This window comes from Thamnophis sirtalis, unplaced genomic scaffold, assembly GCF_051295495.1.
Source record: "Thamnophis sirtalis isolate CommonGarterSnake01/CBP01778 unplaced genomic scaffold, rThaSir2_p1.2 scaffold_4, whole genome shotgun sequence".
NCBI lineage: Eukaryota > Metazoa > Chordata > Lepidosauria > Squamata > Natricidae > Thamnophis > Thamnophis sirtalis.
Genome location: NW_028261384.1, coordinates 130,196,592 through 130,268,680, shown reverse-complemented (window position 1 = coordinate 130,268,680; position 72,089 = coordinate 130,196,592). Strand labels below are relative to the sequence as shown.

At 38.8% G+C, this 72,089-nt stretch overlaps 4 protein-coding genes and 1 pseudogene across 4 annotated transcripts in view; 4 read left to right on the top strand and 1 right to left on the bottom strand.

The window, feature by feature from the left end:
- Positions 1-9,153, bottom strand: part of LOC148046582 (vomeronasal type-2 receptor 26-like) — a 12,345-nt gene extending 3,192 nt beyond the window's left edge. The window contains exons 1-3 of the mRNA XM_087714858.1: positions 9,103-9,153; positions 6,103-6,963; positions 4,923-5,150 (exon numbers count right to left, since the gene is read on the bottom strand). Coding sequence (XP_087570984.1) covers positions 4,923-5,150; positions 6,103-6,963; positions 9,103-9,138 — 1,125 coding nt within the window. The 5' untranslated portion in view covers positions 9,139-9,153. The remainder of the gene's footprint in view (positions 1-4,922; positions 5,151-6,102; positions 6,964-9,102) is intronic.
- A 7,698-nt stretch (positions 9,154-16,851) lies between these two features.
- Positions 16,852-33,294, top strand: LOC148046581 (vomeronasal type-2 receptor 26-like). Its single transcript, XM_087714857.1, has 7 exons — positions 16,852-16,901; positions 23,666-23,957; positions 24,262-24,527; positions 27,545-28,136; positions 29,191-29,418; positions 31,583-31,709; positions 32,066-33,294. The coding sequence occupies exons 1-7, from the start codon at positions 16,852-16,854 to the stop codon at positions 32,959-32,961; spliced, it is 2,451 nt and encodes an 816-aa protein (XP_087570983.1). The 3' UTR covers positions 32,962-33,294.
- A 5,766-nt stretch (positions 33,295-39,060) lies between these two features.
- Positions 39,061-44,584, top strand: LOC148046580 (vomeronasal type-2 receptor 26-like). The gene is made up of 4 exons (XM_087712061.1): positions 39,061-39,396; positions 40,468-40,695; positions 42,873-42,999; positions 43,356-44,584. The coding sequence occupies exons 1-4, from the start codon at positions 39,085-39,087 to the stop codon at positions 44,249-44,251; spliced, it is 1,563 nt and encodes a 520-aa protein (XP_087568187.1). The 5' UTR covers positions 39,061-39,084; the 3' UTR covers positions 44,252-44,584.
- A 3,691-nt stretch (positions 44,585-48,275) lies between these two features.
- On the top strand, positions 48,276-54,927 carry LOC148046579 (vomeronasal type-2 receptor 26-like; annotated as a pseudogene).
- Positions 54,928-55,110: 183 nt separating this feature from the next.
- On the top strand, positions 55,111-68,411 carry LOC148046578 (vomeronasal type-2 receptor 26-like). The gene is made up of 6 exons (XM_087714856.1): positions 55,111-55,154; positions 59,686-59,977; positions 60,280-61,137; positions 62,591-62,818; positions 67,036-67,162; positions 67,519-68,411. Exons 1-6 carry the CDS (start codon positions 55,111-55,113, stop codon positions 68,409-68,411), a joined length of 2,442 nt encoding a protein of 813 aa, XP_087570982.1.
- Positions 68,412-72,089: the final 3,678 nt, after the last annotated feature.

The window sequence follows — 72,089 nt, the reverse complement described above, 5'->3', positions numbered from 1 at the left end:
TTAAGCTTGGAATATAAAGAAGAAAATAAGAAGGATTATAAAAATGGTTGTAACAACAGGAGGAAAAGCAGTTATACTGCCACTTAGAGGCTGGAGGCTGGATACATTGTTTTTTCTTCTTTCTCTTTGATCACTTGAGATTCAAGGTTCTTTCAGTTTGTTTACTGAGAGTGATAGTAGGAAGAGCACAAGTTGTTTATACAGTTCTTTTTGGGAGTTCTATCAATAGCTATTGGAGGGAAGACAGCATTTTGACTTGAAAGATAATAAATGAACCTTTTTGAAGTTTATTAAAATAGCCTTGAATCCTATAGTGGCAGTGCCTGCCAAAATTTGAACAATGGCGCAGGAAAAAGAAACTGTAACATTGAAAATGATTATATTTTAAATTCAAAATCTATTAGTTGTGACAGAGAGAATTGAAAAGAGATTGGAGAATATGGAATACAAAACAGAAAAATCTTGTTAACAAATATTAATGATAACAATAATAATAATGACATGATAAGAGATGTAGTTAATGATATATATGTACTGGTTTAATATAATTTAGTAACTTTTAGATTGTTATGTTAAATAAATAATCGATAATGACAATAAGGTACACATATGTGTTGGCTTGATGAGAAGAAAATGGATATAAACAGTAAAGGATTTTCGTAAATGATTTTGTTAACAAATATTAATGATAACAATAATAATGAAATGATAAGAGATGTAGTTAATGATATGTATGTATGTATGTATGTATGTATGTATGTATGTATGTATGTATGTATGTACTGGTTTACCATAAGGAATTTGGATATAAATTGTAAACAGTAACTTGAGAGAAAAGGCTTAGAAATTTTGTTAATTAATCCTTATTTTGAATATGTTATAAAGGTGTAATGTTATTGTATATATGAAAGTTGATAACAAAAAATTAACTAAGTTTTAGTAAGTAGTAATTTAATAACTTTTAGATTGTTATGTTAAATAAATAATCGATAATGGCAATAAGGTACACATATGTGTTTGTTTGATGAGAAGAAAATGAATATAAACAGTGAAGGATTTTCTGTTAACCAATAGTAATTATAATAACTAATAATGGAATGATAATGATAAGCGATACAGTTAATGAAAAAAGTCTTAGAAACTTTGTCAACTAATCTTTATTTAGAATATGTTATAACGGCTTAAGGTTATTGGATGATTTTTGTAATAACTAATGAAATGCCATCAGGTGGTGTGTTTTTAACTATGGATTATTTTAGGCAAAAGGACACTAAAACAACTTCAGTCAAATGAGAATTATGCTATGTTGAAAGTAAGATTCATTAAGAATCTTTGTCATCTGATATGAATATAAGTAATGACTGTGGAAGAGATGCACGAAAGCTAATTGTAACCAATTGTCACACTTTCTACAAGATGTAATGTAAGATGATGATTTTTTTTTGTGTTGTTTGTTTAATAAAAATAAAAATTTCTTGTAAAAAAACAGAAAAAATTGATGGAAAAACTGAGGATGTTTATCAAATGAAGAATGTGGAGGACAGAATTCAAAAAATGGAAGAAAAAATGAGCAAAGAGCTAAGAAATCTGTGGATACTGACAACAAAGTGAGTGTGGTTGGTAATGGCAAGAGCGGAATATGGAAAGGGGAGATAGATGGATTGGAACTCTACCCCAGACTTCAAAGCACAGAAGAAGAAAAGAGAGAAAAATTGATGGAGGTAAGGAGAGAAATCTTGACAGAAGCACTAGTGATAAACAAGGATAAGCTGATGGAAAGAGCAGATGTTGGGTTTCGAGCTTTTATGAGATACGAAAGGAACAACATGTTGCGAAGAGAGGTTCACACAAGATTTATTAAGAAGGTAACTAGAATATGAATCCTACAAATGGCAAGATATAAGACTCCACTATTAATGGAAAGATACAGGTTGATGCAATGAAAATGTATACTAAAAATCAAGCTAAATTTAGTTTACTAGTAGTATGTATAAAATGAAGCGACAATAGCTATAGTTAAATAATGATAAAAATACATATAGATATATTAGTTTGATAATATGAAATTTTATATAAACAATACATGGAGAATATGAGAGGAGATTTAAAAGCTTTATCTAGAATATGTTATAAAAATGTATTGTGATTGGATAATTTTAGGATGATTTAATAGAATTTTATCATATAATCCTATTCTAGATTTTGAATATTATATATAAAAGGATGTAAAAACAATTATATTCAAATTAAGGTTGAGATATAATCATCGTGATATACATGAATATATGTGAATTTAAAATATGCGATTTGATATGAAAAGCAGGTGACTATGGAAGAGATGCATGGAAATACTGTAACCAACTGACACACTTTCTACAATTTGTAATGGAAGATGGCTTTTTTAATTTTTTTTTTTAAAAGAAGGTTGGCAGTTCAGTGGTTCAAATCCCTAGCACCGCGTAATGGAGTGAGCTCCTGTTACTTGTCCCAGCTTCTGCCAACCCAGCAGCTTGAAAGCATGTAAAAATGCAAGTAGAAAAATAGGGACCACCTTTGGTCCGTGTGCCTTTGGTGTTTGTTTGTTTGTGCCTTTGGTGTTTGGTGTTTGAGCGCTGGCTCTTCAGTTTTGAAATGGAGATGAGCGCCACCCCCTAGAGTCAGGAACGACTACCACATATGTGTGAGGGGAACCTTTACCTAAATTATGTAATTGGGGGGGGGGATTTTCAAACTTTATGGTATGGGTTTCCAAAGAGTGGGGTAACAACAATGAAGGGCTGACATGTCCTCTTTGCCCTCAAACTCTTAGGGGATTTTCAGAAATTCTTCCTGAGATGATGTCACTAATTGGGGTGATTTAGATCTGGCAAGGCAGTACCTGATATTATGCCATAAAACTTTGGTGGACCACTTGTATTTACATGAATAATTTTTTACATTTGTATCAGTGGTGGGATTCATTTTTTTTTTACTACCGATTCTGTGGGCATGGCGTGGCTTGGTGGGCATGGCTTATTGGGAGTGACTTCGTGGGCATGGCAGGGCAAGGATACTGTAAAAATGCCCATTTCCACCCCACTCCAGGGCAAGGATACTGTAAAATCCCCTTCCCTCCCCATCCCACTAACCTGCTTTCCAGCTCTGTTCTCCTGTGCAGGGCAACAGAAGAAGACTCAACTGATCAGCTGGGACTTAGGTGGCAGTGCATAGATGGGATGGAGCCATCCAGAGGTGGTATTTGCCAGTTCTCTGAACTAATTCAAAATTTCCACTCGCCAGAACTGGTCAGAACTGGCTGAATGCCACCTCTGATTTGTATCTTAGCTACTTAGTTCTAGAAAATATATTTTATTTCTTAGTTGTTAATATTTTTTCTAACAGAAGCAGAACCCTCTCAGCTTTCTTGTTTCTAGTTTGTATTTCCCTTTATCACATGTTGTTTATTTTTTTTAGTTGCCTGCCATTCTTATAATCGATGCCTCCCCATCAGTGTAGAGTTCCAAATATCTCCATCCTAACCAGTGGTGAAATTCATTATTTTTTTTACTACCAATTCTGTGTGTGTGGCTTGTTGGGCATGGCAGGGTAAGAATACTGCAAAATCCCCATTCCCTCCCCACTCCTGGGGGAAGGATATTGCAAAATCTCCATTCCCACGCCAATCCTGGGGGAAGGAATTTGCAAAATCTCCACTTCCACCCCACTCCAGGGGAAGGATATTGCAAAAACCCCATTCTCTCCCCAATCCTGGGGGAAGGATATTGCAAAATCCCCATTCCCTCCCCAATCCTGGGGGGAGGATATTGCAAAAACCCCATTCTCTCCCCAATCCTGGGGGAAGGAATTTGCAAAATCTCCATTCCCACCCCACTCTGGAGACAGCCAGAGGTGGTAATTGTTGGTTCTCTAAACTACTCAAAATTTCCGCTACCCTTTCTCCAGACCCTGCTGAATTTCATCCCTGAACTTACTTTTCCACAGAGGATAATTTTATATGAAACCATGTTTGGATCATGCCTTTCTAATTGATTAAAAACATACACAAGTTATAAAACAGGAGTATCAAATTCGATTTCATTGTGGACCACACCAAGGTAGTGTTTGACCTTGGGGGACTGGGGTGGGTGTGGCCAGGATGGGCATGGTCAGATCAATGTTATTTGTGTTGGGAGTGCCTGGGGCACCATGAGCACTCTGGAGCTCGGGATGGTGTGGCCGCATGCGGCCCTCCAGGGCACCATTTTCACTGGCAGAGGCACCGTCGGCCAGTCCTTTGCTGTTTCCAGGACAACGCCATGGGCCAGATTTAAGCACCCCAGGGGCCAGATCTGGCCCCCGAGCCTTGAGTTTGACACCCTTCTTATAAAAGGACAGGATAATTTTCCATTTCATTTTAAAGTTTTAGGCATTATATTAATGCCTCCCCTCCCCCATCCTTCTCCTCCTCCTTCCAGTCAGTTTTATTCCTTCCACTCAGTCTTGATTCCTAGTGACAAATGGTTGCTTTCATTTTGTTGGCAAGATTTTTCAGAAGTGGATGGATCTTAAATTCATGTTAGGATTTAGAGGCCCTAGGTTCTAGAGATTGAAGGCCATGCATTTGCTCTCGTGCCTAGGGCAGAATGAGAACTACAATCCCCCAGTTTCTAGGCTGATGCTTTAACCATCACACCACCTGGCTCTGTCTTCAAGAGACATATTTAGCTTCTAGCCCATTCAAAACATTTGTACCGTACACAAATTTGTACACTCTCTTTCTTTCTTTCTCTCTCTCTCTCTCTCTCTCTCTCTCTCTCTCTCTCTCTCCCTCCCCCCCCTCTCTCTCTCTCCCCCATTTAATTTGTGCATTTCCAGAAATATTAAAACTAATTTTTAACCATTGTGGCCAAGTTTATACAGTTTCACATAGATCTCAACCCTACCTGATTAAATATCCCAGGCCATACAATGGCATCTTCTTTGATGGTAAGAATTTCACCTGAGAATTCCTGTGTGTCGATTTTACCAATGTTAACTCTGAGAAAAGATTGATTGGGGAACATGATCCAATTTAAAATATTGAAACCACCAACTAATTCTCCATTCTGATCAAAAGAAATAACTTCCTCAGCACTATTATTGAATGAGGTGCTTCTCAGATAGTGGTGGAGCTAAATTGGGAGAAAAGAGAAACATGTGGAAAACAAAATCATTCTCGATAGTGAACATTGTAATTCCAGGAGACAATAAAATAGAAAATAAGGATCTAAAAAAACACTCTTAACTTACAAACAAAAAGGAAATATAGTACTATAGTTTTTCAGAAGTGGATGCATGATTAGGGGACTGGAGGCTAAAACATGAAGAACGGTTGCAGGAACTGGTATGTCTAATTTAATGAAAAGAAGGACTAGGGGAGACCTGATAGCAGTGTTGCAATATCTCAGGGATTGTCACAAAGAAGAGGGAGTCAAGCTATTTTCCAAGGCACCTGAGGGTAGAACAAGAAGCAATGGGTGGAAACTAATCAAGGAGAGAAGCAAATTAGAACTGAGGAGAAATTTCCTGACAGCTAGAACAATTAATCAGTGGAACAACTTGCCTCCAGAGATTGTGAATCCTCCAACACTGGAAGTTTTTAAGAAGAGATTGGATAATCATTTGTCTGAAGTGGTGTAGGATTTCCTGCCTAAGCAGGGGGTTGGACTAGAAGACCTCCAAGGTCCTTTCCAACTCTGTTATTCTATTCTATTCTATTCTATTCAAAAATGGATCTGAATGAATCCTAGAGCAAAATAGCAGAGATTTGTCTTTCAAATAGTAGTTTATCTACAAGGAATATATACATACACCTGCTAGGCAAAATCAGGCAATCAATCATCAACTATAGCACAGAAGCACACATGGAGAGAGAAAGGTACCCTCACAGGGCCTCTCTTGTATATACAGCCTCTTAAAGTGATAATCCTGCTGACTCATTCTCATTGCATCATCATTTAAGTATTACAGCCTTACAGGTGCTGGTCAACTGTTAAATAATTACCCTGACACATCACATTTAGCCCAATGTATTTGCCTGTACCATAGAGTGTGCTCTTTCCCGTAATAAGTTCAGAACATTACCTTCCAAGGATGCTGATTGAAAAGATCCCAGCTCTTTGCCTTTACCAATGCATTTTGTTTACTCCTGGACGAATGCATGGCATGAAAAGCATGTGCTACAGCATAGATTGCATTGTAGATGCTGTAGCTGTGGCCAGTCATGCTCATTCCAAACAGAGTCATAGGAAGAGCCTCCAGCTTCTCTTCCCCGGTGCATGGTTTCTCAACTCTCTCATCTGTTTCACCATCAGAAAACGAGCACGTAAAAGCATGCTGCCAAACTTCTGCCAAGAAACCATCTTTTTTTTCCAAGAGGGGGCTTCTCCTTTGAAGGAATTCATGGAATCCATGCAAGTCTTTTGAGCGAAGGGCAAAGGACAGGGCACCGTGGAGGAAACTGATATCCCAATTTCTTTGAAATGGTAGCGATATGAATTCTATCTGGGCGGTCACGATCCAAACTTTAGCTTTCGTATTCATTGAGATATTGTCCCAGTCGACGTAGGCTTTCATGATTCTGAAAAACATCAGAGCGTGAACTTCACCATGAATAACCACTACCTTGGCACTGCTTTCCATAACAACCTTCATTTTTCTGGTGCCCTCTTCAATGCTCTCAGGTATATAATCAGAAAAGGTTTGTTTCGGAAGCCGCTCAATGAAATCGAAACAGATCCCTTTTTGGGAAAAACTAGGGAGTACCTTCTCTACAAACTCCTCTGTAATATCCTCGTTTTGATAAACCACCCCGATCCATATCCAGTTGAAATGCAACAGCAGCTGGAGAATCCCATTATATTGATGGGCCCGGTTTGGAAACATCTGATGGGAAAATACAGCTTGAGTTTGTTCATTCATCACTGGAGCAGAGCCATATACGATCTGAAGACATTTGAAAGACAAGAGAGGAAGACGTAAGTCTAAAATATAATATGTTGTCAGTGTTCCAAGTATCATGTAGAATTAAATCAGAGTCCAAGGCAAAACGATCCTTAAAGTTCCAATTTAATAAAGCAGACATTTTAGCACATCTGTGTTAATCCCAATTCTGGAAATGACATCAGAATTCCACCCAGTTAAAAGTTCATGATCTTGTCCCCACACCCACAATCCATCACATGGTCCAATCTTCTTCTTCCACGCTGGTGTCTCCACCCAACTGCTTCCGGTCAGGTGTAAAAGTGCGGAGACAAAAGATGACCTTGGCTTCTAGAAAAGAATGAAAACAATACATTCCACAATCCTACTCCTGTCTATTCCCCCCTCCCATCTAATGAAACAGCATAATGAGAAAAGAGAAAGTGTGGCAGGCCAAAATTCTAAAAGGAATATAATTGCAGGCCTGACCTAGGCTTCTCCAAGAAGCATGAGGCAGAGTCCTGGTCCCGACAAAACCCCATTTAAAAAAAAATGAATGTGAATTCCTCTGATTCACATTCTGCAAGGCCTGGCAAACCATCTTTCAAAGGAATATTTATGACAACAGACCTTCTCTATCTTGAAAAGCTGTCATGTAAATATTTTCCAAATGAGGTGCTGTGCAAGGAAAGACTGGGCACAGAGTCTCTGAGATTCACAGACAGATCTTCACATTCCTGAAACAAATCTAATGAATGAACAAGCAAATTGTTTCCTGCAAAAGCCCACTCCCCTTTCACTCCTTTTTTATTTCCTATGGGAGCGGCAATCCCCTTCCACCTGTGACTTTACTCCCAAGTCCACCCTGGTTTCTGAGTTGTTCTTTTCTTCTGGCAGCTGTGCATGTGCACATTGGGAACAGGTTCTAGCTGTTCCTCTCCCTACTGTCTAGCTCCGTAGGCCCCTGTTCACTGGCAGACGGTCTGGGCCCCATCTCTGCCTCTGATGCAGAGCCCTCATCCGAGCCTTCTCCAGACTCCAGGACTGGCCCATGGTCATGTGTCAAAATTCAGACAATTGGCAACTGGCTGATATTTATGATGGTTGCATCATCCTGGGGGTCAAGCGATCCCCTTTTGTGACTTTCTCACAAGCAAAGTCAATGGGGAAGGCAGATTCATTTAACAACCATGTCACAATTGCAGTGATTCACTTAAGAAATGTAAGAAAGATCATACCACGGGACAAAACTCACTTAGCAAATGTCTCACTTAGCAACAGAAATCCTGTATTCAGGTGTGGCTGTAAGTTGAGGACTACCTGTATAGCTGCATTTTTTTAAATAAAATGGTTAGCAAATAGAGAGTTGTCTGTAATATTTCTACATAGAAGAAAACTGTCCCTGAATTGAGACAGGTTGTGGAAGAAACAATTTTAGGAGGAAGAAGCAGTTTTCAATATCAACCATATTCAGGATGTATCAACTCCCTCCAACACTGGAAGTTTTTAAGATGATGTTGGATAACCATTTGTCAGAAGTGGTGTAAGGTTTCCTGTCTGAGCAGGGGGCTGGCCTAGAAGACTTCCAAGGTCCCTTCCAATTCTGTTATTCTATTCTATTCTGTTCTGTCCTGTCCTGTCCTGTCCTGTCCTGTCCTGTCCTGTCCTGTCCTGTCCTGTCCTATCCTATCCTATCCTATCCTATCCTATCCTATCCTATCCTACCCTACCCTACCCTACCCTAGCCTACCCTACCCTACCCTACCCTATCCTATCCTACCCTACCCTACCCTATCCTATCCTATTACCTTCCCTTCCCTTCCTTTTTCTCCTCCAGGGGCAAAAATCACAAACTGAATTTATAACTTGACATGGTTGATAAAGATTTTAGTCCTTGTTCCTCTGATTTATTCCCTTTCCCCTGAAAGCTCAAAGGACCAGCTATCATACTGATGCTTTAATCTTTATCCCCATTCCAACAATATACCTGTTAACCAAGAAGAGCTGAGACACAGTAACTACTCAATAGATACTCAGTTAGCTTCCATAGCTGAACATGAAACCTGTGTCTCCTCCATCCTGATCAAGGAAGCTAAACTTAATCTCCTATTAGGCACCCAAGATTTTCCAGCTCATTTTTTTTTAAAAAAAATGTGATCTTACTTGTGGCATCTTAAAGACAGAGAGGATGGTTGCCATGTGAAGACAGACATGTGAATGGGCACCTCCAATGACTGCTAGCAAAATATTCCTGGCATCACACTTGTAGTTAGGGATGAATTGGACCTTCCTAAAAAGAAGTTCCAGTGAAGCAAGATAGGTCCAGCGAGCTTTGAAATGGCTATTATAAATATGGAAGCCCAAGGTGATATTGGGTAAAAGCTGGAGGCTTTGGTTGATCTCCTTTACAGCAAATGCCAAAGCCAGGATGTGTTGGTAAGTCTGAATCAGTACCCTGCAATGAGAATGGCATAGTGCAATATAATCATGCCTTCACAATAGGACATGGACCACACTTCCTTTCTAAAGGTGTTTAAGAAAGTGTATCGAAGTGGCCTATGCCTTGTAAGTCTACTTAAATCTATTCACCTCCAGATCAAACCTTCTCAAGCTAAGCATGCTGTATGGAATATAGGATTGGAAAAAAAATATCCGATATTATAATTGTAACCCTATAAAGATAAAAGTTCCCCTCATACATATGTGCTAGTCATTCCTGACTCTAGGGGGCGATGCTCATCTCCATTACAAAGGCGAAGAGCTGGCGCTTTCCGGAGACATCTGCGTGGCCGGCATGACTAAACACCAAAGGCACATGGAGCATTGTTACCTTCCCACCAAAGTGGTCCCTATTTTTCTACTTGCATTTGTACATGCTTGCTTTCAAACTGCTAGGTTGGCAGAAGCTGGGACAAGTAATGGCAGCTCACTCCGTTATGCGGCACTAGGGATTCGAACAGCCAAACTGCTGACCTCTCTGATCGACAAGCTCAGCATCTCAGCCACTGAGCTATATCCACATATCTCTAACCACATATCTTGAATGGCATAGTGCAATGTAATTGTGCCTTCACAATTAGGTGTGGACTAAACTTCCTTTCTAAAGATATTTAAGAAAGGGTATCAAACTTGTCTTGTAAGTCTACTTAAATCTATTCACCTCCAGACCAAACCTTCTTAAGCCAAGCATGCTGTATGGAATATAGGATTGGAAATAAAAACCTTTAACAATTCTGATAGCATAATTGTAACTCAATAACTAAGCCTTAAATGCAAACATTTTCAATCTTCCCCAAAGTGTGACATAATCCCCTTTAGGAAGATGAAGGGGACATAATCCCCTTTGCCTAATGAGAGAGCTATTTTTTAAATTCTCTAGGACACCAGGAGACCCAAGTAGCCAAAGGGGAGAGCATTAAAGCTAGAATAGTAAGTACGTTGGTTGAAGACTTTATAGCAATAGCAATAGCAGTAGACTTATATACCGCTTCATAGGCCTTTCAGGCCTCTCTAAGCGGTTTACAGAGAGTCAGCATATTGCCCCCAACAATCTGGGTCCTCATTTTACCCACCTCGGAAGGATGGAAGGCTGAGTCAACCCTGAGCCGGTGAGATTTGAACCGCTGACCTGCTGATCTAGCAGTAGCCTGCAGTGCTGCATTTAACCACTGCGCCACCTTGGCTCTATCAACTTGCTGTGTGCCAATGTTTAGAACTATGGCTTATTATTTATCTCCAAGCCTAATTCATAGGTCTTGCCTTTGTTTGTTTGTCGTTCTTAGTTGCGAAGTCATGTCCAACCCATCACAACCCCATGGACAATGTTCCAGGTTTTCCTGTCCTCTGGAGTCCATTTAAGCTCACCCCAACTGCTTCAGTGACTCCATCCAGCCACCTCATTCTCTGCCGTCCCCTTCTTCTTTTGCCCTCAATCTTTCCCAGCATGAGGCTCTTCTCCAGTGAGTCCTTCCTCCTCATTTGGTGGCCAAAGTATTTGAGTTTCCTCTTCAGGATCTGGCCTTCTAAAGAGCAGTCAGGGTTGATCTCCTCTAGGACTGACAGGTTGGATCACCTTGCAGTCCAAGGGACTCGCAGGAGTCTTCTCCACCATATTTCAAAGGCCTCAGTTCTTTGATGTTCAGCCTTTCTTATGGTCCAACTTTCACAGCCATACATTGCAGTTGGAAAAACCACAGCCTTGACTATACTCACTTTTGTTGGCAGGAAGATATATCTGCTTTTTAGTATACTGCCTAGATTTGCCAATGGCTTTCTTCCACAGGAGCAAACGTCTTTTAATTTCTTGGCTGCATCCCCATTTTGATCTTGGAGCCCAGGAAAATAAAATCTGTCACTACCTCCATTTCTTCCCCATCTATTTGCCAGGAATTGAGAGGGCTGAATGCCATGATCTTAGTTTTCTTAATGTTGAGTTTCAAGCCAACTTTTGCACTCTCCTTCTTCACCCGCATCAAGAAGCTCTTTAGTTCCTCTTCACTTTCTCCCATTTCTTGACCTAAGCTTAGTACACAAAATTGTCTGCTACAATGTCCTGCCTGTCAATGAACACATCAACTTCAATCTCAATAATACATGGGCAAACAATAGATACAAACTCCAAACTTGATTGCAGAAAATATGACTTCAGCAACAGAGTGATCAACGCCTGAAATGCACTACCTGATTCTGTTGTTGCATCCTCAAACCCCCAAAACTTTAACCTTAAATTGTCTACCGTAGACCTCACCCCATTCCTAAGAGGTCTGGAAGGGGTGTGCATAAGCACATCAGCATGCCTACTGTCCCTGTCCTATTGTCCCCATTTATTCACACCCATTTCTTATCAATATGTCACAGAAGTGAGTCCACTCCCTCACATTTTGTAAATATTTAAGGGTATCTTTTCATGTGACAACACTGAAGAAATGACACTTGGCTACAATGTAAAGTAGTGAGTATCCAGCTTGTATAACAGTGTAAATGTGCTGTCCCCTCAAAACACAGCCAAGTGTCATTTCTTCAGTGTTGTCACAGGAAAAGATATCCTTAAATATTTACAAAACATGAGGGAGTGTACTCATCTCTGTGATATGCCTTATACTGTTACATGTTATATTCATGCTTACACTTGTTTTCTCATACATGCTTGACAAACCAAATAAAATAAACAAAAAGAAGACCTTGTGAGAGAAATGCTAACTATCAAGCATTCATGGAAACATTAGGAGCAAAATGAAGACAATAGTGTATCCACTTTTGTTTTGAAGTCTGGCTACTTACATAAGACCACTTGGAGAGCTGTGAAAAGGATGCCTGTCAAAGTTCATGGCCTCTGAAAATACATAAATCTGGGACATGATGCCTCCAATTATAAGCTCCCCTGGTTCGTAATACTTGTGAAGTATAGGTATAGGGTCTCGGATGAAACACTGCCCAGCAATGTTCCTACCAGCTACCTGGGGGAGCAACATGAATCCATAAAGTAGTAATATTTCCATATTTCATATTTTCAATAGAGAGAAGACATACTTTTCTGACATTCTCAGCCAATTAAAGAGAGGGGGGGGAGGAGAAGTGGAGATGAAGGTATCAGTCTGGTGCTCCTAAAGCACATGCTGAGAAAAAAATAAGAAATATTTATAATTTTTTTTTCTCCAGGCTCACTGTGTAGTTTTACATACAGTCACTCGAATTCCCCAAAGATGAAAAATAGATGGCGTAATAATTACGGCTAATTTAATAGTAACAAAGGGAGCAATGGTTCTAATAATTCTCTGCAGCACTGAAAAACAAAGATGTTTGGTGAATCTTTGGGTGCACTTTTGTTTATAGAAAAGCAATGACATTTTAGTGGGGAAAAATCTGCTATAATTCTGAAGTTTCAGGAAGAGGAGGATGAGATATGTGTAGACATTTATTGAGCAAATGAATATAGCTTATTCATGAGGTTGTTTTTTTTTTTTTTTTTTTTTTGGTGTGTGTATGTGAGTATGGGTGTGCATCAGTGGTGGGATTCAAATAATTTAACAACCGGTTCTCTGCCCTAATGACCATCTGGGTAGGTGGGGCTCGATGGTCATGTGATAATCTGAGATCTGGCTCCGCCGACGCTCTTCATGGAATGTCAGCACAGAGAGTTGACAACTGGTCTTTAAGGTTTTTCTTTGAAGATGCTTCGCCTCTCATCCAAGAAGCTTCTTCAGTTCGGATTGGATAGTGGGGAATGGAAGGATTTATACTCCTTGCAGACAGCTGGGCATTTACATTCTTTTAACGGGTCATTAAGGTCACCTGGAGGTTTACCTGTCTCATCAGGGTCACCTGAGTGGTGCAAATTGGTGTGCAGCCTTCTTGGAACTGTTGAAAGGACTGTGTTGCCCACATCAATTTGCACCACTCAGGTGACCCTGATGACACAGATAAATCTCCAGGTGACCTTAAAAGAATGCAAATGTTCGGCTGTCTGCAAGGAGTATAAATCCTTCCATTCCCCACCATCCAGTCAGAGCTGAAGAAGCTTCTTGGATGAGAGGTGAAGCATCTTCAAAGAAAAACCAGAAAGGCCAGTTGCCTCTTGGAAAAAAAAAACACCTTTGGGGACAACCATGACCTGGATGACTGAGAATCTCTATAAGTTTAGGTTTAAGTTTATTGGATTTATATGCCGCCCTTCTCCCAAGGACTCAGGGCGGCGTACAACATAAAAGAAAACACATATTACAAAAATTAAAAGGGACATTAAATAAAGTATCCCCAAAAACCCCAATTGATATTTACAATAAAAAATAAAAAAATAAAATTAAAATTAACAACCAAATTAATCCTATATTTTATTCTATTCAGGCCAGGCCGGCTTGCTGGAAAAGCCAACTTTTTAGGGTGCATCGGAAGGACCAGAGGTCAGGGAAGGCGCTCCCACAGAGAAGGCTCTCCTCCTGGGGGTCGCTAGCCGACACTGTCTGGCCGACGGCACCCTATAGACTTACAGCTATGCAATTTGGGATGAACACCGATGAAATGATGTGGGAGTAGAAATAGATTTTCAGAGGGGGAAAAAATTGGAAACTACAGGAACTCAGTAGACCCTGAGGATACAGATAAACCTTCAAGTGGCCTCAATGACCCTCTAAAAAGGATGCAAATGACCTGCTGTCTGCAAGGAATATAAATCTTTCCATTCCCCACCATCCAATCCGAACTGAAGAAGCTTCTTGGATGAGAAGCAAAACATCTTCAAAGAAAAACCAAAAAGGCCAGTTGCCTCTTGGGGGGGAAAAAAAAGCACCATTGCGACAACCATGACCTGGATGATTGAGAACTTCCATAGACATTTGTATGTGTTGATCATTCACATTAAAAGAACTATTGCAAATTAACTGAAGCTAGGAAAATGGATTGTATCATAGATATTTTCTGAACTGAAAACATTTTATTTATAAAATATTCCAATGTAAATTTACCCACAGGCTCATACTGTATGGGAGCCACCCAGTGGTGGGATACGACCAGTACGCCCCAGAAAAGATGTACTGGTGCTACTGGGAGCACAAGGTACCATTCCGGTACTGTGCTCCGGAGGGCCTGCCCACTCTCCTTACCGCTATTTGAGCTGATCAGGGCTTTTGTGCATGGAGCGAACGGCGCCTGGAAAGGAGGGTATGGAGAAATAGAAAGGATGTTTCTGAATTGAAGAAAGTAGAAAGGGAAGAATCAACTTCCCCCTTTGGGTTATAGACCAATCCTTGAAGATCAATATTTGATTAATTTTCCAACAGTAGGAAGGGAAGGGAAATATCATCCGTATCCAATTTCCTTCGTGAATGTGCTTTGGATGGGACTGTTCACTATGTTTCCTGGAGTTTTGAAGTTATGACACTGGTAGAGCTGGATGAAGGGTGGCTCAATGGCTCAGTGGCTAGGACACTGAGCTTGTTGATCAGAAGGTCAGCAGTTTGGTGGTTCGAATCCCTAGCATCGCAAAATGGAGTGAGCTCCCGTTACTTGTCCCAGCAGTTCAAAAGCATTTAAAAATGCAAGTAGAAAAATAGGAACCACCCTTGGTGGGAAGGTAACAGTATTCTGTGCGTGTCTTCGGCATTTAGTCATGCCGTCCACATGACCACAGAGACATCTTTGGACAGCGCTGGCTCTTCGGCTTTGAAACTGATATGAGCACCCCACCCCCACCCCCGAGTCGGGAACGACTAGCACATATGTGCAAGCAGAACCTTTACCTTTTCTTTTAGAGCTGGAAACTCAAATTACTCCAAAATCTAAGCATTACTATCCTGCTTCCTTTATTATTTGATTTTGGGTCCAGGTGCCCAGATGAAGTTGGTTAGTTCTCCCACCCAAAACAACATGGCTGTTTCATGGGTCCAGGAAGTCTGTTCTTCCAAAGTTTAAGAAAACAAAATATTGGAGAAATTGGATCCAGTGTCTTAACCCAGCAATGTTCTTGAGGGTGTAATGTAAGCAGGGGTGAAATGCTACCAGTTCGAGCTGGTTCGCCCGAACCAGTAGTAAAAAATGCTACTGGTTTGCAGACCCGGTAGTAAAACATATTTTTAAAAGGGTGTGTGTGTGGGGGGGGGGCATTCCCATGTCACATTGCACAGCTGATCTTCGGAACTTTATTTTTTTTTATTTTTAAGCATTTTTTTTAACTACAGGTTCTCCAGAAACATGGGGGTGGGGTCCGTTTTTGCTCACAGCAGCCTGCTAGGGAGGGTGTTGAGATAGATTGATAGATAGATAGATAAATAGATAGATGGGTAGGTAGGTAGGTAGGTAGGTAGGTAGGGACATAGATAGATAGATAGATAGATAGATAGATAGATAGATAGATAGATAGATAGATAGATAGATAGATAGATAGATAGATAGATAGATAGATAGATAGATAGATACTGTAGATAGAAAGAAAGAAAAAAGGAAAGAAAGAAAAATGGAGGGAGGGAGGGAAAAAGGAGAGGAAGGTAGGACTACAAACCTGGCACTAGAAACAGCTTCAGAGGATAATCCAGGGCTAGAAGGGACCTGGAGGTCATCTAGTCCAACCCTTTTCCAGCAGGACTTTGTGAGTTTTTGGCTTTTGATCCCCCAGTTATATGACTATACAGCCACACCCATCCAGTCACATCCCCTCACCAAGCCAGAACCGGTAATAAAAAAAATTAGATTTCATCACCAAATTGAAGTCCAAAACAGTAGAGGACCCTGAGATAATTCCTCCTATTTGGGAGTTGTACTAGTTGGAATCAAGACAAGTCTCAAAGCTTTAGAGTAAAGTAGGACGTAAAGTGAGATTTGGACATTAAGTGTGAAACTTACTGAGTCAGGCTGGACAGCCTCTCGGGGCCCCTTTACTTCTATATTAAAAAGCCACATAAGCAGAGTTGCAGCTTGCAAAAGAACAGGAAGCAAGTGCCTAACCACAAGATGTTCCAGCCAACGTCCCTATGTCAAAAGTCCAAACCACAAGGTTCAGATAAAGTTCATTAATGACACGTAATCCATACCTGTAACAAAAGAAGTAAGACCCCATCTCCTTATAAGGCTTTCTCCTCAAGGTAACCACTAAGAAATGAGTTAAGTATTTCCGTGTTGCAATGCTTTTGAGAATGTATAAGAATGCGTGCTTTGATAATGAAGGTTGTTCAGAACTTGCAATGCTAGCCATGGGCTAGCTTTCTGAACCTGGATGCCAAATAAACTTTTCCTGTATCCTGAGAAGTCTAAAGCCTGTCATTTTCTGCAACAAGAGGGCTCATTGGAACAGGCAGCGACCTAGGCCAGCCATGCCCCTGAACCAGTTTCCCAATCATTCACTCTGGCCACCTGCCCGATCCAGTCACTCCTCACCTTCCGGATGGCTTCCCTGCGTAAGCCGCTTTGCCTGCCTAAGCTGCCATGTGGTGCCTGCTGTTCGCCCCAACTGAGCTACCTCCTCCTGCCTACAGGTAAATCTTGCTATCCCCATTTTGTAGATCAGCGGAAGGATGAGGCTGGATCCAGAACAAGGAACGCTTTATTCAGGTAACAACTATGTACAGGCGATTCAGCACCTTCCCTGCTTGACAGCTATTTATACGGAGCTGTCAAGCAGGGAAAGCCAATGAGTGTGCGCCTAGCGGCTCGCGCTTAGCCAAGCTGCGCCTTAGCCAATCAGGGCGTGCTTGGCTAGTTACTAGCCGCTAGGAACTATGCCTCAGTTCTACAGGAGTCGTTGGAGGGCTGAGTTGTGCTCGTGGTAGCTCTTCCCCAAGGGGAGTGGAGCTCCGAGCGGCGCCATCTTGGATTGGCCCAGAAGGTGGGCGCACCGCAGCAGGTAGGCCGGGCTGAGGGGACGCGACTTCAGGGGTGGAGTCTTGGTGCCGGTAGGCGGCGGCTGATGGGTAGAGATGCTGGAACCCAGGGGGCAGAACCGGAACGTATTGAGACTGAGACAGGGACGCCGGCCAGCAGGTGGCGGCAGGGCAGGAGAGGCCTGACTGGGGGAAGGCCTTAACAGTTGAATCAAACAATGCGAACTCGGCTTGAGGAACAAGATGGGCAGGAAGAACACCTGCAACACTAGGAGAGGAGAGGCCTCCCTGGGGAAAGGCCTCATTGCGGAAATCGTTGACCGGCTGGGATGCAGCGGCATCCTGGGCCCCTGGATCTGAAGGAGTGCCAGTCTCGAGTGGAAGACACCTCCTTAGCTGATCCACATGGTGTCTCCACTCGGATCCATCGGCCAGTCCGACCCTGTAAGAACAGGGACTAGTTATGGACAAGATAGATGCAGCCACCCACTTAGTGTCCCCAAAGTCGCATTGAATCGCCGCTACACGCAATGACTGCAGGAATTGACTGACTGCCCCTGCCGGTTTCTGCACACATTGGCGGAAAGCGTAGCAGCGGGTGATTCGTGAGGGGGTGGGAGCGTAATGGTTTTTTAGTTTGGCCATCAATGTCTCCCAGCTAAGCTGGTAAACCGGCCGAGGAGAAGCCAGAGCCCTTGCTGAGGCAAACATGGCTGGGCCGCAGCAGCTGAGGAAAAAGCTGCACTTCTCCTCAGGAGGCAGGTTGTGGTTTTTTGAGGCTATTAGGTAGCACTCAAAGCGCTCGAGGAACCCGGCCCATGACTCGTCGGAGGTTCCGAACGGGGCGAATGGTGGCAGAGCTGCCATCTCTAGGTCGAGAGGTGTGAGGCGAAGTAAAAATGAGGAATGAAGAGCCGATGGAAGTTCCGCGGATTGTGCGGATTCATGGCTGACGTTTGTCCTAGGCACCGATCACTGGAATCACCGTGATCCCATTCTCGTCGCCAGTTTTGTAGATCGGCAGAAGGACGAGGCTGGAGCCAGAACTGCAGAATGAGGAACACTTTATTCAGGTAATAACTGTGTACAGGTGATTCAGCACCTTCCCTGCTTGACAGCTATTTATACGGAGCTGTCAAGCAGGGAAAACCAATGAGCGTGCCTTTAGCGGCCAGCGCTTAGCCAAGCCGCGCCTTAGCCAATCAGGGCGCGGCTTGGCTAGTTGCTAGCCGCTAGGTCGTAAGTCGAGGACTTTCTGAGTCCTCAACACCCCCCTCCCCAGAGCTTGCTGCACCCACCCGACTGGGCTTGCAACCTTACCTTCCCCTGCCCCTTCCAGGATCCCCATGAGCCCTATTTTGGCTCACAGGGGGTTTCAGGGAGGCCCACTAAGCCCAAAATAGGGTGGGGGTCCCCAGGCCCATTTTGGCTCCCAGGAGGCTTGAGTTAGGCCTGCTAGGCCCAAAATATGGCATGGAAGGGGACCCTGCACCCATTTTGGCTCCCAGGAGGCTTGAGGCAGGCCTGTTAGGGCCAAAATATAGCATGGAGGGGGCCCTGCACCCATTTTGGCTCCCAGGAGGCTTGAGGCAGGCCTGCTAGGCCCAAAATATGGCATGGAAGGGGGCCCTGCACCCATTTTGGCTCCCAGGAGGCTTGAGGCAGGCCGGCTAGGCCCAAAATATGGCATGGAGGGGGGCCCTGCACCCATTTTGGCTCCCAGGAGGCTTGAGGCAGGCCTGCTAGGCCCAAAATATGGCATGGAGGGGGGCCCTGCACCCATTTTGGCTCCCAGGAGGCTTGAGGCAGGCCTGCTAGGCCCAAAATATGGCATGGAGGGGGGCCCTGCACCCATTTTGGCTACCAGGAGGCTTGAGGCAGGCCTGCTAGGCCCAAAATATGGCATGGAGGGGGGCCCTGCACCCATTTTGGCTCCACGAGGTTTTAAGCAGGCCTGCTAGTGCCTCCCCCCTGGATCCATTTTGGCTCCCATGAAGCTTGAGGCAGGCCTGCTAGGCCCAAAATAGTGCATGTGGGGGTGTGCCTAGCATGCCTCCCTGCAACCCCCTGTGAGAAAAAATGGGAGAAAGAAAGAAATCCTCACCATTTTTGGTTCCCAAGTGCATGGAACAGAAGTCTGCAAATTTGGCAACTTTAAGACTTGTGGACTTCAACTCCCAGAATTCAGCTCTGCTGGCTGGACAATTCTGGGAGTTGAAGTCCACAAATCTCAAATTTGCCAAATTTGAAGCTCTCTGGCATGGACCTTGAGTTGAGAGCTTATTGAAAGTGTGGCTAGCTATCCTTGCTCAGGCTAAGCTAATCAATAGTGGAGCTCTAAGAATGCCAAATGATCAGTGGGAATGTTCTCAGTTTCAAAATGTCTGGCTTTTCTTTCTCCTACCAAAGACCTTCTGGGGTTCTTCATAGGAAGGGATGAAGGGAGGAAGGGAGGGAAGGAAGGGAGAAAGAGGGAAGGGAAAGTGAATGAGATATGGATGGATGGATGGATGGATGGATGGAGAAAGGGAGGGAGGGAGAGAGAGAAAAGGGAGAGGAAGGAAGGACCATAAACCTGGCAATAGACACACCTTAGAGGATGCTTTGAAACAGCACAGCAAGCCAGGACTGAAAGAGGCCTCAGAGGTCATCTAGTCCAACCCCCTGCTCCAGCAGGAGACCTCATATCATCTTCGTTATTTTGCTGCCTCTAACACAGAGAAATACCCAGAAATCCCCATGCATTGCCAACCTCCCCCCCCCACACAGTAAAAAAAAATCTAGAGCAAAAACTTCATGCATGAAGAGCTGAGGTGGCGCAGTGGTTAGGGTGCAGTACTGTAGGCCACTTCAGCTGACTGTTATCTGCAGTTCAGCAGTTCAAATCTCACCGGCTCAAGGTTGACTCAGCCTTCCATCCTTCCGAGGTGGGTGAAATGAGGACCCAGACTGTGGGGGCGATATGCTGACTCTGTAAACTGCTTAGAGAGGGCTGAAAGTCCTATGAAGCGGTATATAAGTCTAACTGCTATTGCTATTGCTATGCATTAGTAAAAAGAATAGAAAAGGGGGCTGCTGTGTATTGTTTAATGGACTGCTAAATTGGCAAAATGGATAGCTAAATTGGCCATGCCCACCCATTCACATGACAGCCCAGCCACCCCCATCTGGTCACATGACTGCCAAGCCATACCCACAAAAAAAAATTGGTAGTAAAAAAAATTGAAACCCACGACTGGAACTGATGCCTCTGTTCTGGATGAAGCAGTAATTAAGGAAGAAAATAATGTCCTTAGAATTATTTAGTCACCAACATCACAAGGCTTCACAGACCTACTGTAGCTCTCCCATAAGGTCTCCTTTGAAAAAAAAAATTGCTTGTATTTCTCTCTCTCTCACTGATTAATCTAGTTTACTATTCTGCTCAATCTTTCTTTTGCTAACTTCTCTCCACACAGCAAATTTGGCTCCATTCTATTAGATTTTCCAGTCTTATGGGTACTGCCCAATCCCTTTAAGGGAAGAAGGAAGGGAAAGGAGACGAGGAAAGAAGAAAGTAGAGAAGGGAGGGAAGGAGAGAAAGGAAGAGTGGAGAGGAGATGAGAGGAAGAGAACGGAAGGAAGATAGAGAGGAGGAGAGGAAGATGGAAGGGAGAAAGAGAGAAGGAGAGAGGGTAGGAAGGGGAAGAGGAAGAGAGGAGGAGGGGAGAGGTAAGGGAAGGTGGAAGGGAAAGGAGGAAATAAGTAAGTAGAGAAGGGAGGGAGGGAGAAAAGAAAGGAGAAGAATATGGTGTCAAAACAGGTGAGGGATGGTAAACAAAGCAACCCAAATGGAATATTATAATTCTATAAATGGAATGACAAATGTATAAGAACCATGAACGTAAAAAAAGAATAATAACTATGTGAATGTATACGTATAATTGTATATAGAGAACATTAAAAAAAAAAATTAAATAAAAATATTGGTTCCATTCTATTCACATTTTCCAGACTTATGGGTACTGCCCAATCCCTTTACAAAAATTGTTTTTCAAAATTGGGTTGACATTCTCTTGATTGCTGCAGAATCTTGAAAAGCAGAGGTAGCAGAAAATGCCCATCTGTTAGTTGGGGAAGCATGAATCCACGATAACAGGCTCAGGCCCCATTCCAAAGCTCCATTTCCAATTGACTCTATCTTCCACATTCCAGGGTAATGTAGTTCTACCATTCCCCCCCGAAAATAAGACAGGGTTTTATTTTCTTTTGACCACTGAAAGAAGCATTTGGCCTTATTTTCAGGGAGGTCTTATTAGTTTTGAGGTGCAGGAGGCGGCAAGCATGGTCACCTCATGGCTTCTGCTTGTTATTTCTCACTGGACCTGCCACTCATCTTGTGGCGGTCATTAGCATGACAGAAGGGGCACGGTGGCTAGGGTTGCAGGAGCAGCCTTTAGGTAAGGGCCTGTGGCAATGGTGGGATTCAGCCACTTCGCACCTATTCGGGAGAACCGGTTCTTAACTTTCTAAGCAGTTCGGAGAGCTAACCCTGTAAAGAAGGCAGGAAGGAAACATTCTGATGTTGTTTCTAGCCTAATCTTTATTACCCTGCTTACAGAAACTGCCTCTCCAGTTAACCCTTATTACATTGTAACAGCTAAGGCAAAGCACCCATTGACCTAAGTGACATTGAGTTGGCCATTCCCACCCAGTCACATGACCACTGATCCCCGCCTACCCAGCTGGTCATCATGGCAGAGAACTGGTTGTTAAATTATTTGAATCCCTCCACTGGCCTGTGGGGTGCATGGGCCATGTTCCCCCCTCCATTTCCCCCCTCCAGATCATCTCCTCACCTTGTATTGTTTGCATGGCAGTAACCAGAGGAAATGGCAGGGACTGTCTGCTGTCTGCGCAAACATTTAAATATTTTTGGGAGGGCTTATTATCTGGGGAGGTTTTATTTTCGGAGAAAGAGGGTAAAAGTGGAATATTATAATATTCAAGGAAGACTCTCTCTCTCTCTCTCTCTCTCTCTGTGTGTGTGTGTGTGTGTGTGTTCGTGTGTGTTTATATTTCACTCATTTTGACTTCCCATCTCCCTCAGAGAGGTGATTTGAGAGGTATACAATTTAATGAATTGAATTAAGCATTAAAAAATAGAATAACTTAAGTTTTGTTTTTTAAAGAAAAGTATTAGGTATTTTAAAAAGAATTATGTATGAAGCAAAATTGGTGGGCAAAATAACCTCAACTGGTGTGTTTCTATCCTCCCCCCCTCCCAACCAGTGGTGTTTTCATTTGTTTCCTTCTGTGCATATGAAGTCTTACTCTCCTATTTTTTCCCCAAAGGTTCCTAACCATGCAGCGATGACTGTTGCAATACGATAAAAATGTTTCCTTCTGATATTTTTCAAAGTACTGCTGCAAAGAATAATACTGATTACTGATTAAGGGTAGTTATTGCCCCTTCTTCTCCAAATCTTAAGGGAATTCCAGGCAGGCACTGTAAAAATGATCACTCCGGATTAAGACATTGCATTCTATCAATATCTGCTTAGAAATACAGAAGCACATGAAGGTAGGATTAATATTTCATCTTTTTAAACTTTAAATAAAATTCATTGTCTTAAGTTTAGATAATATTAATAAATGGCCAGCTAGTCACTTGAATGGTCGCATAGGAATTACAGTTTGAGGTCTACAATGACTACATGTTATAGTCAGTTGGTTATAGTCAGAACATTAGTTTTACTTTTTCCCCCAACTATGATGTGCATTTCTCTTCCCTGCACCTGCAGACTTAGAAGTCCTCCTCCAATTGTTCATAAATATTATCAGTCCGGAGATTTAATCATTGCTGCTATTACTCATCAGATTTTCTTTCTTTCAAATGAGATCACTTTTCAAAGTGTCCCTTATTCTGAAGTCTTTGATCAGTATATGTAAGTATCCAATTTCTTCTCCACCTCCTCATACCATCTTTCCCCACTTTGCCATCTAAAAGCTGTATTTTCTTTCTCTTTTATGCTTAAAGTTATTCATTGCTTGTCAGTTGGTATGACCTGTTCCAGTGACCTTATTTAGTCCTTTTGTCTCTCAGCTCTTGCTCCATTTCTGTTGCCCATTTCTGGACTCCCCTCAATCTAATGAATACATTTTCTTAAGTGAGGTCTCCAGAAGTGAACAAAGTATTTCAAATGGGTGGCTAACTAAATGCTACCTTACCTCAAAGTTAAGTAGCCACAACTGGGTCCTACTTGATACAATCTAGGGCTATTTGTTAGTGACCAGATTGCAAGTATTCAGAACAAACCATAAGCACTAATTTATATATTTTTGTACGTATAATTTATATGTATCAATTAAAACACTGTCCACTGTCCAACATTTCTGAAAGAGAAATATATTGATGTCATTTCTAACTCTCGCTGAAGGTTCATTACTCATAATTACCAGCACACTTTGGCTCTGGCATTTGCTGTAAAGGAGATCAATGAACATTATGGGATCTTACCCAACGTTAGCCTTGGTTTCCATATCGCTTCTCAATATCCTGGAGGAATTACAACTTATCAATTAGCAATGGAATTTCTATCTACAAAGGATAAATTTATACCCAACTACAAATGCAATGACCAGACCAACACAGTAGCTGTCATTGGAGGACCCCTGATTAATACCTGTCTCAACATGGCAATCACTCTACACAACTACAAATTTCCCCAGGTGAGACAAAAAAATGGATCAATATAAGAGGCTCACCAACTATTTATTATATTCAAAAGGTGCGTCACCGAAATGAAAATTTGAGCAAAACCATGAATAAGAACATGTTGAAAGGGCTATCTCTTTTTGCTTTGTTAGCAACATTGCAGAAGTTATATAAAACTAATTTTTAGGCATCTTATTTTTGTATCCCACCCAAACTTCCTTAACCTTAATTGGGTTAAGAGAACACACATGCATTGTTTTTTCTTTTATTTTGGATGAGACCCATTATTTCTATGTTCTTCTGACTTTCTCGATTTAGATTTTTTATGGATCACCTCCATTTATGAATACTGAAACAGCAATGTTTGTCAAATGGATGTTCCCAGATGAAACCCATCAATTTAAAGCACTACTGCGTTTATTGTTGCATTTTGGATGGACCTGGGTTGGGTTAGTTTCTCTGTTTGAGGAAGATAGGGACAGGTTCATTCAAAAGAGACTTCCCATGTTTTCAGAGAGAGGAATCTGCTTTGACTTTTTAATATGTCTTCCCCAAATGGTGTATGGTAATGCAGCTGCTGAGTGGTTTGGTTTAGGTTAGGTTTATTGGGATTTATATGCCGCCCTTTTCCCTGAGGGGACTCAGGGCGGCTTACAACCACAGGGGAGGGGAAGTGCAAGGTCAAAACAAACACTTTGTGAACAAAAGAAAAATAATAAAACACAGCTTTCATTCAGCAATCAAACACTCGGGCGGGTAATTGGAAGCCTATCCCCAGGCCTGCTGGGAGAGCCAGATCTTGAGGGCTGCGCGGAAGGTCTGGGTCGTGGTGAGGGTGCGGATCTCCATGGGGAGCTCGTTCCATAGGGTCGGGGCAGCAACAGAAAAGGCTCTCCTCCGTGTGGTCGCCAGTCGACATTGACTGGCAGATGGAATTCGGAGGAGGCCCAGTCTGTGCGATCTGATTGGTCGATTTAGGGAGGTAATCGGCAGAAGGCGGTCTCTCAAGTACCTAGATCCACTACCATGGAGTGCTTTAAAGATGGTCATCATTATCCTGAAGCGCACCCGGAGACCAACAGGCAGCCAGTGCAGCTCGCGGAGGACAGGTGTAACGTGGGCGAACCGAGGTGCGCCCACTATCACTCGCGCGGCTGCATTTTGGACTAGCTGTAGTCGCCGGATGCACTTCAGGGGCAACCCCATGTAGAGCCCATTGCAGTATTCCAGTCTAGAGATCACAAGGGCTCGAGTGACTGTTGTGAGGGCCCCCCGATCTAGGTAGGGCCGCAACTGGCGGACCAGGCGAACCTGGGCAAATGCCCCCCTGGTCACAGCTGACAGCTGGTGGTCAAAAGTCAGCTGTGGATCCAGGAGGACTCCTAAGTTGCGGACCCTATCTGAGGGGTATAAAATTTGACCCCCCAGCCTAAGCGTTGGTGTATTAGCCAAATTATTGGGGGGGAAACACAACAGCCACTCGGTCTTATCCGGGTTGAGCACCAGTTTGTTAGCACTCATCCAGTCCTTAACGGCCTCCAGACCCCGGTTCATCACGTCCACCGCTTCATTGAGTTGGCACGGGGCGGACAGATACAATTGTGTATCGTCCGCATATTGATGGTATTTTATCCCGTGCCTCCGAATGATCTCGCCCAGCGGTTTCATGTATATGTTAAATAGTAGGGGGGATAGGACCGAACCCTGAGGTACTCCACATGTTAGGGGCCTCAGGGACGATCTCTGCCCCCCCACTAACACCGACTGCGACCTGTCCGAGAGGTAAGAGGAGAACCACCGCAAAACAGTGCCTCCCACTCCCACCTCCCGCAGTCGTCGCAGAAGGATACCATGGTCGATGGTATCGAAAGCCGCTGAGAGGTCAAGGAGAACCAGGATGGACGCATAGCCTCCATCTCTGGCCCTCCAGAGATCATCGGTCAATGCGACCAAAGCGGTTTCTGTGCTGTAACCAGGTCTGAAGCCGGACTGGAAGGGGTCAAGATAGCTAGCTTCCTCCAAGGCCCGTCGAAGCTGAAAGGCCACCACTTTCTCAACAACCTTCCCGATAAAGGGAAGGTTGGAGACAGGACGAAAGTTGTTTAAGATGGCTGGATCTAACGATGGTTTCTTTAGGAGGGGTCTCACCACCGCCGTTTTGAGTACGGCGGGGAAGTGCCCCTCCCGAAGAGAGGCGGTGACAACCGCCTGGATCCAGCCATGTGTCACCTCCCTGCTGTTAGCCACCAGCCAGGAGGGACACGGGTCCAGAATACAAGTGGAGGCACTTACAGCTCGGATGGCCTTGTCCACATCCCCAGAGGCAACTTCCTGGAACTCAACCCAGAACTGATGTGGCAAATGATCCTCCTGTGTCTCAGCTGGATCTACTGCGGTGGAGTCCAAGTCCGATCGCAACCGAGCTACTTTGTCCGCCAAGAATTGAGCATAATCCTCAGCCCTACCCTGCAAGGGGTCTCCCGCATCCCTCCTATTAAGGAGGGAGCGGGTTATCCTGAACAGGGCGGCTGGGCGTGACTCGGCGGACGCAACCAAGGAAGAAATATATGATCTTTTTGCAGTTCTTAATGCTCGGACATAGTCCTTGGTGCAGGTAGTTAAGAGTGCTCGGTTTACCTCGGACCTATCGGACCTCCACTGGTGCTCTAGGCATCTCCTCCGGCGTTTCTTCTCCCGGAGTTCCTCGGTAAACCAGGGAGCTCTCCGGGATCCACTGACCCGGAGGGGCCGTAGTGGCGCAATCCGGTCGAGAGACTCCGACGCCGCCGAGTACCAGGCGGCAGCCAGAGTCTCCGCCGAACTGTGGGCGAGGGTATCAGGAATAACCCCAAGCTCCGTCTGGAACCTCAAAGGGTCCATAAGTCGCCTGGGGCGGAACCACCTGGTCGGTTCCTCCTCCCTACGGTGGGGGTTTGGCCTCCGGAAGTCAAGCCTCAGTAGGCAATGGTCTGACCACGACAGGGGTATGATCTCATTACCCCTCAGACCAAGATCACACATCCACTGCTCCGAGAGGAATACGAGGTCGAGCATGTGACCCGCTGCATGGGTTGGGCCCCGAATTACTTGGGTCAAGCCCATGGCCGTCATGGAGGCCATGAACTCCTGCGCCCCATCAGAGCGTTCACCGAGCGATGGCAAGTTGAAATCCCCCAGAACTATAAGCCTGGGGAACTCAACTGCCAGCTCGGCTACTGACTCGAGGAGCGAGGGGAGGGATGCTGCAACGCAGTTGGGAGGCAGGTACGTTAGCAGCAAACCCACTTGACCCTTGAGGTCCAACTTTATCAGCAGAGACTCACACCCGACAAGCTCCGGAGCAGGGACCCTACGAGGTAACAGAGACTCCCGGATTACAATAGCCACACCGCCACCCCTTCCCTGGGCTCTCGGCTGATGAAGCACCTGAAATCCCTCTGGGCACATCTCTACAAGGGGGACTCCTCCTTCTGTGCCCAGCCAGGTTTCAGTAATACATGCCAGGTCTGCCCTCTCGTCAACAATTAAGTCCCGGACGAGGGGAGCTTTGTGAACAACAGACCTGGCATTTAGCGACAACAGCCTGAGACCAGGGTCTCAGGATGGAAAATGCAGAAAAAATATTCAAAGTGATTATGGAGAGTACAGTCACTGCAGTCATTGTAAGCGCTGAAATTACAGGCATGGTTATTTTGAGACTAATGGTCAATTTTTTCAATTTTGATAATATTCCAAAAGAGAGACAGGCCAAAGTTTGGATCATGACAACTCAGATGGAATTCACATCCTTTCTGATGCAAAGACAGTTCCACATTGATTTTCTTCATGGTGCTCTTTCCTTTGCAATTCACTCAACGCAGCTGACAGGATTCCAACAATTTATGCAGAAGAGAAACCCAAACTTTGACAAAGAAGATGGCTTCATTAGGGATTTCTGGAAAGATGCATTTGAATGTTCCTTCTCCAGTGATATTACAGATGAGAACGCTGAAAGGATCTGCACTGGAGAAGAGAAGCTGGAGACTCTTCCTAATTCTGTCTTTGACACCACCATGAATGGCCATAGTTACAGTCTCTACAATGCAGTCTATGCTGTGGCACATGCTCTGAAGGCCATGCGCTCTTCCAAACTCAAAGGGGGACGAAAAATGAATGAGAGGAGATGGAAGCTCTTCCTCCGATCACCTTGGCAAGTAATGTTGGCTAATACAAAATTTGGGGAAATCTTCAAGTACCAGAATAGGAAACCAGTTTGTTGTTGTTGTTTTAATTTTGTTGTTTCAACAGTTAGAACACTTTATAGAAGGTTATATAGAAGTAGCTGATATTTTCATTTAAAAAAAATAAAATAAAATAAATGTAATGCTTAAATATGGAGACAGTTAGAAACATGTAATATGTAACTAGTAAATATTAATATTATTATTATCAATAATAATAGAAAATACTTCAAGTGAGTAGCAAATCCATCAAAGAGTCATATGAAGAAAATGTCGATTTGTTAATTAACACCTCAAATAATTCTGTCTTGCCTACACTTTATGGCAGAAAACCAAACCCACAATTTCTGAAAAGGTTAGTAAAGCAAAGTGGTCCTCCCCTTTCTGGATTTTGTATTGGAATTCTCTTCTGATAGTTTTTCACCTGAGAGTACAATAAACATTGAGTCTTTATTGATTAGCCCTTTGGGTGATATCAAAGTGCAAAGTTCCAGAAACAAATTATTACTACAATTTGATAAAAGTAATATAAAATTGAATTTGTTAAAATGGAATTGGAATAAAATCTGATTTAAAATGGAATTTGGAATAAGATACAGTCTAAAATGAAATTGGAATAGAATACAATAATTTAAGATATAGATAGAATATGATAACGTTTCAGTGTCATCCCTGCAATCTAGCCCAATTACTCCCACATATGCAGATCTCAACCCAACCATTTTGTTTAAGTAATGTGTTGCGTTAAATGTTATTTCCATTTCTGGCTGTACATGAGGTAAATTGTTTTATATGAAGATCCCAATGGGTTAAACACTTGGTATATAGACCAAGGTAACTCTGAGTAGAAAATGTGTTTGATAAAAATACATTTATTTTTCATTTTAAAATAGTATAGACTGGGGCAAAATAGAACAGCTTTTGTTTTATTAAGTCTAGCCCAAATATGAAAAAATAAATTGATATATTTCCATTCCCTTCAAAGATTCCCGTGTCTTCTTCTTTTTCTTTCTTTTTTCTTCTTTAGCTCCACCATTTCTTGCAACAAGTCTCCTTTAACAACAGTGCTGGAATACAGGTTTCTTTTAGCCCCAAGGGGGAATTAGAAACGGGACTTGATATTTTCAATTGGGTCACATTTGCAAACAAGTCCTTTCTGAAAGTCCAAATTGGAAAGATTGACCCCATGGCTCCCCCAGACAAGCTCCTCACCATTTCTGACAAGGAAACCGTTTGGCCTCTCATATTTAACCAGGTGTGCCTCATTTTTTCCTTTTCCTGAATTTATTAGCTACAGATTGATGGAGTAAATGATTAAGCAATCATAATCATAGCAACCCTTGAAGCAAGCAGTTGTTTAGCAGTCCGTATGTTATTCATTACATGTAGTTCTCAATTTACAACTGTTCATTCAGTGATCATTTGAAATTATAATGATATTGAAAATTCACACTGAAATTGATGTAAAACTGGTTTTCACACTTACAACCATTGCAGCTCCGGCATGGTCATGTGATCAAAATTCTGATGCTTTTTAAACTGACTGGTATTTATGACAGTTGCAATGTCCTAGAGTCATGTGATCACCTTTTACGAGGCATTGGGGAAGCCAGATTCACTTCACAACAGTGTTACTAACTTAACAACTGCAGAGATTCACTTAATAATGGTCATAAAATGGAGAAAAACTCAATTAACAATGGTCAACACTGAATGAACCTGGCTGAGGCCATCTTTATGGCTTCAGGTTGCCATTGGATGGGAGGGGGAGCAAAGAATTTCGGTTTTTTTTAGGAATCTACCTGTCTTGGAATTCTGCTCTCTATGGGTACATTACTTGGAACACTAACATTCTTACTTAATAACATAAATTTTGGGTTCAATTGTGGTTGTTATTCGAGGACTATGCTGCCTTCCTCTAGGTCACTTGTAATTGTAAAAACAAGATAAAACTATCTTAGTACACAGGATTTATTTTTTATTGCATTTGTAAGTAATTTAGAGATATATATACTGTACTTTACAATGAACACAAATGTATTAAAATATAATGATTTTTTTTTTAAAAAAGGCATACATAAATTTCATGATTTCAACATTTTAGAATTAACTTTTTAATAACCTCCTTGGTGGATGAAAAAGTTGGAACTTCCAAAAATATTCAAATTAAATTCTTTGATTACAGAAAATACAATATTCAGATTTATACATATTTTTCGCATGACAGAAGAAAAAAAATGCAGTTATGAGGGTAGTTTCAATGATTAGAAAAAAATGGATAATCCTAGATTAAGAGAAAACTTATTACTAATTCTTGTACTGTTGAAAAAAATAAATTGGGAGATATGTTTTTTCTATTTTTTAATCAAAGTTTGGCACTCTTACTTTGGCCCACTTTCATTCTTATTATTCTGTATTAGTTTGTTAGTTTCTAATTTCCATTTAATGCTTTGTTTGCAAAAAGCACCCAAATGAAATATGGATTTTTTGCTGGAGATACCAGAGGTGCTTTTTCAAGGGGAAACTGGACTTATTTTTTCTTGAAGACATTTCATTTCTTATCCAAGGAGATTCTTCAGCTCTGACAGGATGTGGATAATGGGAGGATTTATACTCCTTGCAGACAGGCAGGACACTTTGCTGGACTCTTAGTCCTTCTAGATACTTAATTAATTATGCTAATCCAAGTGCAGTAATACTGTTCCATACAATCAAGAATTTTAATGGCTTTCTTTGAATAATGAAATAACTTTGATACACACACACAAACAGACACACGCACACACACACACAAATACATATCAAGGCTATTTCAATTATTCAAAGAAGCCATTAAAATTCTTGATTGTATGGAACAGTATTACTGCGCGCGCGCACACACATATATTCTAATATATGATTCAAAAACAAAGAATTTCTGCTGATGATTCTGTCTCTCAGTCTCTCATTCTCAATCCAATCCAATCAGATTTATCAATTATTTCATCATGTAATCATAATGTAGCAGTATTTCAAGTAAGATGCAAAATTCATTTAAGAAGATGCATATTTTTCCACAAAATATAAATTAAAAACTAATCAGTGAGTGAAGAAATATAGTTATTTGATTTTACTTGAGATGAATAAAAAAATAATCTATATCTCTAAGTATAGAGATATAGAGAGTTAAAGATTTTTCCATATTGCCTCAAACTGATCTTTAGAATATAATTATTGGGAATGATCAATCGATTAATGTAATAGGTATGAAATAAGAAGCAGTTGAACATTCAGTAGTGAATTTCTATGAAAGAAAAAAGGAAATTGCAACACCAATATTTAGCTTATATATGAAGAGTTTGCATATGTATAATTGATGAAAAAAAACAGTCCTCCAACAATACATTATTTTTGTGAATTCTGGTTTTATTTACGAGCAGACATTACCTCTTTCCATTTGTAACAAGAAGTGTCCTCTTGGCCGTAGCAAGATAAAAATGGAAGGAAAATTATCCTGCTGCTATGACTGTAAAATATGTCCAGAAGGGAAAATAGCTGATCAATTGGGTAAGTAAAGAATTGTATTAAATTTATCAATTATATAATAAATATAAATGGGAGTTTATTTTTTAATAAATAAATATTTTATTAATATTATGGTGATTGAAAATATTGAGCTTCACATCATATTGAAACATTTGATATTTTCTTCAGACTTCAGTGAGTTATTTGGTGATAAAAACCAATTAGTTCATTCTAACTTGGAGCATCTGTAGATTGAATTATTCATTCTCATGTTTTCTTGAAAAATTAAACAGTTTTTTCAGAGACCTTTGTCATTACTTTTTGGAAATTTTATATTGTTAATTAGAATTGAAGATGCCTCAAACCAATCATGTTTCTATGAATGATTTCTCTTTCAGACTTAGATGACTGTTTCCCATGTCCAGAGGATCAATATCCAAACCAGGATAAAGATAGTTGCCTTCCAAAACGTATAATTTACTTAACTTATCAAGAACCTTTGGGGATTTCTTTGGCAGCGATTGCAGTCTCCTTTTCTGTCATCTCAGCTGCAGTGCTTGGGATATTCATTAAATATCAGGACACACCTATTGTGAAAGCCAATAATAGGAACCTCACTTATAGCCTTCTTGTTGCTCTCCTGCTCTCTTTCCTTTGCAGTTTGCTCTTCATTGGGCAACCTGACCAAGTGAAATGTCTTTTGCGACAAACCGCTTTTGGCATCCTCTTCTCTGTAGCTCTTTCTTGTATATTGGGGAAAACAATCATAGTGGTCCTTGCTTTCATGGCCACCAAGCCCGGATCCAAAATGAGAAAATGGGTGGGAAAAAGGCTAGCTATCCCTATTGTCCTATCTTGCTCCCTGACACAATTCTGCATTTGTGTGGTGTGGCTCATAATTTCTGCTCCCTTCCCAGATTCTGACATGCATTCCCTGGCTGACGAAATTGTTCTACAATGTAATGAAGGTTCCACCACAATGTTTTATGCTGTCCTTGGCTTTTTGGGGTTCTTGACTGCTGTCAGTTTCACTGTGGCCTTCCTAGCTAGGAATTTGCCTGACAGCTTTAATGAAGCCAAATTTATCACCTTCAGCATGTTGGTGTTTTGCAGTGTCTGGGTGTCATTTGTTCCCACCTATTTGAGTACCAAGGGAAAATACATGGTGGCTGTGGAGATCTTCTCCATTTTGGCTTCTGCAGCTGGATTACTTCTCTGCATATTTTCCCCCAAATGCTATATCATTCTGCTGAGACCTAATCTGAATAAGAAGGAGCAACTAATGAAAAAATGAAGCTAATTTTAACACCATACTCTTTGAAGAAATCAAATTAGTTGCTTTCAAGATATATGACTTTTTCTCCAATTTGAGGTTTGGCATTTTCCCTTCCGTTGCTACATCAAAACGATGAGATGTTTGCAAAAGATGGCAAGATAACTCCTTTTCAGTTTCCCTGATAAACTACTCTCATTCGTAATGACTACTACTGTTCCACCTTTGCCTTCTAATTTAATTATGATGTCACTGTTATTTCTATGCCTTGGATGACATCTAATTCTGCCTATGGAGATTAATGTATAAAGCCAGCATTGATTAAGACTGATGCAGAAGGCAATAATAGTAAACATACAATTCATGTTTTCATTCATCTGAGGATGTTTAATTGTTTGCATTAAAATTTGCAATACTTCACATCTTTGAGTATTGCTCCTATTCTGATGAATGGATACCTGTACAATTTTGGACAGTTTATTTGTTTTTATTGAAGGAGATTAGTTTTGCATTTTGGATTCATTGTCTACTCCTGGCAAAATCCTGATGTAATTGAGATTCTAGAGACAAGATGGCATAGACATTAATAATAGGCAGTCTATTGAGACAATTACAAGAATTGCAATTTTTAAAGGAAATAACAAAGAAATACAACTACAGTTAAGTATGTACAAAGGGAATCTTAGCAAACTGCAGGTAAATAGTGGGAAAAGACTTTTACAGAAGATATTCCTCAGGAAAGGGAAGGCTGGGCATAAGAAGAAAAAGATTCAGAATATCCTCAGTTTTTCTAGAAATAATGTCAAATGTTTTGACAGATTTTCAAGGTTTTTCCCCATTTATTTCACCCAAAATAAAAATCAGTCCAAAAAACCAAGGCATTCCTATTTTTCAACATGCCAATTTTGAAAGCTTGACAGAATGCAATAGTGCGGCTATATATGTCATCATCATCTGTGCTTCTCCAGAGAAGAACTTTTGTCAACACAATCTCAGAATCCAACACTTGAAAAAATTCAAGAGACTTTTTAAAAATATTTATTTGTTGAGGTCTAATATTTATCTACTCTCACCATGATCCACATTTGAGACTTATCATTATGGCTCAAATAACTTTAAATTGCAGAAAGAGACATGAAAAATTCTTAAACATATATCCAAGAACCATTTCTTATAGTAATTAGATAGTATTACATGAGGAAACCACATCCCAACCTCAAAGGTCTACGGGAACAGCCAAGAATTCCAAAAGGGTTGGGGCCATAAAATCTCCAGGTAATGCTGTTCCATACATGGAACAAAATATTTGGAAAGCCCTATTTTTCAGCCTCTGTTTTGCTGCTTGCTTTTCGGCTTCCATTGAAACGGGGAGGAGGGGCATGGTAATTGGGTGAGTTAAGTATTTTGTGCAGGAGATACTGTAATAAGGGAGTTGTTCCCACCATCTACTGCGCATGTGGCAGAGAGAGGGATTGCCACCAAGGCCAACTGTCCGGCATTCCAACCTGATGATGATTTTTGAAATGTCTCCCACATGACACCTGTGGGCTTTTGGATTGGACTATGGGATGGGGTTACCAAGGGGAGGGGATTGGGTCACATATTGATATCTATGATTACGTGCGCTTTTGCCTCAGATCTTTCTTTGTCTAGCTACTATCTACTCATGACCAGGAAAAGTACTCTTAATTCTGCAAAATGGTGTTGAGTGGTTTCTTTCATGGTTACTGAGCGAAGCAGCCCTGGCACTATTCTTCAATCCTGACTCATGGCATTTCCTAAGAGAAGGTGCACACAAGAAGCATATTCTTCCTGATCTCATAGGTAAGGCAGAAATAATGAGAAAAAGGGTGTCCATAGTTGCCCTATTCTGCACCCTGTTTAGCTTGAACTGCAACCAGTGTAAAGAGCCGAGGTGGCGCAGTGGTTAGGGTGCAGTACTGCAGGCCACTTTAGCTGACTGTGATCTGCAGTTCAGCGGTTCAAATCTCACCGGCTCAAGGTCGACTCAGCCTTCCATCCTTCCGAGGTGGGTGAAATGAGAACCCGGACTGTGGGGGCAAGTTGCTGACTCAATTTACTAAAAAATCTGTAAACCGCTTAGAGAGGGCTGAAAGCCCTATGAAGCGGTATACAAGTCTAATAAATAAATAAATAAATAAATAAATAAATAAATAAATAAATAAATAAATAAATAAATAGACATAATCCACGTAGCTCTTGAAGTCCTTCTATTATATAAATTAAAAACAAGAGATTGTTTAACAATTCTGCATTTTTTGCATCCTTTTTTCTTCTCCTTCTATCCCTAATCCTACATGGACAATGATACCTTATTATGGAGATTACTGTTGTGCTCAATCTTTCTTTTGCTAACTTCTCTCCTCACAGCAAATTTTGTTCCATTCTATTCAGATTTTCCAGACTTATGGGTACTGCCCAATCCCTTTAAGGGAAGAAGGAAGGGAAAGGAGACGAGGAAAGAAGAAAGTAGAGAAGGGAGGGAGGGAGGGAGAGAAAGGAAGAGAGGTGAGGAGATGAGAGGAAGAGAAGCAAAGGAAGACAGAGAGTAGGAGAGGAAGATGGAAGGGAGAAGGAGAGAAAGAGGGAAGAAGAGAGGGTAGGAAGGGGAAGAGGAAGAGAGAAGGAGGGGAGAAGCAGGAAGGGAAAGGAGGAAGTAAGTAAGTAGAGAAGGGAGGGAGGGAGAAAAGAAAGGAGTAGTATATGGTGTCAAAACAGGCGAGGGATGGTAAACAAAGCAACCCAAATGGAATATTATAATTTTATAAATGGAATGACAAATATATAAGAACCATGAATGTAAAAAAAAGAATAATAACTATGTGAATGTATACCTATAATTGTATATAGGGAACAAAAAATAAAATAAAAAATATTTAAATAAAAAAATGGTTCCATTCTATTCAGATTTTCCAGACTTATGGGTACTGACCAATCCCTTTACAAAAATTGTTTTTCAAAATTGGGTTGACATTCTCTTGATTGCTGCAGAATCTTGAAAAGCAGAGGTAGCAGAAAGAACATTCTGAAAATGCCCATCTGTTAGTTAGGGAAGAATGAATCCACGATAACAGGCTCAGGCCCCATTCCAAAGCTCCATTTCCAATTGACTCTATCTTCTACATTCCAGGGTAATGTAGTTCTACCATTCCCCCCCGAAAATAAGACAGGGTGCTATTTTCTTTTGAACCCTGAAAGAAGCATTTGGCCTTATTTTCGGGGAGGTCTTATTAGTTTTGAGGTGCAGGAGGCGGCAAGCATGGTCACCTCATGGCTTCTGCTTGTTATTTCTCACTGGACCTGCCACTCATCTTGTGGCGGTCATTAGCATGACACAAGGCGCGCGGTGGCTAGGGTTGCAGGAGCAGCCATTAGGTAAGGGCCTGTGGGGTGCACTGGGCATGTCTCCCCCTCCATTTCCCGCTCCAGCTCATCTCCACACCTTGTATTTTTTGCATTGCAGTAACCAGAGGAAATGGCGGGGACTGTCTGCGCAAGCATTTCAATATTTTTTGGGAGGGCTTATTATCCGGGGAGTTCTTATTTTTGGAGAAACAGGGTAAAAGTTGAATAGTATAATATTCAAGGAAGACTCTGTGTGTGTGTGTGTTTATATTTCATTCATTTTTCACTTCCCATCACCCTCAGAGAGGTGATTTAGTGGTATACAATTTAATCAATTGAATTAAGCATTAAAAAATAGAATAACAAGTTTTTTTTTTTAAAGAAAAGTATTAGGTATTTAAAAAAGAATTATGTATGAAGCAAAATTGGTGGCAAAATAACCTCAACTTGAGTGGGTCTCTCCTTCCCCCCGCCACACACACACCAGTAGTGTTTTCATTTGTTTTCTTCTCTGCATATCAAGTCTTCCTCTCCTATTTTTTTCCCCAAAGCTTCTTAACCATGCAGCAATGACTGTTGCAATACGATAAAAATGTTTCCTTCTGATATTTTTCAAAGTACTGCTGCAAAGAATAATACTGATTACTGATTAAGGGTAGTTATTGCCCCTTCTTCTCCAAATCTTAAGGGAATTCCAGGCAGGCACTGTAAAAATGGTCACTCTGGATTAAGACATTGCATTCTATCAATATCTGCTTAGAAATACAGAAGCACATGAAGGTAGAATTAATATTTCATCTTTTTAAACTTTAAACAAAATTCATTGTCTTAAGTTTAGATAATATTAATGAATGGCCAGCTACTCACTTGAATGGTTGCATAGGAGTTACTGTTTGAGGTCTACAATGACTACATGCTATAGTCAGTTGGTTATAGTCAGAATATTAGTTTTACTTTTTTCCCCAACTATGATGTGCATTTCCCCTCCCTCCACCTGCAGACTTAGAAGTCCTCTTCCAATTGTTCATAAATATTATCAGGCCGGAGATTTAATCATTGCTGCTATTACTCATCAGATTTTTTTTGTTTCAAATGAGATCACTTTTCAAAGTGTTCCTTATTCTGAAGTCTTTGATCAGTATATGTAAGTATCCAACTTCTTCTCCACCTCCTCATACCATCTTTCCCCACTTTGCCATCTAAAAGCTGTATTTTCTTTCTCTTTTATGCTTAAAGTTATTCATTGCTTAACAGTTCATATGACCTGTTCCAGTGACCTTATTCAGTCCTTTTGTCTCTCAGCTCTTGCACCATTTTTGTTGCCCATTTCTGGACTCCCCTCAATCTAATGAATACATTTTCTTAAGTGAGGTCTCCAGAAGTGAACAAAGTATTTCAAATGGGTGGCTAACTAAATGCTACCTTAGCTCAAAGTTAAGTAGCCACAGCTAGGTCCTACTTGATACAATCTAGGGCTATTTGTTAGTGACCAGATTGCAGATATTCAGAACAAATCATAAGCACTAATTTATATAATTTTGTACGTATAATTTATATGTATCCATTAAAACACTGTCCACTGTCCAACATTTCTGAAAGAGAAATATATTGATGTCATTTCTAACTCTCGCTGAAGGTTCATTACTCATAATTACCAGCACACTTTGGCTCTGGCATTTGCTGTAAAGGAGATCAATGAACATTCTTGGATTTTGTCCAATGTTAGCCTTGGTTTCCATATTGCTACTCATTATACTGGGGGAATTACAACTTATCAATTAGCAATGGAATTTCTATCTACAAAGGATAAATTTATACCCAACTACAAATGCAATGACCAGACCAACACAGTAGCTGTCATTGGAGGACCCCTGATTAACACCTGTCTCAACATGGCAATCACTCTACAAAACTACAAATTTCCCCAGGTGAGACAAAAATTGGAACAATATGAGAGGTTCACCAACTATTTATTATATTCAAAAGGTGGGTCACTGAAATGAAAATATGAGCAAAACCATGAATAAGAACATCTTGAAAGGCCTACCTCTTTTTGTATTGTTAGCAACATTGCAGAAGTTATGTAAAACTAATTTTTAGGCATCTTATTTTTGTATCCCACCCAAACTTTCTTAACCTTAATTGGGTTAAGAGAACACACATGCATTGTTTTTTTCTTTTATTTTGGATGAGACAATTTATTTCTATGTTCTTCTGACTTTCTCCATTTAGATTTTTTATGGATCACCTCCATTGATGAATACTGAAACAGCAATGTTTGTCAAATGGATGTTCCCAGATGAAACCCATCAATTTAAAGCACTACTGCGTTTATTGTTGCATTTTGGATGGACCTGGGTTGGGTTAGTTTCTCTGTTTGAGGAAGATAGGGACAGGTTCATTCAAAAGAGACTTCCCATGTTTTCAGAGAGAGGAATCTGCTTTGACTTTTTAATATGTCTTCCCCAAATGATTTATGGTAATGCAGCTGCTGAGTGGATGGAAAATGCAGAAGAAATATTCAAAGTGATTATGGAGAGTACAGTCACTGCAGTCATTGTAAGTGCTGAAATTACAGGCATGGTTATTTTGAGACTAATGGTCAATTTTTTCAGTTATGATAATATTCCAAAAGAGAGACAGGCCAAAGTTTGGATCATGACAACCCAGATGGAATTTACCTCCATTCTGATGCAAAGACAGTTCCACATTGATTTTCTTCAAGGTGCCCTTTCCTTTGCAATTCACTCAACGCAGCTGACAGGATTCCAACAATTTATGCAGAAGAGAAACCCAAACGTTGACAAAGAAGATGGCTTCATTAGGGATTTCTGGAAAGATGCATTTGAATGTTCCTTCTCCAGTGATATTGCAGATGAGAACGCTGAAAGGATCTGCACTGGAGAAGAGAAGCTGGAGACTCTTCCTAATTCTGTCTTTGACACCACCATGAATGGTCATAGTTACAGTCTCTACAATGCAGTCTATGTTGTGGCACATGCTCTGAAGGCCATGTGCTCTTCCAAACTCAAAGGGGGACGAAAAATGAATGAGAGGAGATGGAAGCTCTTCCTCCGATCACCTTGGCAAGTAATGTTGGCTAATACAAAATTTGGGGAAATCATAAAGTACCAGAATAGGAGACCAGTTTGTTATTGTTGTTGTTTTAATTTTGTTGTTTCAACAGTTAGAACACTTTATAGATAGTTATATAGAAGTAGCTAATATTTTCATTAAAAATAAAATAAAATAAAGTAAAGTAAATGTAATGCTTAAATATGGAGACAGTTAGAAATATGTAATATGTAACTAGTAAATATTAATATTATTATCAATAATAATAGAAAATACTTCGAGTGAATAGCAATCCATCAAAGAGTCATATGAAGAAAATGTCGATTTGTTAATTAACACCTCAAATAATTCTGTCTTGCCTACACTTTATGGCAGAAAACCAAATCCACAATTTCTGAAAAGGTTAGTAAAGCAAAGTGGTCCTCCCCTTTCTGGATTTTGTATAGGAATTCTCATCTGATAGTTTTTCACCTGAGAGTACAATCAACATTGAGTCTTTATTGATTAGCCCTTGGGTGATATAAAAGTGCAAAGTTCCAGAAACAACTTACTACTAAAATTTGATAAAATTTTAGTAATAAATTTAACAAAATTTAATTTGTTAAAATGGAATTGGAATAAAATCTGATTTAAAATGGAATTGGAATAAAATACAGTCTAAAATGAAATTGGAATAGAATACAATAATTTAAGATATATTTACCATATGATAATATTTCAGTGTCATCCCTGCAATCTAGCCCAATTACTCCCACATATGCAGATTTCAACCCAATCATTTTGTTTAAGTCATGTGCTGTGTTAAACGTTATTTTAGATTTCTGGCTGTACATGAGGTAAATTGTTTTTATATGGAGATCCCAATGGGTTAAACCCTTGGTATATAGACGAAAGTATCTCTGAGTAGAAAATGTGTTTGATAAAAATATATTTCTTTTTCAGTTTAAAATAGTATGGACTGGAGCAAAATAGAACAGCTTTTGTTTTATTAAGTCTAACCCAAATATGAAAAAATAAATTGACATATTTCCATTCCCTTCAAAGATTCCCGTGTCGTCTTCTTTTTCTTTCATTTTTCTTCTTTAGCTCCACCATTTCTTGCAACAAGTCTCCTTTAACAACAGTGCTGGGATACAGGTTTCTTTCGGCCCCAATGGGGAATTAGAAACGGGACTTGATGTTTTCAATTGGGTCACATTTGCAAACAAGTCCTTTCTGAAAGTCCAAATTGGAAAGATCGACCCCATGGCTTCCCCAGACAAGCTCCTCACCATTTCTGACAAGGAAACCGTTTGGCCACTCATATTTAACCAGGTGTGTCTCATTTTTTCCTTTTCCTGAATTTATTAGCTACAGATTGATGGAGTAAATGATTAAGCAATCATAATCATAGCAACCCTTGAAGCAAGCAGTTATTTAGCAGTCTGTATGTTATTCATTAGAGGTAGTTCTCGATTTACAACAGTTCATTTAGTGAAGGTTTGCAATTATAATAACACTGAATAAATTGATGTAAAACGGGTTTTCACACTTACAACCATTTCAGCTCCCGCATGGTCATGTGATCAAAATTCAGATGCTTGGAAACTGACTGGTATTTATGACAGTTGCAGTGTCCTAGAGTCATGTGATCAGCTTTTGCGAGTCATTGGGGAAGCCAGATTCACTTCACAACAGTGTTACTAACTTAACAACTGCAGAGATTCACTTAATAACGGTCATAAAATGGAGCAAAACTCAATTAACAATGGTTAACACTGAATGAACCTGGCGGAGGCCATCTTTATGGCTTCGGGTTGCCATTGGATAGGAGGGGGAGCAAAGAATTTCGGTTTTTTAGGAATCTACCTGTCTTGGAATTCTGCTCTCTATGGGTACATTACTTGGAACACTAACATTCTTACTTAATAATATAAATTTTGGGTTCAATTGTGGTCATTATTCGAGGACTATGCTGCCTTCCTCTAGGTCACTTGTAATTGTAAAAACAAGATAAAACTATCTTAGTACACAGGATTTATTTCTTATTGCATTTGTAAGTAATTTAGAGATATATATACTGTACTTTACAATGAACACAAATGTATTAAAATAGAATGGTTGTTTTTTTAAAGGTATACATAAATTTCATGATTTCAACATTTTAGAATTAAATTTTTAATAACCTCCTTGGTGGATGAAAAAGTTGGAACTTCCAAAAATGTTGAAATTAAATTCTTTGATTAGAGAAAATACAATATTCAGATTTATACATATTTTTTGCATGACAAAAGAAAAAAAATGCAGTTATGAGGGTAGTTTCAATGATTAGAAAAAAATGGATAATCCTAGATTAAGAGAAAACTTATTACTAATTCTTGTACTGTTGAAAAAAATAAATTGGGAGATATGTTTTTTCTATTTTTTAATAAAAGTTTTCCACTCTTACTTTTCCCCACTTTCATTCTTATTATTCTGTATTAGTTTGTTAGTTTCTAATTTCCATTTAATGCTTTGTTTGCAAAAAGCACCCAAACGAAATATGGATTTATTGCTGGAGATACCAGAGGTGCTTTTTCAAGAGGAAACTGGACTTACTTTTTCTTGAAGACATTTCATTTCTTATCCAAGGAGATTCTTCAGCTCTGATAGGATAGTGGGGAATGGAAGGATTTATATTCTTTGCAGACAGGCAGGACACTTTACTGGACACTTAGTCCTTCTAGATACTTAACTAATTATGCTAATCCAAGTGCAGTAATACTGTTCCATACAATCAAGAATTTTAATGGCTTTCTTTGAATAATTGAAATAATTTTGATACACACACACAAACACACAAACACACACACACACACACACACACACATCAAGGTTATATCAATTATTCAAAGAAGCCATTAAAATTCTTGATTGTATGGAACAGTATTACTGCGCGCGCACACACACAAACACGCACACACACAAATATATATTCTAATATATGATTCAAAAACAAATAATTTCTGCTGATGATTCTGTCTCTCAGTCTCTCTTTCTCAATCCAATCCAATCAGATTTATCTATTATTTCATCATGTAATCATAATGTAGCAGTATTTCGAGTAAGGTACAAAATTCATTTAAGAAGAAGATGCATATTTTCCCACAAAATATAAATTAAAAACTAATCAGTGAGCGAAGGAATATAGTTATTTGATTTGACTTGATATGAAAAAAATAATAATCTATGTCTCTAAGTATAGAGATATAGAGAGTTAAAGATTTTTCCATATTGCCTTAAACTGATCTTTAGAATATAATTATTGGGAATGATCAATCGATTAATGTAATAGGTATGAAATAAGAAGCAGTTGAACATTCAGTAGTGAATTTCTACAAGAAAGAAAAAAGGAAATTGCAACACCAATATTTAGATTATATATGAAGAGTTTGCATATGTGTAATTGATGAAAAAAAACAGTCCTCCAACAATACATTATTTTTGTGAATTCTGGTTTTATTTATGAGCAGACATTACCTCTTTCCATTTGTAACAAGAAGTGTCCTCTTGGCCGTAGCAAGATAAAAATGGAAGGAAAATTATCCTGCTGCTATGACTGTAAAATATGTCCAGAAGGGAAAATAGCTGATCAATTGGGTAAGTAAAGAATTGTATTACATTTATCAATTATATCATAAATATAAATGGGAGTTTATTTTTTAATAAATAAATATTTTATTAATATTATGGTGATTGAAAATATTGAGCTTCACATCATATTGAAACATTTGATATTTTCTTCAGACTTCAGTGAGTTATTTGGTGATGAAAACCAATTAGTTCATTCTAACTTGGAGCATCTGTAGATTGAATTATTCATTCTCATGTTTTCTTGAAAAATTAAACAGTTTTTTCAGAGACCTTTGCCATTACTTTTTGGAAATTTTATATTGTTAATTAGAATTGAAGATGCCTCAAAACAATGACGTTTCTATGAATGGTTTCTCTTTCAGACTTAGATGACTGTTTCCCATGTCAAGAGGATCAATATCCAAACCAGGATAAAGATAGTTGCCTTCCAAAACGTATAATTTACTTAACTTATCAAGAACCTTTGGGGATTTCTTTGGCAGCGATTGCAGTCTCCTTTTCTGTCATCTCAGCTGCAGTGCTTGGGATATTCATTAAATATCAGGACACACCTATTGTTAAAGCCAATAATAGGAACCTCACTTATAGCCTACTTGTTGCTCTCCTGCTCTCTTTCCTTTGCAGTTTGCTCTTCATTGGGCAACCTGACCGAGTGAAATGTCTTTTGCGACAAACTGCTTTTGGCATCCTCTTCTCTGTAGCCCTTTCTTGTATATTGGGGAAAACAATCATAGTGGTCCTTGCTTTCATGGCCACCAAGCCAGGATCCAAAATGAGAAAATGGGTGGGGAAAAGGCTAGCTATCCCTATTGTCCTATCTTGCTCCCTGACACAATTCTGCATTTGTGTGGTGTGGCTCATAATTTCTGCTCCCTTCCCAGATTCTGACATGCATTCCCTGGCTGACGAAATTGTTCTACAATGTAATGAAGGTTCCACCACAATGTTTTATGCTGTCCTTGGCTTTTTGGGGTTCTTGACTGCTGTCAGTTTCACTGTGGCCTTCCTAGCTAGGAATTTGCCTGACAGCTTTAATGAAGCCAAATTTATCACCTTCAGCATGTTGGTGTTTTGCAGTGTCTGGGTGTCATTTGTTCCCACCTATTTGAGTACCAAGGGAAAATACATGGTGGCTGTGGAGATCTTCTCCATTTTGGCTTCTGCAGCTGGATTACTTCTCTGCATATTTTCCCCCAAATGCTATATCATTCTGCTGAGACCTAATCTGAATAAGAAGGAGCAACTAATGAAAAAATGAAGCTAATTTTAACACCATACTCTTTGAAGAAATCAAATTAGTTGCTTTCAAGATATATCACTTTTTCTCCAATTTGAGGTTTGGCATTTTCCCTTCCGTTGCTACATCAAAAAGATGAGATGTTTGCAAAAGATGGCAAGATAACTCCTTTTCAGTTTCCCTGATAAACTACTCTCATTTGTAATGACTACTACTGTTCTACCTTTGCCTTCTAATTTAATTATGATGTCACTGTTATTTCTATGCCTTGGATGACATCTAATTCTGCCTATGGAGATTAATGTATAAAGCCAGCATTGATTAAGACTGATGCAGAAGGCAATAATAGTAAACATACAATTCATGTTTTCATTCACCTGAGGATGTTTAATTGTTTGCATTAAAATTTGCAATACTTTACATCTCCTAAATCGCTCCTATTCTGGTGAATGGATACCTGTAGAATTTTGGACAGTTTATTTGCTTTTGGATATAATGCATTTTGGATTCATTGTCTACTTCTGGCAAAGTCCTGGTGTAATTGAGATTCCAGGAACAAGATGGCATGGACATTAATTATAGGCAGCCTATTAAGACAGTGACCAGAATTGCATATTTAAAGGAAATAACAAAGAAATACAACTACAGATAAGTATGTGCAAAGGGAATCTTAGCAAACTGCAGGCAAATAGAGGGGAAAGACTTTTACAGAAGATATTCCTCAGGAAAGGGAAGGCTGGGCATAAGAAAAAAAGATTCAGAATATGTTTTCCTCAGTTTTTCTAGACATAAGTTGCTCTTTAAAATGTTTTGACAGATTTTTAAGGTTTTTCCCCATTTATTTCACCAAAAATAAAGGCCAGTCCAATAAACCAAGGCATTCCTATTTTTCAACATGCCAATTTTGAAAGCTTGACAGAATGCAATAGTACGACCATATATGTCATCATCTTCTGTGCTTCTCCAGAGAAGAAGAACTTTTCTCAACGCAATGTCAGAATCCAACACTTGAAAAAATTCAAGACACTTTTTAAAAATATTTATTTGTTGAGGTCTAATATTTATCTACTCTCACCATGATCCACATTTGAGACTTATCATTATGGATCAAATAATTTTAAATTGCAGAAAGAGACATGAAAAATTCTTAAACATATCCAAGAACCATTTCATATAGTTGTCAGATAGTATTACATGAGGAAATCGCATCCCAACCTCAAAGGTCTACAGGAACAGCCAAGAATTCCAAAAGGGTTGGGGGCAAAAAATATCCAGGTAACGCTGCTCCATACATGGAAGAAAACATTTAGAAAGACCTATTTTTCAGCCTCTGTTTTGCTGCTTGCTTTTCGGCTGGGGAGCGGGGCATGGTAATTGGGTGCGGGAAGTATTTTGTGCAGGAGAGACTGTAATAAGGGAGTTGTTTTCACCATCTACTGCGCATGTGGCAGAGAGAGGGGTTGCCACCAAGGCCAACTGTCCGGCATTCCAACCTGATGAGGATTTTTGAACATATCTCCCACATGACACCTGTAGGGTTTTGGATTGGATTATGGGATTGGGTTACCAAGGGGAGGGCATTGGGTCACATATTGATATCTATGATTACGTGCGCTTTTGCCTCAGATCTTTCTTTGCCCAGCTACTATCTACTCATGACCAGTAAAAGTACTCTTAATTCTGCAAAATGGAATTGAGTGGTTTCTTTCTTGGTTCCTGAGCGAAGTAGCCCTGACACTATTCTTCAATCCTGACTCATGGCATTTCCTAAGAGAAGGTGCACACAAGAAGCATATTGTTCCAGATCTCATAGGCAAGGCAGACATAATGAGAAAAAGGGCATCCATAGTTGCCCTATTCTGCACCCTGTTTAGCTTGAACTGCAACCAGTGTAATTAGACATAATCCATGTAGCTCTTGAAGTCCTTCTATTATATAAATTAAAAACAAGAGATTGTTTAGCAATTCTGTATTTTTGTATTCATTATTTCTTCTCTTTCTACCCCTAATCCTACATGGACAATGATATCTTATTAAGTAGATTACTATTGTGCTCAATCTTTCTTTTGCTAACTTCTCTCCTCCCAGCAAATTTAGTTCCATTCTATTCAGATTTTCCAGATGTATGGGTACTACCCAATCCCTTTAAGGGAATAAGGAAGGGAAAGGAGATGAGGAAAGAAGAAAGTAGAGAAGAGAGGAAGGGATAGAAAAGAAGAGAGGAGAGGAGAGGAGAGGAAGAGAAGCGAAGGAAGACAGAGAGTAGGAGAGGAAGATGGAAGGGAGAAGGAGAGAAAGAGAGAAGAAGAGAGGATAGGAAGTGGAAGAGGAAGAGAGGAGGAGGGGAGAGGTAAGGGAAGCAGGAAGGGAAAGGAAAGGAGGAAGTAAGTAAGTAGAGAAGGGAGGGAGGGAGAAAAGAAAGGAGTAGTATATGGTGTCAAAACAGGCGAGGGATGGTAAACAAAGCAACCCAAATGGAATATTATAATTTTATAAATGGAATGACAAATATATAAGAACCATGAATGTAAAAAAAAGAATAATAACTATGTAAATTTATACCTCTAATTGTATATAGGGAACAAAAAATAAAAAAAATATTTAAATAAAAAAATGGTTCCATTCTATTCAGATTTCCCAGACTTATGGGTACTACCCAATCCCTTTACAAAAATTGTTTTTCAAAATTGGGTTGACATTCTCTTGATTGCTGCAGAATCTTGAAAAGCAGAGGTAGCAGAAAGAACATTCTGAAAATGCCCATCTGTTAGTTGGGGAAGAATGAATCCACGATAACAGGGTCAGGCCCCATTCCAAAGCTCCATTTCCAATTGACTCTATCTTCTACATTCCAGGTTAACGTATTTCTACCATTTCCCCCCGAAAATAAGACAGGGTGCTATTTTCTTTTGACCACTGAAATAAGCATTTGGCCTCGGGGAGGTCTTATTAGTTTTGAGGTGCAGGAGGCGGCAAGCATGGTCACCTCATGGCTTCTGCTTGTTATTTCTCACTGGACCTGCCACTCATCTTGTGGCGGTCATTAGCATGACAGAAGGGGCGCGGTGGCTAGGGTTGCAGGAGCAGCCATTAGGTAAGGGCCTGTGGGGTGCACGGGGCATGTCCCCCCTCCATTTCCCCCTCCAGCTCATCTCACCTTGTATTGTTTCCATGGCAGTAACCAGAGGAAATGGTGGGGACTGTCTGCTCAAGCATTTCAATATTTTTGGGGAGGGCTTAATATCTGGGGAGGTCTTATTTTTTGGAGAAATAGGGTAGAAGTGGAATATTATAATATTCAAGGAAGACTCTGTGTGTGTGTGCATGTGTGTGTTTTTGTGTTTATATTTCACTCATTTTCACTTCCCATCTCCCTTAGAGAGGTGATTTAGTGGTATACAATTTAATCAATTGAATTAAGCATTAAAGTGTAGAATAAATTAAGTTTTGTTTTTTAAAGAAAAGTATTAAGTGTTTAAAAAAGAATTATGTATGAAGCAAAATTGGTGGGCAAAACAACCTCAAGTGGTGTGTTTCTATCCTCCCCCCCCACCAATACCAGTGGTGTTTTCATTTGTTTTCTTCTCTGCATATGAAGTCTTCCTCTCCTAGTTTTTTCCCCAAAGGTTCCTAACCTGCAGCGATGACTGTTGCAATACGATAAAAATGTTTCCTTCTGATATTTTTCAAAGTACTGCTGCAAAGAATAATACTGATTACTGATTAAAGGTAGTTATTGTCCCTTCTTCTCCAAATCTTAAGGGAATTCCAGGCAGGCACTGTAAAAATGATCACTCCGGATTAAGACATTGCATTCTATCAATATTTGCTTAGAAATACAGAAGCACATGAAGGTAGGATTAGCGTTCCATCTTTTTAAACTTTCAATAAAATTCATTGTCTTAAGTTTAGATAATATTAATAAATGGCCAGCTACTCACTTGAATGGTTGCATAGGAGTTACTGTTTGAGGTCTACAATGACTACATGTTATAGTCAGTTGGTTATAGTCAGAATATTAGTTTTACTTTTTTCCCCAACTATGATGTGCATTTCCCCTCCCTCCACCTGCAGACTTAGAAGTCCTCTTCCAATTGTTCATAAATATTATCAGGCCGGAGATTTAATCATTGCTGCTATTACTCATCAGATTATCTTTCTTACAAATGAGATCACTTTTCAAAGTGTTCCTTATTCTGAAGTCTTTGATCAGTATATGTAAGTATCCAACTTCTTCTCCACCTCCTCATACCATCTTTCCCCACTTTGCCATCTAAAAGCTGTATTTTCTTTCTCTTTTATGCTTAAAGTTATTGGTTGCTTGTCAGTTGGTATGACCTGTTCCAGTGACCTTATTTAGTCCTTTTGTCTCTCAGCTCTTGCACCATTTCTGTTGCCCATTTCTGGACTCCCCTCAATCTAATGAATACATTTTCTTAAGTGAGGTCTCCAGAAGTGAACAAAATATTTCAAATGGGGATCTAACTAAACGCTACCTTAGCTCAATGATAAGTAGCCACAATAAGGTCAGTGTTTCCAACCTGATACAATCTAGGGCTGTTTGTTAGTGACCAGATTGCAGGTATTCAGAACAAACCATAAGCACTAATTTATATCTTTATGGATGTATAATTTATATGTATCAATTAAAACAGCTGTCCAATTCTGAAAGAGAAGCATATTGACATAGTTTTTAAATTTACTGAAGGTTCGTTACTCATAATTACCAACACATTTTGGCTCTGGCATTTGCTGTAAAGGAGATCAATGAACATTCTGGGATCTTACCCAACGTTAGCCTTGGTTTCCATATTGCTACTCAATATCCTGTGGATATTTCAACTTATCAATTAGCAATGGAATTTCTTTCTACAAAGGATAAATTTATACCCAACTACAAATATAATGACCAGACCAACACAGTAACTGTCATTGGAGGACCCCTGATTAACACCTGTCTCAACATGGCAATCTCTCTGTGCAACTACAAATTTCCCCAGGTGAGTAAAAAAATGGATCAATATGAGAGGCTGCCCAACTATTTATTATATTCAAAAGGTGGGTCACCGAAATGAAAATTTGAGCAAAACCATGAATAAAGAACATCTTGAAAGGCCTTTCCCTTTTTCCTTTGTTAGCAACATTGCAGAAGTCATGTAAAACTAATTTTTAGGCATCTTATTTTTGTATCCCACCCAAACTTTCTTAACCTTAATTGGGTTAAGAAAATACACATGCATTGTTTTTTCTTTTATTTTGGATGAGACCCTTATGTTCTTCTGACTTTCTCCATTTAGATTTTTTATGGATCACCTCCATTGATGAATACTGAAACAGCAATGTTTGTCAAATGGATGTTCCCAGATGAAACCCATCAATTTAAAGCAATATTGAATTTATTGTTGCATTTTGGATGGACCTGGGTTGGGTTAGTTTCTCTGTTTGAGGAAGATAGGGACAGGTTCATTCAAAAGAGACTTCCCATGTTTTCAGAGAGAGGAATCTGCTTTGACTTTTTAATATGTCTTCCCCAAATGGTGTATGGTAATGCAGCTGCTGAGTGGATGGAAAATGCAGAAGAAATATTCAAAGTGATTATGGAGAGTACGGTCACTGCAGTCATTGTAAGCGTTGAAATTACAGGCATGGTTATTTTGAGACTAATGGTCAATTTTTTCAGTTATGATAATATTCCAAAAGAGAGGCAGGCCAAAGTTTGGATCATGACAACCCAGATGGAATTCACATCCTTTCTGATGCAAAGAGAGTTCCACATTGATTTTCTTCATGGTGCTCTTTCCTTTGCAATTCACTCAACGCAGCTGACAGGATTCCAACAATTTATGCAGAAGAAAAACCCAAACTTTGACAAAGAAGATGGCTTCATTAGGGATTTCTGGAAAGATGCATTTGAATGTTCCTTCTCCAGTGATATTGCAGATGAGAACGCTGAATGGATCTGCACTGGAGAAGAGAAGCTGGAGATTCTTCCTAATTCTGTCTTTGACACCACCATGAATGGACATAGTTACAGTCTCTACAATGCAGTCTATGCTGTGGCACATGCTCTGAAGGCCATGCGCTCTTCCAAACTCAAAGGGGGATGAAAAATGAATGAGAGGAGATGGAAGCTCTTCCTCCGATCACCTTGGCAAGTAATGTTGGCTAATACAAAATTTGGGCAAATCTTCAAGTACCAGAATAGGAGACCAGTTTGTTGTTGTTGTTGTTGTTGTTGTTGTTGTTTTAATTTTTTTGTTTCACCAGTTAGAACACTTTATAGAAGGTTATATAGAAGTAGCTGATATTTTCATTAAAAAAAATAATAAAGTAAATGTAATGCTTAATTATGGAGACAGTTAGAACCATGTAATATGGAACTAGTAAATATTAATATCATTATCAATAATAATAGAAAATACTTCAAGTGAGTAGCAAATCCGTCAATGAATCATATGAAGAAGATTTCAAGATTTGTTAATTAACACCTCAGATAATTCTGTTTTGCCTACACTTTATGGCAGAAAACCGAATTCACAATTTCTGAAAAGGTTAGTAAAGCAATGTGATCTTTCAGACCCCCCTTTTCTGGAGTTTTTATTGAAATTCTCATCTGATAGTTTTTCACCTGAGAGTACAATCAACATTGAGACTTTATTGATTAGCCCTTTGGGTGATATCAAAGTGCAAAGTTCCAGAAACAAATTATTACAACCATTTGATAAAAGTAATATAAAATTGCATTTGTTAAAATGGAATTGGAATAAAATCTGATTTAAAATGGAATTTGGAATAAAATACAGTCTAAAATGAAATTGGAATAGAATACAATAATTTAAGATATGGATACAATATGATAACGTTTCAGTGTCATCCCTGCAAACTAGCCCAATTACTCCCACATATGTAGATCTCAACCCAACCATTTTGTTTAAGTAATGTGCTGTGTTTTAACGTTATTTCCATTTCTGGCTGTACATGAGGTAAATTGTTTTTATATGGAGATCCCAATGGGTTAAACGCTTGGTATACGCTCCACCATTTCTTGCAACAAGTCTCCTTTAACAACAGTGCTGGAATACAGGTTTCTTTTAGCCCCAAGGGGGAATTAGAAACGGGACTTGATGTTTTCAATTGGGTCACATTTCCAAACAAGTCCTTTCTGAAAGTCCAAATTGGAAAGATCGACCCCATGGCTCCCCCAGACAAGCTACTCACCATTTCTGACAAGGAAACCATTTGGCCTCTCATATTTAACCAGGTATGTCTCATTTTTTCCTTTTCCTGAATTTATTAGGAATTATTTATGATGGAGTAATGATTAAGCAATCATAATCATAGCAACCCTTGAAGCAAGCAGTTATTTAGCAGTCTGTATGTTATTCATTAGAGGTAGTTCTCGATTTACAACAGTTCATTTGGTGACCGTTTGAAATTATAATGACACTGAAAAAATTGATGTAAAACTGGTTTTCACACTTACAACCATTGCAGCTCCCCCATGTTCATGTGATCAAAATTCAGATGCTTGGAAACTGACTGGTATTTATGACAGTTGCAGTGTGCTAGAGTCATGTGATCACGTTTTGCGAGTCATTGGGGAAGCCAGATTCACTTCACAACAGTGTTACTAACTTAACAACTGCAGAGATTCACTTAATTTGGGTTTTTTAGGAATCTACCTTTCTTGGAATTCTGCTCTCTATGGGTACATTACTTGGAACACTAAAATTCTTATTAATAACATAAATTTTGGGTTCAATTGTGGTCGTAAGTCGAGGACTATGCTGCCTACCTCTAGGTCACTCGTAATTGTAAAAACAAGATAAAACTATCTTAGTACACAGGATTTATTTCTTATTGCATTTGTAAGTAATTTAGAGATCTATATACAGTACTTTAAAATGAACACAAATGTATTAAAAGAGAATGATTTTTTAAAAAAAAGGCATACATAAATTTCATGATTTCAACATTTTAGAATTAACTTTTTAATAACCTCCTGGGTGGATGATAAAGTTGGAACATCCAAAAATGTTCAAATTAAATTCTTTGATTAGAGAAAATACAATATTCAGATTTATACATATTTTTCGTATGACAGAAGGAAAAAAATGCAGTTATGAGGGTAGTTTCAATGATTAGAAAAAAATAGATATTCCTAGAGTAAGACAACACTTATTACTAATTCTTGTACTGTTGAAAAAAATAAATTGGGAGATATGTTTTTTCTATTTTTTAATCAAAGTTTGGCACTCTTACTTTTCCCCACTTTCATTCTTATTATTCTGTATTAGTTTGTTAGTTTCTAATTTCCATTTAATGTTTGTTTGCAAAAAGCACCCAAATGAAATATGGATTTTTTGCTGTAGATACCAGAGGTGCTTTTTCAAGAAGAAACTGGACTTACTTTTTCTTGAAGACGTTTCATTTCTTATCCAAGGAGATTCTTCAGCTCTGACAGGATGGTGGGGAATGGAAGGATTTATATTCTTTGCAGATAGGCAGGACCCTTTGCTGGACTCTTAGTCCTTCTACATACTAATTATGCTAATCCAAGTGCAGTAATACTGTTCCATACAATCAGGAATTTTAATGGCTTTCTTTGAATAATTGAAATAACTTTGATACACACACACACACACACACACACACACACACACACAAACACACACAAACACACACACACACACACACACACACATCAAGGTTGTATCAATTATTCAAAGAAGCCATTAAAATTCTTGATTGTATGGAACAGTATTACTGCGCGCACGCACACACACACACACACACACACGGACACACAAAAATATATATTCTAATATATGATTCAAAAACAAAGAATTTCTCAATCCAATCCAATCAGATTTATCTATTATTTCATCATGCAATCATAGCTGTATTTCGTGTAAGATACAAAATTCATTTAAGAAGAAGATGCATGTTTTTCCACAAAATATAAATTAAAAACTAATCAGTGAGCGAAGGAATATAGTTATTTGATTTGACTTGATATGAAAAAAATAATAATCTATGTCTCTAAGTATAGAGATATAGAGAGTTAAAGATTTTTTTCCATATTGCCTCAAACTGATCTTTAGAATATAATTATTGGGAATGATCAATCGATTAATGTAATAGGTATGAAATAAGAATCATTTGAACATTCAGTAGTGAATTTCTACAAGAAAGAAAAAAGGAAATTGCAATTCCAATATTTAGATTATATATGAAGAGTTTGCATATGTATAATTGATGAAAAAACAGTCCTCCACCAATACATTATTTTTGTGAATTCTGGTGTTATTTACGAGCAGACATTACCTCTTTCCATTTGTAACAAGAAGTGTCCTCTTGGCCATAGCAAGATAAAAATGGAAGGAAAATTATCCTGCTGCTATGACTGTAAAATATGTCCAGAAGGGAAAAGAGCTGATCAATTGGGTAAGTAAAGAATTGTATTAAATTTATCAATTATGTAATAAATATAAATGGGAGTTTATTTTTAATAAATAAGTATTTTATTAATATTATGGTGATTGAATATATTGAGCTCCACATAATATTGAAACATTTGATATTTTCTTCAAACTTCAGTGAGTTATTTGGTGATAAAAACCAGTTAGTTCATTCTAACTTGGAGCATCCGTAGATTGAATTATTCATTCTCATGTTTTCTTGAAAAATTAAACAGTTTTTTCAGAGATCTTTGGCATTACTTTTTGGAAATTTTATATTGTTAATTAGAATAAAAGATGCCTCAAACAATGACATTTCTATGAATGGTTTCTATTTCAGACTTAGATGACTGTTTCCCATGTCCAGAAGATCAATATCCAAACCAGGATAAAGATAGTTGCTTTCCAAAACGTATAATTTACTTAACCTATCAAGAACCTTTGGGGATTTCTTTGGCAGCGATTGCAGTCTCCTTTTCTGTCATCTCAGCTGCAGTGCTTGGGATATTCATTAAATATCAGGACACACCTATTGTTAAAGCCAATAATAGGAACCTTACTTATAGCCTTCTTGCTGCTCTCCTGCTCTCCTTCTTTTGCAGTTTGCTCTTCATTGGGCAACCTGACCAAGTGAAATGTCTTTTGCGACAAACCGCTTTTGGCATCCTCTTCTCTATAGCTCTTTCTTGTATATTGGGGAAAACAATCATAGTGGTCCTTGCTTTCATGGCCACCAAGCCAGGATCCAAAATGAGAAAATGGGTGGGGAAAAGGCTGGCTATCCCTATTGTCCTATCTTGCTCCCTGACACAATTCTGCATTTGTGTGGTGTGGCTCATAATTTCTGCTCCCTTCCCAGATTCTGACATGCATTCCCTGGCAGACGAAATTGTTCTACAATGTATTAAAGGTTCCACCACAATGTTTTATGCTGTCCTTGGCTTTTTGGGGTTCTTGACTGCTGTCAGTTTCACTGTAGCCTTCCTAGCTAGGAATTTGCCTGACAGCTTTAATGAAGCCAAATTTATCACCTTCAGCATGTTGGTGTTTTGCAGTGTCTGGGTGTCATTTGTTCCCACCTATTTGAGTACCAAGGGAAAATACATGGTGGCTGTGGAGATCTTCTCCATTTTGGCTTCTGCAGCTGGATTACTTCTCTGCATATTTTCCCCCAAATGCTATATCATTCTGCTGATACCTAATCTGAATAAGAAGGAGCAACTAATGAAAAAATGAAGCTAATTTTAACACCATACACCTTGAAGAAATCAAATTAGTTGCTTTCAAAATATATGACTTTTTCTCCAATTTGAGGTTTGGCATTTTTCCTTCCGTTGCTACATAAAAAGGATAACATGTTTGCAAAAGATGGCAAGATAACTCCTTTTCAGTTTCCCTGATAAACTACTCTTATTCGTAATGACTACTACTGTTCCACCTTTGCCTTCTAATTTAATTATGATGTCAGTGTTATTTCTATGCTTTAGATGACATCTAATTCTGCCTATGGAGATTAATACATAAAGCAAGCATTGATTAAGCCTGCTGCAGAAAGCAATCATAGGAAACATACAATTCATTTTTTTCATTCATGTGAGGATGTTTAATAGTTTGCAATAAATTTGCAATACTTTACATCTTCGAAATCGCTCCTATTCTGGTGAATGGATACCTGTAGAATTTTGGACAGTTTATTTGTTTTTATTGAAGGAGATGAGTTTTGCATTTTGGATTCATTGTCTACTCCTGGCAAAATCCTGATGTAATTGAGATTCCAGGTTCAAGATGGCATGGACATTAATTATAGGCAGCCTATTAAGACAGTTACCAGAATTGCATATTTAAAGGAAATAACAAAGAAATACAACTACAAATAAGTATGTGCAAAGGGAATCTTAGCAAACTGCAGGCAAATAGAGGGGAAATACTTTTACAGAAGATATTCCTCAGGAAAGGGAAGGCTGGGCATAAGAAAAAAAGATTCAGAATATGTTTTCCTCAGTTTTTCTAGACATAAGTTGCTCTTTAAAATGTTTTGACAGATTTTCAAGGTTTTTCCCCATTTACTTCACCAAAAATAAAGGCCAGTCCAAAAAACCAAGGCATTCCTATTTTTCAACATGCCATTTTTGAAACCTTGACAGAATGCAATAGTATGGCCATATATGTCATCATCTTCTGTGCTTCTCCAGAGAAGAAGAAGAACTTTTCTCAACACAATGTCAGAATCCAACACTTGAAAAAATTCAAGACACTTTTTAAAAATATTTATTTGTTGAGGTCAAATATTTATCTCTCACCATGATCCACATTTGAGACTTATCATTATGGCTCAAATAACTTTAAATTGCAGAAAGAGACATGAAAAATTCTTAAACATATATCCAAGAACCATTTCTTATAGTAATTAGATAGTATTACATGAGGAAATCGCATCCCAACCTCAAAGATCTACGGGAACAGCCAAGAATTCCAAAAGGGTTGGGGCCATAAAATCTCCAGGTATTGCTGTTCCATACATGGAAGAAAACATTTAGAAAGACCTATTTTTCAGCCTCTGTTTTGCTGCTTGCTTTTCGGCTTCCATTGGAACGGGGAGGGGGGGCATGGTAATTGGGTGAGTTAAGTATTTTGTGCAGGAGATACTGTAATAAGGGAGTTGTTCTCACCATCTACTGCACATGTGGCAGAGAGAGGGATTGCCACCAAGGCCAACTGTCCGGCATTCCAACCTGATGATGATTTTTGAAATGTCTCCCACATGACACCTGTGGGCTTTTGGATTGGACTATGGGATGGGGTTTCCAAGGGGAGGGGATTGGGTCATAGATTGATATCTATTATTATGCACGCTTTTGCCTCAGATCTTGCTTGGGCCTAACCACTATCTACTCATGACCAGTAAAAGTACTCTTGACCAGTAAAAGTACTCTTAATTCTGCAAAATGGAGTTGAGTGGTTTCTTTCTTGGTTACTGAGCAAAGCAGCCCTGACACTATTCTTCAATCCTGACTCATGGCATTTCCTAAGAGAAGGTGCACACAAGAAGTATATTCTTCCAGATCTCATAGGCAAGGCAGACATAATGAGAAAAAGGGCATCCATAGTTGCCCTATTCTGCACCCTGTTTAGCTTGAACTGCAACCAGTGTAATTAGACATTATCCATGTAGCTCTTGAAGTCCTTCTATTATATAAATTAAAAACAAGAGATTGTTTAACAATTCTGCATTTTTTGCATCCTTTTTTCTTCTCTTTCTATCCCTAATCCTACATGGACAATGATACCTTATTATGGAGATTACTGTTGTGCTCAATCTTTCTTTTGCTAACTTCTCTCCTCACAGCAAATTTGGTTCCATTCTATTCAGATATTCCAGACTTATGGGTGCTTATTCAGATATTCCAGACTTATGGGAATTGGGATTCCTGCCCAATCCCTTTAAGGGAAGAAGGAAGGGAAAGGGGATGAGGAAAGAAGAAAGTAGAGAAGGAGTGAGGGAGAGAAAGGAAGAGAGGAGAGATGAGAGGAAGAGAAGGTAAGGAAGATAGAGAGTAGGAGAGGAAGATGGAAGGGAGAAGGAGAGAAAGAGAGAAGAAGAGACGGTAGGAAGGGGAAGAGGAAGAGAGGAGGAGGGGAGAGGTAAGGGAAGCAGGAAGGGAAAGGAGGAAGTAAGTAAGTAGAGAAGGGAGGGAGAGAGAAAAGATAGGAGAAGAATGTGGTGTCAAAACAGGCGAGGGATGGTAAACAAAGCAACCCAAATGGAATATTATAATTTTATAAATGGAATGACAAATATATAAGAACCATGAATGTAAAAAAAAAGAATAATAACTATGTGAATGTATACCTCTAATTGTATATAGGGAACAAAAAATAAAAAAAAATATTTAAATAAAAAAAAATGGTTCCATTCTATTCAGATTTTCCAGACTTATGGCTACTGACCAATCCCTTTACAAAAATTGTTTTTCAAAATTGGGTTGACATTCTTTTGATTGCTGCAGAATCTTGAAAAGCAGAGGTAGCAGAAAGAACATTCTGAAAATGCCCATCTGTTAGTTAGGGAAGAATGAATCCACGATAACAGGGTCAGGCCCCATTCAAAAAGCTCCATTTCCAATTGACTCTATCTTCTACATTCCAGGGTAATGTAGTTCTACCATTTCCCCCCGAAAATAAGACAGGGTGCTATTTTCTTTTGACCACTGAAAGAAGCATTTGGCCTTATTTTCAGGGAGGTCTTATTAGTTTTGAGGTGCAGGAGGCGGCAAGCATGGTCACCTCATGGCTTCTGCTTGTTATTTCTCACTGGACCTGCCACTCATCTTGTGGCGGTCATTAGCATGACAGAAGGGGCGCGGTGGCTAGGGTTGCAGGAGCAGCCATTAGGTAAGGGCCTGTGGGGTGCACGGGGCATGTCCCCCCTCCATTTCCCCCTCCAGCTCATCTCCTCACCTTGTATTGTTTGCATGGCAGTAACCAGAGGAAATGGCGGGAACTGTCTGCGGAAGCATTTCAATATTTTTTGGGAGGTCTTATTTTTTGGAGAAACAGGGTAGAAGTGGAATATTATAATATTCAAGGAAGACTCTGTGTGTGTGTGTGCATCTGTGTGTTTGTGTTTATATTTCACTCATTTTCACTTCCCATCTCCCTCAGAGAGGTGATTTAGTGGTATAGAATTTAATTAATTGAATTAAGCATTAAAGTATAGAATAAATTAAGTTTTGTTTTTTAAAGAAAAGTATTAAGTATTTAAAAAAGAATTATGTATGAAGCAAAATTGGTGGGCAAAATAACCTCAAGTGGTGTGTCTCTATCCTCCTCCCACCATACACACACACACCAGTGGTGTTTTCATTTGTTTTCTTCTCTGCATATCAAGTCTTCCTCTCCTATTTTTTTCCCCAAAGCTTCTTAACCATGCAGCAATGACTGTTGCAATACGATAAAAATGTTTCCTTCTGATATTTTTCAAAGTACTGCTGCAAAGAATACTACTGATTACTGATTAAGGGTTGTTATTGTCCCTTCTTCTCCAAATCTTAAGGGAATTCCAGGCACTGTAAAAATGATCACTCCGGATTAAGACATTGCATTCTATCTATATCTGCTTAGGAATACAGAAGCACATGAAGGTAGGATTAGTGTTCCATCTTTTTAAACTTTAATAAAATTCATTGTCTTAAGTTTAGATAATATTAATAAATGGCCAGCTACTCACTTGAATGGTTGCATAGGAGTTACTGTTTGAGGTCTACAATGACTACATGTTATAGTCAGTTGGTTATAGTCAGAATATTAGTTTTACTTTTTCCCCCAACTATGATGTGCATTTCCCCTCCCTCCACCTGCATACTTAGAAGTCCTCTTCCAATTGTTCATAAATATTATCAGTCCGGAGATTTAATTATTGCTGCTATTACTTATCAGATTTTGTTTCTTACAAATGAGATCACTTTTCAAAGCCTTCCTTATTCTGAAATCTTTGATCAGTATATGTAAGTATCCAACTTCTTCTCCACCTCCTCATACCATCTTTCCCCACATTGCATCTAAAAGCTGTATTTTCTTTCTCTTTTATGCTTAAAGTTATTGGTTGCTTGTCAGTTGGTATGACCTTTTCCAGTGACCTTATTTAGTCCTTTTGTCTCTCAGCTCTTGCACCATTTTTGTTGCCCATTTCTGGACTCCCCTCAATCTAATGAATACATTTTCTTAAGTGAGGTCTCCAGAAGTGAACAAAGTATTTCAAATGGGTGGCTAACTAAATGTTACCTTAGCTCAATGTTAAGTAGCCACAATTAGGTCAGTATTTCCAACCTGATACAATCTAGGGCTGTTTGTTAGTGACCAGATTGCAAGTATTCAGAACAAACCATAAGCACTAATTTATATCTTTATGGATGTATAATTTATACGTATCAATTAAAACAGCTGTCCAATTCTGAAAGAGAAATATATTGATGTCATTTCTAACTCTCGCTGAAGGTTCATTACTCATAATTACCAGCACACTTTGGCTCTGGCATTTGCTGTAAAGGAGATCAATGAACATTCTGGGATCTTACCCAACGTTAGCCTTGGTTTCCATATTGCTACTCACTATCCTGGGGGAATTTCAACTTATCAATTAGCAATGGAATTCCTATCTACAAAGGATAAATTTATACCCAACTACAAATGCAATGACCAGACCAACACAGTAACTGTCATTGGAGGACCCCTTATTAACACCTGTCTCAACATGGCAATCTCTCTGTGCAACTACAAATTTCCCCAGGTGAGACAAAAAATGGAACAATATGAGAGGTTCACCAACTATTTATTATATTCAAAAGGTGTGTCACCGAAATGAAAATTTGAGCAAAACCATGAATAAGAACATCTTGAAAGGGCTGTCCCTTTTTGCTTTGTTAGCAACATTGCAGAAGTCATGTAAAACTAATTTTAGGCATCTTATTTTTGTATCCCACCCAAACTTTCTTAACCTTAATTGGGTTAAGAAAACACACATGCATTGTTTTTTCTTTTATTTTGGATGAGACCCTTTATTTCTATGTTCTTCTGACTTTCTCCATTTAGATTTTTTATGGATCACCTCCCTTGATAAATACTGAAACAGCAATGTTTGTCAAATGGATGTTCCCAGATGAAACACATCAATTTAAAGCAATATTGCATTTATTGTTGCATTTTGGATGGACCTGGGTTGGGTTAGTTTCTCTGTTTGAGGAAGATAGGGACAGGTTCATTCAAAAGAGACTTCCCATGTTTTCAGAGAGAGGAATCTGCTTTGACTTTTTAATATGTCTTCCCCAAATGGTGTATGGTAATGCAGCTGCTGAGTGGATGGAAAATGCAGAAGAAATATTCAAAGTGATTATGGAGAGTACGGTCACTGCAGTCATTGTAAGCGTTGAAATTACAGGCATGGTTATTTTGAGACTAATGGTCAATTTTTTCAGTTATGATAATATTCCAAAAGAGAGACAGGCCAAAGTTTGGATCATGACAACCCAGATGGAATTCACATCCTTTCAGATGCAAAGACAGTTCCACATTGATTTTCTTCATGGTGCTCTTTCCTTTGCAATTCACTCAACGCAGCTGACCGGATTTCAACCATTTATGCAGAAGAAAAACCCAAACTTTGACAAAGAAGATGGCTTCATTAGGGATTTCTGGAAAGATGCATTTGAATGTTCCTTCTCCAGTAATATTACATATGAGAATGCTGAAAGCATCTGCACTGGAGAAGAGAAGCTGGAGACTCTTCCTAATTCTGTCTTTGACACCACCATGAATGGACATAGTTACAGTCTCTATAATGCAGTCTATGCTGTGGCACATGCTCTGAAGGCCATACGCTCTTCCAAACTCAAAGGGGGACGAAAAATGAATGAGGGGAGATGGAAGCTCTTCCTCCGATCACCTTGGCAAGTAATGTTGGCTAATACAAAATTTTGGGAAATCATAAAGTACCAGAATAGGAAACCAGTTTGTTGTTGTTGTTGTTGTTGTTTTAATTTTGTTGTTTCACCAGTTAGAACACTTTATAGAAGGTTATATAGAAGTAGCTGATATTTTCGTTTAAAAAAATAAAATAAAGTAAATGCAATGCTTAAATATGGAGACAGTTAGAAACATGTAATATGTAACTAGTAAATGTTAATATTATTATCAATAATAATAGAAAATACTTCAAGTGAGTAGCAAATCCGTCAATGAATCATATGAGGAAAATTTCAAGATTTGTTAATTAACACCTCAGATAATTCTGTCTTGCCTACGCTTTATGGCAGAAAAACCTAATTCACAATTTCTGAAAAGGTTAGTAAAGCAATGTGATCTTTCAGGCCTCCCCTTTCTGGATTTTGTATTGGAATTCTCATGTGATAGTTTTTCACCTGAGAGTACAATAAACATTGAGTCTTTATTGATTAGCCCTTGGGTTATATCAAAGTGCAAAGTTCCAGAAACAAATTATTACTACAATTTGATAAAAGTAATATAAAATTGAATTTGTTAAAATGGAATTGGAATAAAATACAGTCTACAATGAAATTGGAATAGAATACAATAATTTAAGATATGGATACAATATGATAACGTTTCAGTGTCATCCCTGAAATATAGCCCAATTACTCCCACATATGCAGATCTCAACCCAACCATTTTGTTTAAGTAATGTGTTGCGTTAAATGTTATTTCAATTTCTGGCTGTACATGAGGTAATTTTTTTTATATGAAGATCCCAATGTGTTAAACACTTGGTATATAGACCAAGGTAACTCTGAGTAGAAAATGTGTTTGATAAAAATATATTTCTTTTTCAGTTTAAAATAGGGTTCCACCACAAAAGCGCGTAGGACAAAATCGCGCTCGACAAAAGCGCGCTGTGACGTCATCACAGCATGACGAAAAAGTTCGAAAAATGTAAAAATAAAGCGAAAACCTTACCCTAAGCCCCCTAAACCTAACCCTAAACCTAACTCTTAACCTAAACCTAAACCTAACCCTAAACCTAACCGTTAAAGTAACGAAAAACCTAACGCTAACCCTTAACCTAACGCTAACGCTCTCAAGCTAACCCTAACCCTTAACCTAACCCTAACCCTAAACCTAAACCTAACCCTTACCTTTATGTGAATCGGCTTGCTTTAATTTAATTTTTATTAATTTTTATTTGAATTTTTCGATCTTTTTCGTCGCGCTGTGGTGACGTCAAAGGCGCGATTTTGTCAATCGCGCTTTTGCCGTCCGCGCTTTTGACAGGTCACGTAAAATAGTATAGACTGGGGCAAAATAGAACAGCTTTTGTTTTATTGATATATTTCCATTCCCTTCAAAGATTCCCATGTCTTCTTCTTTTTCTTTCTTTTTTCTTCTTTAGCTCCACCATTTCTTGCAACAAGTCTCCTTTAACAACAGTGCTGGAATACAGGTTTCTTTTAGCCCCAAGGGGGAATTAGAAACGGGACTTGATATTTTCAATTGGGTCACATTTGCAAACAAGTCCTTTCTGAAAGTCCAAATTGGAAAGATCGACCCCATGGCTCCTCCAGACAAGCTCCTCACCATTTCTGACAAGGAAACTGTTTGGCCTCTCATATTTAACCAGGTGTGTCTCATTTTTCCCTTTGACTGAAATTATTAGCTTCAGATTGATGGAGTAAATGATTAAGCAATCATAATGATAGCAACCCTTGAAGCAAGCAGTCATTTAGCAATCCGTATGTTATTCATTACAGGTAGTTCTCGGTTTACAACAGTTCATTATTGACCATTTGAAATTATAATGTATCTGAATATAATATTCAGAGTTATACCTATTTTTCGTATGACAGAAGAAAAAAAATGCAGTTATGATGGTAGTTTCAATGATTAGAAAAAATGGATAATCCTAGAGAAAGAGAAAACTTATTACTAATTCCTTTTTTTAAATTATTATTATTTTTTGTTACATAGACAACACATACCCACAATAATGAAAACAAAACAAAAACAAAAAACAAAACAGAAAAAAACCCCATCATCTCATATAGCAGGTCGTTTTGTTACAAGTGTTTTAGCATTTATCATTCTTATACATTTATTATTTCCTTTAATAGGTTATAATATACAGTTTGGGTTGCTTTATTTACCATCCCTTCCTCCTGTTATAACACCACCTTATTTTCCTTTACTTTTCTCCCTTCCTCCCTTCTCTACTTTCTTCCTTCCTGCTCTCCCTTCCCTTCCTTCTTCCTGTACCTTTCTCCTACTCCTGCTCTTCCTCATCCCCTTCCCACCCTCTCTTCTCCTCTTTCTCTCCATCCTCCTCTTCCTACCTCTTTCTTCTCACCCTCTCTCCCTTCTCCACTCTCTTCCCTCCTCCCTTCCTTCCTCTTCCTTCTTCCCTTACCTCTCCTTTACTCCTACTCTTCATCTTTCCCTTCCTTCCCTCTCTCCTTCCCCCTCTCTCCCTTCCATCCCCCCTTCCTTTCCCTTTCTTTTCTCCCTCCCTCCCTTCTCTACTTTCCTCCTTCCTCCTCTCCTTCTCCTTCCCTCTTCCCGTCCCCTGTCCCACTCCTACTCTTCCTCTTCTCCTTTCCACCCTCTTGCCTCCTCTTTCTCTCCCTTCCATCCTCCTCTCTTTACCCCTTTCTTCTTTTCCCCATCTTCCTTTCACTCTCTCCTCCTTTCTCCCTTTCTTTTTCTACTATTATTGGTGTGTCTATTTTAAATCTCAGTCTATGTTTCCTTGGGATGGTACTTCCGCCAACCCAAACATAATTTAGTATCATTTCTTATTCCTTTACCCCTGCTAATCTATCCTAACCATACTTCCCCCCACAGACACACTTTGTATCTCTCTATTATGTATATACTTATATATTTGATAAAAAACACAAAAAAACCCACAACATACATATGTTATAAAAAAATATATCAGCTGGTTACAAAAGGTTTTTGTGCATCTCTTCCATTAATTCATATTAATTCAAATGTCTTAACTCAAATATTTACTATATTAACATCATCATACCTCCACTTTTTAAACATCCTTCATCCTTAACTATACCAAAAATTCAATCCCTAACCACATGCTGGCATTTCATTTACTTATTTATAAAATCCTCCATTAACATTAAGTCCTCATATCCTGTTTTAGCTAAACATCCATAATATTTAATACCAAAGATTTCTAATTTCTAATCCTCCACGTATACAATTTATTATCATTCTCCTTTCTTTATTTAGTTATATCCTATATCATAGCATTTCCCCCCTATTAGTTAAGATTTAACTGTATATAGTTTTGTTTTATTTTTTTATAATAATTATTATTGTAATTAATAATCTTTATATATAGTCCAAAGATATTTCTAACCTTCCCTTCTCATATCCGATTATTACTTATCATAGCAACTCAACATTATATACATTACTATCATTATCAATTATTATTCACCTATACTTATTGCAAATGAATTTAACTAGGTTTAGCTAATTTTGAATTATACTCTTCCATCTATCAGCCTGTATCTCTCCAATAACAGAACAGTCTTATATCTGCTGCCATTCGTGGGTCCAGTTCTCCAAACATCTTTATGAACAAGTCCATATGAAGAAATCTTTGCACCTTTTTGTTTGTAGTGCCTCTCATATAATGTTGCCGCCCTCTTTTTATTTCCTTTATCAGCTTGTCTTGAATTCTCAGTAGTGGTATCAAATGTTTTGCAGATGGTATTTCATAAAGTATGAATTCTGTAATGCTTCTCACTCCTCCTGCGCCCTGTCTTTTGAAGTAAATTTTCTGTGTGTCTGCCTCCTCTTCAAACATTCCGTTCTTTCCTCCCTCAGAAGTAAACCAGTTGCCCCGAATATCAACAAATTCAGAATCTTTATCTCTGACATCCTTATTTTGTATTTGAAAAACATTCTCATTTTTTTCCTTGTACTTTGTTGCCAAAAACACCAAATAATCCAATTTTCTCTGAATTCTATCTTGTGTGTCAGACAGCTTCTGTAGCGCTGAAGAAATCACTTGAATGGACATTTGAATAGACGCCATGTTTATACGCAGTTAGTATTTTTTCTTAAGAGCTCTGAAGTATTTGCAAGTAAAAGCAGACTGAAAGCTGTGCAATCTTATCAGATCTTAAGCCAATACTGCCAAACAATAAAAGTGTCAAGATGTAAACAGCCAAATTATAGTGAATTGGTTTACAGTCCTTTTGCGGAAGATCAGAGGAGATGTTGGAGTAATCCATCCATTATCCGTGTGAATAACGTTTAAAACCACTGTCCAAAACCATTAAAAGGATCAAAATCACAGCTAGATTATTCTGTTCTTTAATTTAAATTAGTTTGAATTTTTAGGCGGTCCGTTCTCTCTAAATAATAAAATATTCTTACCGGCTGAAAACACTTTCTCTCTCTTTAGGGCTGCCTGCAGTTTCAATTAGCCTATAGCTAATCCGGAAGTCACTGGCAAAGATGGTTTTTCCAGGATCCCCAGAGACTTTGCGAACATCTCTGGGACCACTGGGTCTCCCCCTACCTTTCACTGTCTCTTCGGGACAGCTTGGGTCCAAAAAGGGACCGTCCAGATGCTTCGGAATAGAAGGAGATTCAGGGAGAGCCTGAAAGTCCGTCTTCTCACTGCTAAGCCCCCATTACTAATTCTTGTATTGCTGAAAAAATAAATTGGGAGATTTGTTTTTTCTAATTTTTAATCAAAGTTTTGCACTCTTACTTTTCCCCACTTTCATTCTTATTATTCTGTATTAGTTTGTTAGTTTCTAATTTCCATTTAATGCTTTGTTTGAAAAAAGCACCAAAATGAAATATGGATTTTTTGCTAGAGATCCCAGAGGTGCTTTTTCAAGAGGAAACTGGACTTATTTTTTCTTGAAGACATTTTGTTTCTTATCCAAGGAGATTCTTCAGGTCTGACAGGATGTGGGGAATGGGATGATTTATACTCCTTGCAGACAGGCAGGACACTTTGCTGGACTCTTAGTCCTTCTAGATACTTAACTAATTATGCTAATCCAAGTGCAGTAATATTGTTCCATACAATCAAGAATTTTAATGGCTTTCTTTGAATAATTGAAATAACTTTGATACACACACCCAGACATAGACACACACATATCAAGGTTATTTCAAGTATTCAAAGAAAGCCATTAAAATTCTTGATTGTATGGAAGAGTATTACTGTGACTGTGTGTATGTGTGTGCGCACACACACTCACACTCACACACACACACACACACACACACACACACACACACACAACACAAACACAAATATATTCTAATATTTGAGTCAAAAACAAAGAATTTCTGGTGATGATTCTGTCTCTCAGTCTCTATTTCTCAATCCAATCCAATCAGATTTATCTATTATTTCATCATGTAATCATAATGTAGCAGTATTTCGTGTAAGAAACAAAATTCATTTAAGAAGAAGATGCATATTTTTCCACAAAATATAAATTAAAAACTAATCAGTGAATGAAGGAATATAATTTGATTTGACTTGAGATGAATAAAAAAATAATCTATATCTCTAAGTATAGAAATATAGAGAGTTAAAGATTTTTCCATATTGCCTCAAACTGATCTTTAGAATATAATTATTGGGAATGATCAATCGATTAATGTAATAGGTATGAAATAAGAAGCAGTTGAACATTCAGTAGTGAATTTCTACAAGAAAGAAAAAAGGAAATTGCAATTCCAATATTTAGATTATATATGAAGAGTCTACATATGTATAATTGATGAAAAAAAACAGTCCTCCAACAATACATTATTTTTGTGAATTCTGGTTTTATTTACGAGCAGACATTACCTCTTTCCATTTGTAACAAGAAGTGTCCTCTTGGCCGTAGCAAGATAAAAATGGAAGGAAAATTATCCTGCTGCTATGACTGTAAAATATGTCCAGAAGGGAAAATAGCTGATCAATTGGGTAAGTAAAGAATTGTATTAAATTTATCAAATATGTAATAAATATAAAAGGGAGTTTATTTTTTAATAAATAAATATTTTATTAATATTATGGTGATTGAATATATTGAGCTTCACATCATATTGAAACATTTGATATTTTCTTCAAACTTCAGTGAGTTATTTGGTCATAAAAACCAATTAGTTCATTCTAACTTGGAGCATCCGTAGTTTGAATTATTTATTCTCATGTTTTCTTGAAAAATTAAACAGTTTTTTCAGAGACCTTTGCCATTACTTTTTGGAAATTTTATATTGTTAATTAGAATTGAAGATGCCTCAAAACAATGACGTTTCTATGAATGGTTTCTCTTTCAGACTTAGATGACTGTTTCCCATGTCCAGAGGATCAATATCCAAACCAGAATAAAGATAGTTGCCTTCCAAAACGTATAATTTACTTAACTTATCAAGAACCTTTGGGGATTTCTTTGGCAGCGATTGCAGTCTCCTTTTCTTTCATCTCAGCTGCAGTGCTTGGGATATTCATTAAATATCAGGACACACCTATTGTTAAAGCCAATAATAGGAACCTTACTTATAGCCTTGCTGCTCTCCTGCTCTCCTTCCTTTGCAGTTTGCTCTTCATTGGGCAACCTGACCAAGTGAAATGTCTCTTGAGACAAACTGCTTTTGGCATCCTCTTCTCTGTAGCTCTTTCTTGTATATTGGGGAAAACAATCATAGTGGTCCTTGCTTTCATGGCCACCAAGCCAGGATCCAAAATGAGAAAATGGGTGGGGAAAAGGCTGGCTATCCCTATTGTCCTATCTTGCTCCCTGACACAATTCTGCATTTGTGTGGTGTGGCTCATAATTTCTGCTCCCTTCCCAGATTCTGACATGCATTCCCTGGCTGACAAAATTGTTCTACAATGTAATGAAGGTTCCACCACAATGTTTTATGCTGTCCTTGGCTTTTTGGGGTTCTTGACTGCTGTCAGTTTCACTGTAGCCTTCCTAGCTAGGAATTTGCCTGACAGCTTTAATGAAGCCAAATTTATCACCTTCAGCATGTTGGTGTTTTGCAGTGTCTGGGTGTCATTTGTTCCCACCTATTTGAGTACCAAGGGAAAATACATGGTGGCTGTGGAGATCTTCTCCATTTTGGCTTCTGCAGCTGGATTACTTCTCTGCATATTTTCCCCCAAATGCTATATCATTCTGCTAAAACCTAATCTGAATAAGAAGGAGCAACTAATGAAAAAATGAACCTAATTTTAACACCATACACTTTGAATTAATCAAATTCGTTGCTTTCAAGATATATGACTTTTTCTCCAATTTGAGTTGGCATTTTCCCTTCCGTTGCTACATCAAAAAAATGAGATGTTTGCAAAAGATGGCAAGATAACTCCTTTTCAGTTTCCCTGATAAACTACTCTTATTCATAATGACTACTACTGTTCCACCTTTGCCTTCTGATTTAATTATGATGTCACTGTTATTTCTATGCCTTGGATGACATCTAATACTGCCTATGGAGATTAATGCATAAAGGAAGCATTGATTAAGCCTGATGCAGAAGGCAATAATAGTAAACGTACAATTCATTTTTTTTTCATTCATGTGAGGATGTTTAATAGTTTGCATTAAAATTTGCAATACTTTACAACTTTGAATATCGCTCCTATTCTGGTGAATGGATACCTGTACAATTTTGGAGAGTTTATTTGTTTTTATTGAAGGAGATGAGTTTTGCCTTTTGGATTCATTGTCTACTCCTGGCAAAATGCTGATGTAATTGAGATTCCAGGAACAAGATGGCATAGACATTAATTATATTAAGACAGTTACCAGAATTGCCGATTTAAAGGAAATAACAAAGAAATACAACTACAGATAAGTATGTGCAAAGGGAATCTTAGCAAACTGCAGGTAAATAGAGGGGAAAGACTTTTACAGATGATATTCCTCAGGAAAGGGAAGGCTGGGAATAAGAAGAAAAGATTTAGAATATCTTTTCCTCAGTTTTTCTAGAAGTAAGTTGCTCTTTAAAATGTTTGACAGATTCCAGGTTTTTCCCCATTTACTTCACCCAAAATAAAGGTCAGTCCAAGAAACCAAGGCATTCCTATTTTTCAACATGCCAATTTTGAAAGCTTGACAGAATGCAATAGTACAGCTATATATGTCATCATCTTCTGTGCTTCTCTAGAGAAAAAGAACCTATGTCAACACAATGTCAGAATCCAACACTTGAAAAAATTCAAGGGACTTTAAAAATATTTATTTTTTGAGGTCTAATATTTATCTACTCTCACCATGATCTACATTTGAGACTTATCATTATGGCTCAAATAATTTTAAATTGCATAAAGAGACATGAAAAATTCTTAAACATATATCCAAGAACCATTTCTTATAGTAATCAGATACTATTACATGAGGAAACCGCATCACAACCTCAAAGGTCTATAGGAACAGCCAAGAATTCATGCCTTTCCTGAATTCCAAAAGGGTTTGGGCCATAAAATCTCCAGGTAATGCTGTTCCATAGATGGAAGAAAACATTTGGAAAGACCTATTCTTCAATCCTGACTCATGGCGTTTCCTAAGAGAAGGTGCACACAAGAAACATATTGTTCCAGATCTCATAGGCAAGGTTGACATAATGAGAAAAGGGGGTCCATAGTTGCCCTATTCTGCACCCTGTTTAGCTTGAATTGCAACCAGTGTAATTAGACATAATCCATGTAGCTCTTGAAGTACTTCTATTATATAAATTAAAAACAAGACATTGTTCAACAATTCTGTATTTTTTGTATCCTTATTTCTTCTCTTTCTACCCCTAATCTTACATGGACAATGATACCTTATTAAGGAGATGCAGCTGTTGCTGTAATTTTAATTCAATAGTTGTATGTTTACAATACAACTCTCTCTCCCTCCCTCCCTCCCTCCCTCCCCCCTCTCTCTCTCACACACATACACATACACACAGAAACACACAGACACACACAAACACATTTATACACACAATACACACATTTATTCGAAAGAAGACTCAACAATCCTTCAGTCCTATAAAAATGGATACTTAGAGGGAAGGATCAATATTCAAACAAGGATAAGGATAGTTGCCTTCCAAAATGTATAATTTACTTAACTTATCAAGAACCTTTGGGGATTTCTTTGGCGGTAATTGTAGTCTCCTTTTCTATCATCTCAGCTGCGGTGCTTGGGATATTCATGAAGTATCAGGACACACCTATTGTTACAGCCAATAATAGGAACCTCACTTAAAGCCTTCTTGCTGCTCTCCTGTTCTCTTTCCTTTGCGCTTTGCTCTTCATTGGGCAACCTGACCAAGTGAAATGTTTCTTGAGACAAACTGCTTTTGGCATCATCTTCTCTGTAGGTCTTTCTTGTCTATTGGGGAAAGAAATCATAGTGGTCCTTGCTTTCATGGCCACTAATCCCGGATCCAAAATGACAAAATGGTTGGGGAAAAGGCTGGCTCTCTCTTTTGTCCTATCTTGCTCCCTGACACAGTTTTGCATTTGTCTGTTGTGGCTCATAATTTCTCTACCCTTCCCAAATTCCGACATGCATTGTTCTACTATGTAACGAAAGTTCAACCACTATGTTTTATGCAGTGCTTGGCTTTCTGGGGTTCTTGACTGCTGTCAGTTGCATTGTGGGCTTCATAGCCAGGAATTTGCCTGACAGCTTTAATGAAGCCAAATTTATCACTTTCACCATGTTGGTCTTTTGCAATGTCCGGGTGTCATTTGTTCCCACCTATTGTGGCTGTGAAGATCTTCTCCATTTTGGCTTCAGCAGCTGGATTACTGCTCTGCATATTTTCCCCCAAATGCTATATCATTCTGCTGAGACCTAATCTGAATAAGAAGGAGCAACTAATAAAAAAATGAAAGTGATTTTAACACCTTACCCTTTGAAGGAAATCTAATTAGTTGCTTTCATGATATAGGTTTTTTTTCTCCAATTTGACATTTGGCCTGTTTCCTGCCATTGCTACATCAAAAGGATGAGGTATTTCCAAAAGTTTCCCTGACAATCTTCTCTTATTCTCAGTGACAACTACTGTCCCATCCTTGTCTTCTATATTTAATTATGTGGTCACTATTATTCCTATGTCTTGGATGACATCTAATTCTGCTCTATTGAGATTAATGCATTCAGAGAGCATTTATTAAGCTATATGATGAAGGCAATAATTGTAAATATGCTATTCATTGTTTCATTCATCTGAGTGCATCCACTTTTTAAAATTCCATTTGTGTTTGTTAAATTCCATCTGCAGTGATATATTTTCTTGAAATCTATTTGATTCACCTCAGCTGATTCCATTTCTAGATGGGTTCACAATATTGTGGGCAGACTGGGGGGAGGATACTGTGGAATTCTGCCATTATGGTTATTATTATTTCGTCTATAATGAGAACATGACATAAGAGCAGTAAACATACATGTATTCCACATAATTATATACAAAACATATATGGGGGTATTGCAGTGACTTGATAATTGGATGTCCAATTCAGCTATACAGGCAATGAAATCTGGCATTGGTTTGAGAAGGTCTACTAAGAATTAGAAAATGCACGTTGGGTAATCTTACACAATATGTTTAATAGTTTACATTAAAGTTTGCCATACTTTATATCTTCTTATCTCACACCTATTCTGGTGTAGAATTTTGTTTGTGTTTGTTTTTACTGATAGAGATGAGTTTTGCATTGTAGGTTCATTCTTTGCTCCTGGCAAAATCCTGATGTAATTGAGATTCCACAGAAAGGATTGCTTAGACATAAAGAATAGATAAACTATTAAGACAATTAAAAGAATTGCATATTTGAAGGAAATAATAAAGAAATAATTAATGAACAGTATGTGCAAAGGGAATCTTAGCACATTGCAAGT

What these genes read in the sequence shown, in the direction of transcription:
- LOC148046581 (XM_087714857.1), top strand. Translation starts at nt 16,852, where the DNA reads ATGTGGTGCCTGCTGTTCGCCCCAACTGAGCTACCTCCTCCTGCCTAC. An exon ending in CTACCTCCTCCTGCCTACAG is followed by an intron (nt 16,902 to 23,665) that starts GTAAATCTTGCT and finishes CTCTCGCTGAAG; the next exon opens with GTTCATTACTCATAATTACC. An exon ending in GGTAATGCAGCTGCTGAGTG is followed by an intron (nt 24,528 to 27,544) that starts GTTTGGTTTAGG and finishes CCAGGGTCTCAG; the next exon opens with GATGGAAAATGCAGAAAAAA.
- LOC148046580 (XM_087712061.1), top strand. Translation starts at nt 39,085, where the DNA reads ATGCAGAAGAGAAACCCAAACGTTGACAAAGAAGATGGCTTCATTAGG. An exon ending in TCCTCCGATCACCTTGGCAA is followed by an intron (nt 39,397 to 40,467) that starts GTAATGTTGGCT and finishes TTTCTTCTTTAG; the next exon opens with CTCCACCATTTCTTGCAACA. An exon ending in GAAAATAGCTGATCAATTGG is followed by an intron (nt 43,000 to 43,355) that starts GTAAGTAAAGAA and finishes TTTCTCTTTCAG; the next exon opens with ACTTAGATGACTGTTTCCCA.
- LOC148046578 (XM_087714856.1), top strand. Translation starts at nt 55,111, where the DNA reads ATGACTACTACTGTTCCACCTTTGCCTTCTAATTTAATTATGAT. An exon ending in CCTTCTAATTTAATTATGAT is followed by an intron (nt 55,155 to 59,685) that starts GTCAGTGTTATT and finishes CTCTCGCTGAAG; the next exon opens with GTTCATTACTCATAATTACC. An exon ending in TCCTCCGATCACCTTGGCAA is followed by an intron (nt 61,138 to 62,590) that starts GTAATGTTGGCT and finishes TTTCTTCTTTAG; the next exon opens with CTCCACCATTTCTTGCAACA.